This window comes from Podarcis vaucheri, assembly GCF_965113315.1.
Source record: "Podarcis vaucheri genome assembly, chromosome: 16".
In the NCBI taxonomy this organism is placed as follows: Eukaryota; Metazoa; Chordata; class Lepidosauria; order Squamata; family Lacertidae; genus Podarcis; species Podarcis vaucheri.
In genome coordinates this window covers 5641534-5711915 of record NC_138754.1, presented here as the reverse complement: position 1 = coordinate 5711915, position 70382 = coordinate 5641534, and the positions used below count along the sequence as shown (strand labels likewise).

At 45.9% G+C, this 70382-nt stretch overlaps 3 protein-coding genes across 12 annotated transcripts in view; 1 reads left to right on the top strand and 2 right to left on the bottom strand.

The window, feature by feature from the left end:
* Positions 1-18614, top strand: part of LOC309520531 (natural killer cell receptor 2B4-like) — a 21458-nt gene extending 2844 nt beyond the window's left edge. For 2 of the 3 annotated variants that reach the window (XM_082202430.1, XM_082202432.1), the window contains 6 exons: positions 295-639; positions 1211-1510; positions 4095-4226; positions 5988-6079; positions 13399-13496; positions 15031-18614. In XM_082202430.1, coding sequence (XP_082058556.1) covers positions 295-639; positions 1211-1510; positions 4095-4226; positions 5988-6079; positions 13399-13491 — 962 coding nt within the window. In that variant the 3' untranslated portion in view covers positions 13492-13496; positions 15031-18614. Of the gene's footprint in view, positions 1-294; positions 640-1210; positions 1511-4094; positions 4227-5987; positions 6080-13398; positions 13497-13632; positions 14655-15030 lie in introns of those variants that run through there. The other variant, XM_082202431.1, reaches the window with a different exon arrangement.
* A 22201-nt stretch (positions 18615-40815) lies between these two features.
* Positions 40816-52058, bottom strand: LOC309520544 (intelectin-like protein). Of its 5 annotated transcripts, none has more exons than XM_082202459.1 (8): positions 51931-52057; positions 49155-49267; positions 46724-46888; positions 45789-46036; positions 44790-44948; positions 43343-43463; positions 42926-43029; positions 40816-41083 (listed from the first exon to the last, which is right to left on the bottom strand). In XM_082202459.1, exons 2-8 carry the CDS (start codon positions 49213-49215, stop codon positions 40934-40936), a joined length of 1008 nt encoding a protein of 335 aa, XP_082058585.1. In that variant the 5' UTR covers positions 49216-49267; positions 51931-52057; the 3' UTR covers positions 40816-40933. The 5 variants fall into 5 exon arrangements, with proteins under 5 accessions (XP_082058585.1, XP_082058587.1, XP_082058588.1 ...); XM_082202461.1 differs by having other exon boundaries at positions 49167-49267; XM_082202462.1 differs by lacking the exon at positions 51931-52057 and adding an exon at positions 49350-49476 and having other exon boundaries at positions 49167-49267.
* A 1874-nt stretch (positions 52059-53932) lies between these two features.
* LOC309520508 (hemojuvelin-like) lies at positions 53933-69370 on the bottom strand. 4 transcript variants are annotated; one of them, XM_082202393.1, is made up of 4 exons: positions 69180-69370; positions 63558-63741; positions 60930-61432; positions 53933-58080 (listed from the first exon to the last, which is right to left on the bottom strand). In XM_082202393.1, exons 2-4 carry the CDS (start codon positions 63649-63651, stop codon positions 57457-57459), a joined length of 1221 nt encoding a protein of 406 aa, XP_082058519.1. In that variant the 5' UTR covers positions 63652-63741; positions 69180-69370; the 3' UTR covers positions 53933-57456. The 4 variants fall into 4 exon arrangements, with proteins under 4 accessions (XP_082058519.1, XP_082058517.1, XP_082058516.1 ...); XM_082202391.1 differs by having other exon boundaries at positions 69198-69370; XM_082202390.1 differs by lacking the exon at positions 69180-69370 and adding an exon at positions 66076-66226.
* Positions 69371-70382: the final 1012 nt, after the last annotated feature.

The following is a 70382-nucleotide window of genomic DNA, read 5'->3' as shown; positions in this document are numbered from 1 at the left end:
GGGGTCTTCCTCCATTAAGGCAGAGTGGAACCGGAAGCCCCAGCTTGCATTTGTTTTAATTATATCTTGACTTTTTAAAATACCTGTTTTTAACTTTGTTATTTTTAAAAGTGTTTTTTCCATTTAAAATCAAGTGGTTTATAGATTTTGTTAGGTAAAAATAACGAATAAATCCACACATTTGGTAAAGCTTTAAATCTGTGATTCTGAGAGACTCTTCCAACCATTGTCCCTTTCTTTGACCTTGTTTCTCCCTTTTCCTTCCTTCTTTTCCATCTTACTGAACTTTTTAAGGTACTGCAAATATCAAAGTACAGAATCCCCACAAGGAGAAGTTGAATGGGATCCTGGGAGACTGTGTGTTGCTCCCTGTAAATATCCCCCTCTTGGAAACACTGAAAACAATTGAGTGGGATTTCCAGGGAGGAAATGGTTTCAAATTTCAACTGGCTGAATTGAGGGATGGAAAACTGGAGAGGCTCAATCCAGAGGACAGGTTTGGGCCAAGATTGGAGATGGCCAATGAGACCACCATGAGGATCAAAGACTTGGAAATGGATGACAGTGGCATATATTCCATTAAAGTGAGGTTTATTTCGACACAGTATGAAGATTACACCTTCCACCTCTCTGTGTATGGTAAGTACTTATTTATTCATCAGTGTCTATTTATTGTGGAATAGAGCCTGGAAAAGGAGCCAGCCTTTGGTGGGCACAGATATAATAATAATAATAATAATAATAATAATAATAATAATAATAATAATAATAATAATAATAATTTTATTATTTATACCCTGCCCATCTGGCTGGGTTTCCCCAGCCACTCTGAGCAGCTCCCAACAGAATATTAAAACCACAATGCAAGATCAAACATTAAATCTTCCCTAAACAGGGCTGCCTTCAGATGTCTTCTAAAAGTCAGATAGTTGTTTATTTCCGTGACATCTATCAAGGAAGGAGGCTGTTCCACAGGGCGGGCGCCACTACCGAGAAGGCCCTCTGCCTGGCTCCCTGTAACCTCACTTCTCACAGGGAGGGAAATGCCAGCAGGCCCTCGGAGCTGGACCTCAGTGTCCGGGCTGAATGATGGGGGTGGAGACGCTCCTTCAGGTATATTGTGCTGAGGCCATTTAGGGCTTTAAAGTTCAGCACCAACATTTTGAATTGTGCTGGGAAACGTATGAGCCTTTCATATGTTATTCCACAGAACCAGTCCCAGAACCAAAAATCCTCTCCCAAGTTGTCTCCAAGAGCCCAGATGGCTGCAATGTGACCCTGCAGTGTCAGGTGCCTGGAAAGGGAGAATTCAACATCTCCTGGAAAGGAGGAGATGCCTTCAGGGACTTAGAAGATGGTTCAAAGTCATATCACCTCTCTGGCAATGGCAACAGTCTCCACTTGTTCTGGAAGCTCAACTCCTCAGAGCTCAACATCACCTGCCTGGTCACCAACCCAGCAGATCAGAAAAGCATCTCCTCCAACTTGCTGCACATCTGCCCAACTGAAGGTGAGCAACTCTCTATTTTATTTAGAAAACTGCAGAAACCACTTACTGTATTTTTCGCTCTATAAGACGCACCAGACTACAAGAAGCACCTAGTTTTTGGAGGAGGAAAACAAGAAAAAAAATATTCTGAATCTCAGAAGCCAGAACAGCAAGAGGGATCGCTGCACAGTGAAAGCAGCAATCCCTCTTGCTGTTCTGGCTTCTGGGATAGCTGTGCAGCCTGCATTCGCTCCATAAGACGCACACACATTTCCCCTTACTTTTTAGGAGGGAAAAAGTGAGTCTTATAGAGCAAAAAATACGGTAATTAAAAAATCATTAATTTAATCTTTAAAAGCGCATAAAACACAGTGAAAGCTGAACAGTTATTTTTCCTCCTCCCCTTCCTCATTATGCATTAGCTGGGTAGTTGATTGGGGTGCTGAACACCCAACACTTCGCTTCCATGTTAATTTCAAAATGAGCCTCATCATGGGGTCAATGAAATGGAAAGATTTTATTTTTTTCAAATGGAAATCTAGACAGATTCATGAGCCGGTGCAAACTTAGGAATCAGTCCTCTTAACTAGCCGAGGATGGCTGGGGACGATTGCACGATTCCTGCCAAAAGCAAACGGGTGAAATTCAGGGTGTTGTCTTATCCGTTTCTTCTCTCTCTCTCTTTATACTAGTGGTTTACAAAGGAATCTAGAATATTCATTAAAACATACTTTTAAAAGCAGCCCTCAAAAGCAAGTTACATAAATTTTTGAGATAGAAATGAAATCAGTACAGTAGCACTTTGAATCTCAAACGCCTTGGCTCCTGAACCAATCGACTCCCGAACAATCAAAACCCGGAAGTAGTGAGTGTTCCTGTTTTCAAACGATTTTTGGAACCTGAATATCTGATGGCACTTCCACAGCTTTCAATTGGCTGCAGGAGCTTCCTACAGCCAATCAGAAGCCGCACTTTGGTTTCCGAAATTTTTGGAAGTCGAACGGACTTCCAAAATGGATTCTGTTCAACTTCCAAGGTACGACTGTAATTTGAAAATAATCGTTCTTACTAAAATCGCATGTTAGAAAGTGCATGTTCTGGTGATTTAAAATTATCTGGCAACTTTAACAAAGAACTCCAGCACTATCCAGCCTTTTCTTTCTTTCTTTCTTTCTTTCTTTCTTTCTTTCTTTCTTTCTTTCTTTTTTACCTTACTTTCTTTTTACCTTACAACATTTCCCCACCCAAAAATATGGACAGGTGGTTCAGTATCTCTCCGTTTAAGCCTTGGACATTTTTTAACAGAGAAACTTGTGGGGAAAGACTCCCCTCTCCAGCTGCCTTTTATCATCTGAAAACAGCAGCTTTCACAAGCTTCAAAAGCTATAACAGATGCGGTAAACACAGGCCTCTTTGTCTGCGCCATAATTTATGTGGCTCTTATCATCCAAATAACGGCATTATATTTTAAAGCACATTTATAACAGTGCTTATCTGAAAGTCTCCCTAGATACGTATATATTAAACCCAAAGACAGTGTAGCCTGCTATGGGACAGATTTTCTCACAAAGTCCAAAATATTCCACCTCTTTTCCACTTCACAGACCCAGTTGTATTTTTGTCTCCAAGTCTAAAACACACATTGTTGGGACTAACCATTATTTGAACTTGTTTTCTCAGAGCAGCAAGAAGGTCATTCATTGGCAGCCATCAAGCCAACATCTGACATGAGAAAATATCTGGGGATTATGACATGTAGGTTTTCTTTCCATGGAAAACAGCAGCTTTGGCAATGAATGGAGCTCTCTAACAATGAAAGGATTTCACAGCCATTCAAGCACTCTCAGCATAGCTTATAAACTACATAATAATAGTAAGAATAATAATAATTTACCTCTAAGTACATATAATAATGAGAAAGCAGCAAGGAAAAAAATAGGAACCTAGTGAAGTGATCAGGAATAGGAGATGGATAACTGCAGATAACCACTGGGTGAAACTTTTTTACCCCGCAATATTCTTTTTATTCCTCTATATCTGTTTTAAAAACTGCAGGTTTTCACAGTAGACCTGCTAACGTCTTAATGACCTGTTTGCAATTTGTTTGTAAATATTCAATAAACCACTTCCGTTCCTTAATAATAATAAAAAGGTTGTTTACTTGATTTCTAATTCTTCCGGTAAGTTTTGCCATTTCTGCATATCCCATTATTTTCTGTAACCATTCTTTTCTTATCGGAACTTCTTCTATCCATTTTTGGGCAAATATCTTCCTGTGGCTGTAGCTGTATACATAAATAAGTTTCTATATTGCTGAGGTAGCTCTGATCCCATCAGATAAGTGGAGGCTTTCAAGAAGCTGTTTGTGCACAGCTCTAGCCGAGACCCTTGTGCATGCCATAGCTGTCAACTTTTTCCTTTTCTTGCGAGGAATCCTATTCAGAATAAGGGAATTTCCCTTAAAGAAAGGAAAATGTTGACAGCTATGGTCCACGCAACCCACCAATGAGCTGTGGGTTCTGCCTTCAGAGCTCGTATTGCCCAACATTTTAGAGGTCTTCCAATATCTGGCACGAAAAAACTATTATTTATCCAATCTTTACAGGTGGCAATCAACCCGGACTGCATTGGAGCTGGAGCTGGACTTTTCTCATCATTTTATTCGTAATTTTGCTCCTCTTGGCTGGATTTGGGCTAAAGACCTGGAAGAAAAGAAGGAAGATGCCACCCAACAGAGGTAGGAAGCTTTTCGTAAGAGCAGGAGGAAAGTCTTGAGGGAACTGACCGAAGAATTGGTTGGGATGACCATCCTGCCCCCCACAGCTGATCTCTGTGAAACTTGAGTCCCTTTCAGTGGGGGTTTAGGGTTCCTATACATAGTACCCTTAGGTAAAGGTAAAGGGACCCCTGACCATTAGGTCCAGTCATGGCCAACTCTGGGGTTGCGGCGCTCATCTCGCTTTATTGGCCGAGGATGTACAGCTTCCGGGTCATGTGACCAGCATGACTAAGCTCCTTCGGGCGAACCAGAGCAGTGCACAGAAACACAGTGTGTGTAATTAGCATATGTAATGAGACATATTTTGCATATTTGGCATATGTAATGAGACGTTACATCACATATGCTAAAGCTATTTTTGGACATCTGCATACTATCCCTTGCTTTTTCTTATAGGACTAATTGCAGTTGTTAACAGTCGTCAACAGGTTTACCATACCCATTGGGTCAATCGCCCATCTCCTACTACCCTCCTGAGAAAAACCCCACCCCACCCTCCCACTATATACCAGGGTCTGGTGACTTCTGTTTCAGTGTATCTGAAAAAGTGTGCATGCACACGAAAGCTTATACCCAGAACAAACTTGGTTGGTCCCTAAGGTGCTACTGGATTTTTTTTTAAAAAAAAAATTAATTTATTTCGACTGTGTCAAACCAACACGGCTACCTACCTGAATCTGCTAGGCAAGTGTGGGTGACCCAATAGAGTAATAATAATAATAATAATAATAATAATAATAATAATAATAATTTATTATTTGTACCCCGCCCATCTGGCTGGGTTTCCCCAGCCACTCTGGGCGGCTTCCACAGAAACCAAAAAAACATTAAAATATCATACATTAAAAGCTTCCCTGAATAGGGCCGCCTTAAGATGTTTTCTGAATGTCAGGTAGTTTTCCATCACCTTGACATCCGATGGGAGGGCATTCCACAGGGCGGGCGCCACCACCGAAAAGGCCCTCTGCCTGGTTCCCTGTAGCTTCGCTTCTCGCAATGAGGGAACCGCCAGAAGGCCCTCGGCGCTGGACCTCAGTGTCCGGGCAGAACGATGGGGGTGGAGACGCTCCTTCAGGTATACTGGGCCGAAGCCGTTTAGGGCTTTAAAGGTCAACACCAACACTTTGAATTGTGCTCGGAAACGTACTGGGAGCCAATGTAGGTCTTTCAAGACCGGTGTTATGTGGTCTCGGCGGCCGCCCCCAGTCACCAGTCTAGCTGCCGCATTCTGGATTAGTTGTAGTTTCCGAGTCACCTTCAAAGGTAGCCCCACGTAGAGCGCATTGCAGTAGTCCAAGCGGGAGATAACTAGAGCATGCACCACTCTGGCCAGACAGTCAGCGGGCAGGTAGGGTCTCAGCCTGCGTACCAGGTGGAGTTGGTAGACAGCTGCCCTGGATACAGAATTGACCTGTGCCTCCATGGACAGCTGTGAGTCCAAAATGACTCCCAGGCTACGCACCTGGTCCTTCAGGGGCACAGTTACCCCATTCAGGACCAGGGAGTCCTCCACACCAGCCCGCCCCCTGTCCCCCAAAAACAGTACTTCTGTCTTGTCAGGATTCAACTTCAATCCATTAGCCGCCATCCATCCTCCAACCGCCTCCAGGCACTTCTGTCCCTGGGCTTACTATACATATACATAGCTATATATCTATATCTATATATTGATACTGAGATATATAGATATAAGTAAATGTCTTATGTTTCCCTCTGCAGCTACCTCCATGATGTCAAGGGAGGAGCCACTTCCTGAGCTTCAGTACTCAGAGGTTGCAAAGAGAAGCCCCCCAGAAGGCGATGATGACCAGGTGAGAACTTCTTGCAGAACAGAATGGCGGGGGTGATGGAAATTGCAGTGGTGATGAAGATGATCGTGGCAATCCCAGTGGTGGTGGTGATATGGCCTAGTTCGTAAGACCCCCTTTAAGCCCTTACCATCTTCACTATTGGAAGGGAAATATTTACACTCAACATCTATGTGTCTGCTCTGCATTAAAACGCTTGAGCATGTATTACTGTACTGTTCATATTATAGGGCGTTCACGCCTTATATAAAGCACCCATTTTAATTAATGTTTGGGGCAGATCTGGGCTGGATCTAGACACATTTAAAAAAAAAATTTCAGGAAAATGTGTTGCAAACCTCATATGGGGAAATCACGTTGCCTAAAGATGGAACTCTACAGCGCCATCTGGTGTCAGTGTTATAATGGATTTAAAAACCTTTTTTTATCAATGTAGCTGAGTCCCTGGTAACTATACATATACATAGCTATATATCTATATCTATATATTGATACTGAGATATATAGATATATACCTATCTATTTTTAATTTAAATTTTCTGTTTCACACTTTAGAATATTCATTCAAACAACCTTAAAATGTCAGTGACTTCCCCTCTTCTTTTTCCATGATTCATTTTGCATATCATAAATCCCTTCATATTTTACATAAGCTTTTTTTAAAAAAATAATATTTTATTAGGTTTTATCCATAAAAAAGTTTAGAAAAATACAAAAAACGAAAAAATACAAAATTACAAAATACAGAAAAACAGACATAAAACACAAAAAAAGAAAAGAAAAAAGCATATATAAAAAGACAAAAATTCCTTCTTTCTTAATTTCTCCTCTTTGATTAACTTATTTTCCTGACTCCCTCATGTCTCCCATTTTTGTATCCCTTTTAAAAGTTAGTTCGGCAAATTCATGTCCTGTTAGTCTATCTATTTATTAATCCAATCTTACAATTTACCTTGTTGCTAAAACCCCTGCAATTCATTTCAATGTCCTCAACATTCAAAAATGTTACAATATTTCTGCAAATACATTTTAAATTTCCTCCAATCTTCTTCCACCAACTCTTCTCCCTGATCTCGGATTCTGCCAGTCATCTCCGCCATCTCCATATAGTCTATTAGTTGCATCTGCCATTCTTCCAAGGTCGGTAGGTCTTGTGTCTTCCAATGCTTTGTGATGAGAATTCTTGCTGCTGCTGTAGCATACATGAAAAAAGTTCTATCCTTCATTAACACCGATTGGCCAACTATGCCCAGGAGGACATATTTTACATAAGCTAAACCACTCAGTATTTCATTATTACATCCATCAAAACTTGTTTACACTGCTGGATTTATCTTAATGCTGCCAACATTCTCAAGTGCACACAATTTCCCCCCATATATTCAATAAACGTTTTCCAATCTTCTTTAGACGTGTGTTCTTCTTGTTCTGTTATACTATGCATTAGTTCCGCAAGGTGTGCATGTTCCATCAGTTTACGTTGCCATTCTTCTTTAGTTGGGACCTCGCTCATTTTCCATCTGGGGGCTAACGAAGCACGGGCCGCAGTGGTGGCCTACACCTGGGAAAGTCCTAGTCCCTGGTAACTTTTACAGTTCTCCCTCATTTCACCAGGCTCCACTAGTGAAGTCACAATTGAAGTGGCAAAATTATGTACGTTTAAATATCCTTACCAAATATGCTCGTCTTCAGCAAGCAGTTCTGCACTCTGCACTTCCACCTGCCCCAGCTGAGTCCTCCCCCACAAGCAGTTCATCAGCTCTCTTATTATTTATACCTCGGCCATCTGGCTGAGTTTCCCCAGCCACTCTAGGGTGGCTTGCAAAGATAGCAGCAGCAAATGCAAAGCAGAAATCGATGGCAAATGTCATTTCTGCTGTGTGGGTGTTCTGGCTTCTGCTCCTCTTTCAAGAGGTCCAGAGATCTGAACCAGAGCCCTTTGCCTTACACCCCTGCCTCCCCACCCCTTTTCAACCTGCTCTGTAGGAGAGATGCTTCTTTTAATACCCCTGTTCTGAGGTTGCAGGTGGTAAAGGTAAAGGGACCCCTGACCATTAGGTCCAGTCGTGACCGACTCTGGGGTTGCGGCGCTCATCTCGCTTTATTGGCCAAGGGCACCGGCGTACAGCTTCCGGGTCATGTGGCCAGCATGACTAAGCTGCTTCTGGCGAACCAGAGCAATGCACGGAAACGCTGTTTACCTTCCCACCTGAGTGGTACCTATTTATCTACTTGCACTTTGACGTGCTTTCGAACTGCTAGGTTGGCAGGAGCAGGGACCGAGCAACGAGAGCTCACCCCATCACGGGGATTCGAACTGCCGACCTTCTGATCGGCAAGTCCTAGGCTCTGTGGTTTAACCCACAGCACACCTGCGTCCCAGGCGTTGCAGGTGGCAGCTGAGGATGAAGCTGTCTCAGTACTGAAAACCTACTCGTTCTCTAGCTCTCTGCACCTACAGTCTGTCCACATGAACGCAGGTTGGCAAACGAAAATACGGTTTTCTTTCCCCATTTTGTTGAATCACAGAACAGGAATCAGCTGGCTCTTTCAGTCTGTTCTTGTTCTACAGTTGCTTAGAATAAATGTTTCTGTTTATAGTTGTTGTCTTTTCTCTCTTCCTTCGTTTGTAATTTGCGTGTTTGTTTCTCTTTTGGAAGTGAGGGCTGCCTCGAAAACAATGCTATTCAGAGGAAGTTTCCACAAATTTACTGTATTGCATAAAACAAATAACCGCAGCACTTACCCACCTCCTAAAATGTTGTTCAGAGCTCAGAGGAAACCCACAGGAAATCCAGTCTCTTGGAATAAAAGACTGCTTCCTTCTTGAGGAAACACGTTAACCCAAGCATCTATAATCCCTCATTCACAGATGCTGTGAGTGTCCTGTCAACTTAGGTTAACTTTTGCATGTCGAGGTCCCCAGGTCACCCCAAATAACTCACACATCACACAGAATTTTTGTTTAAGGTTTTTGGCATAAATTTGGCCACAACTTTATTAAAATACAAAAAATGTGAGTGGTTGCTTAGGCATTGGTTGCGACTATCTGCTCCCACCATGGGGGACAGACTGACATTCCGCACGATGCGAAAGTCAGAAAAGGGTGATACACTTGGGGGTAGCCCTCAGCCTTCCCCAAATGCAACCAGGGGCTCTTGCGTGGCCCTAGCCCCTCGACAGGGTTTGGACAAAAGCAATAATGAGCCCTGTATTCCTTTAACGGAATCCCTTGCAGCAGCAGCAGCGTTAGAGGGGCAGGCACAGCCAATCCATGCCCCTCAACCAACCAAACCATAAACCAATGCCTAACCACAAGTTGTGACGATTTGCTACACAGTAGGCAAAAACCAAATGGCCCCCAGCCAATCAGCCAGATGGACAAAATTCCTACCGGGCCCCTGCCCCAAGAGCAGACGGCCCCATGACAGGCATAGCAAGGTCAAAGTGAACAACCCTAAATATAGGGGGGGGGGGAGAGACGGGCAATCCGATGCATAGAGCGAAAAGAGGAAGCTCTACGCCTCGTACAGGGAATTTTAGCATTTCTGGCTGTCAGTCATCAAATGGCACATTAACTTCTTCCCAACAACAAGGGAAGCCCAATCACAACAGTGGCCAAAGATCAATTAGCCCGCCTCACAACTTTGGAGTGTCCTGTCGGCCCCCACCGCGACACGTGCTCTCCATGAAGGAGAACACACTTTCTTAAAATATAGGTGGAGTCAAACATGGGGCCTACTGTTAATATCTTCTTCCATATGCTTTTAAGTGAGTTTAAAGGCAAGCATCAAAAAATTAAGCGGGAACATATATCTAACTTTAACTTTGACCCCTAATAAAGCTACAGTTGGGATGTATCTTGCAAACTTTGCACTAGAAATTTGCAATGGATACATCAAATTCTGTTTCTTTCGATTTCTGATTTTGCCATCCCAAGGTTATTTCAACACATTTCTGCATCCACTTGTGATTTTGTTTTGTTTTTTAAGTCCACATGAAAATTAATCCTGATCTTAGTACACATTTCTCCTAATAAATGCTTCTCAGGGTATGTATTTGTTGTATATAATCTAGAATCCTGCTAAGCAGCCTATAACTTTTCAGGTTTCTCCAAGCCTTAAAGGTAAAGGGACCCCTGACCATTAGGTCCAGTCGTGACCGACTCTGGGGTTGGGGCGCTCATCTCGCTTTATTGGCCGAGGGAGCCGGCGTACAGCTTCCGGGTCATGTGGCCAGCATGACTACACCACTTCTGGCGAACCAGAGCAGCAGACGGAAACGCCGTTTACCTTCCTGCCGGAGCGGTACCTATTTATCTACTTGCACTTGGACGTGCTTTCAAACTGCTAGGTTGGCAGGAGCAGGGACCGAGCAACGGGAGCTCACCCCGTCGTGGGGATTCGAACTGCCGACCTTCCGATCGGCAAGTCCTAGGCTCTGTGGTTTAACCCACAGCGCCACCCACGTCCCCCTCCAAGCCTTAGGCAACACATAATTTATACGCTATTTTTTCAGCTAATGCTAAACTGCACATCTATTAAACAAAAGTGAAAGTTGCAAATCCTGCAAGGGCATTGAGGTTGTAGCAGATGTTTGGTGCTTCTGCAAAAGAAATAGGGGAAATATATTCGTTGTTGTGAAAATAAAGTAACGAGGAAGTAACGAGATAACAGCTGGTTATTTCTAAGTCGGTAAATTCCACCTTATGGAACACACTTTGCTTATTTATGATGCAAATCGATAGACAGATGGGAAACATTCGACTTCCTCTAGGCAACCATGTTTGTGCAGGGTAAATGATATTTGCACAGTGCCCTAAAAGCCCTAAAGATATGTTGGAAATGACCCCTTAGCAGCTGCTAGATATAAATCCATTGTTAGGCATACACAGAGCAGCACTCACTGGGTTCATAGAATCATAGAATCATAGAGTTGGAAGAGACCACAAGGGCCATCGAGTCCAACCCCCTGCCAAGCAGGAAACACCATCAGAGCACTCCTGACATATGGTTGTCAAGCCTCTGCTTAAAGACCTCCAAACAAGGAGACGCCACCACACTCCTTGGCAGCAAATTCCACTGTCGAACACACAGTTGCATCACACCTTTTAATTTCAGTGGGTCTACTTTGAGTACAACCAACATTGGACACAACCCATTTTTTAAGTTATGTACAATGAACACTAGGATGAGAAAACATCTGGGTAGATGACTGGCAGGGTGAGTCTTGAAGATGCTGCAGGCATCCCAGTCTCCAAACAGGTGGGGGAGATTTCAGGGGTTCGGTTTCCTTGCAAATGAAGGTGAATGTAGACTATGCAGTCTTTGGGATGCATTATTTTATTTACACATACAGTGGTACCTTGGGTTACATATGCTTCAGGTTACATACGCTTCAGGTTACAGACTCCACTAACCCAGAAATATTACCTCTGGTTAAGAACTTTGCTTCAGGATGAGAACAGAAATCGTGCTCTGGCGGTGTGGCAGCAGCAGGAGGCCCCACTGGCTAAAGTGGTGCTTCAGGTTAAGAACAGTTTCAGGTTAAGAACGGACCTCCAGAACAAATTAAGTTCTTAACCCGAGGTACCACTGTATATGCAACCTGAGGGTATTAGGGGAGAGGTAGTACTTCTGGTGGGGGATACGTCATACTTTATCCTGCACTCAGCTCTCACCTGTGGCTCCAGCTCCCAGCAGCCTGCCATGAGGGAGGGGGGTCGGGGTCCCTGAAGCCTGATACCTGACCATTGGCCGTGCCAGCAGCTGAGGCTACTGGGAGTTGTAGCTCAGCAATGCCTGGGGGGGGGACACTAGGACCCCATCCCTGATCCAGGCAGTGAAGCATGAATGGGGAACATCTGTGGGTGTCCAAATGCTACTGGGAGCTACCCAACAACATCTGGAAGGCCACCAGTTCCCCATCCCTCCTTTATTCCTTAAACCTCTGGTCCCCCAGGTGTTGCAGCTCCTGTCACCCGAGACTAGCGGTCAGGGAGGATGAGAGGTCTCGTTCAACAACTTCTATAGGGGCACAGGTTGCCCAACCCCGATTCAACACTTTCCCCTGTTTGGTTCCTCAATATAAACCCCTTGCTCTCTCTCTCTGGAAGCTGCTATATGGGATCCTCATAACAGAGGGTCCTGGTTGCGCGCAGGACCCAAGAGCTCACCTGATAGGGTTAAAATGGGGGGGAGGAGCAAGAAGCCCTGGCCATTCCCCTGGGATCACACCAGGCAATTTTAGCCAATAGCCAGTGGGTGGCATGATCCCTGGGGCTTTAAAAACAGCAGTGTGATGCAAGGAAGGGCACTTGTTTCGCACCCTCCCTAGTTTCGCCCACCCTCCCTAGTTTAGGTAGAGTCGCTTGGCCTTGCTTTGGTTTGGGTCACCTGTTTTGGAACAAGAGCTGGGTATGAATTTTTCCATTTGGCAGGTTGGCTTTAGCCATTTGGTTTTTGCCTACCCCTTAGCAAATCATCACAACTTGTAAGGTGGCGGTTAGGCATTGGCTCAGTTGGATTGTGGGGAGGGGAGGTGCGGCCATCACTTGCCCCTCCAGGAACTGGGTATTCCGTTAAAGGAATCTGGGGGTCCTGGATCTCATCCAAAGTCCGCTTGAGGGGTTAGGGCCATGCCAGCACCACAGGAACCCCGGGGTGAGCTTCGGTTGGTCCTCATCGACTTAGCTCCCTTGTTTGGTTTACCCCATTTGACGATCACCCTGAGAGGTGGAGCCAGTTATAGTGGGGAGTCAATGCCTAAGCCAATACCGCTCACGTGATTGTATTTCAAGAAAGTTGTGGCCAAAATTTTTGCCCAAAAACTTAAACTAATATAAGTGTGTATTTATTTTGGGGGTGGGTCGTGGGGCCTCGAGACGCAACAGCAAGCCGGTTTTCTTCCTGTCCATCATCTGTTCATCCTTGCTTTTGTAGGCCTCTTTGCTTTTTGCACTCCACCTCGCCTAGAATTTTCTGCCTCTCCTTTCTTGGTTTAGATCATCTGAGATGACTACAGCCGTGTTTTCAGGGGACATACCTGAATAGCAGAGCCCGCACGTTACCTGAAAGAAGGTCCCAGGTCCACTCCTCAAAATCTCCCACAAGATTTTGGGAAAGATGAGCAGCATTTGCAAGATCCAAAGTCTTGTGTAGCCCCCACACCTCCGTTCTCAGTGGCTCCCAAAGGCCACCATAAATGATATAATCAGCAGCTCGGCTAATCTCAGCCATTCACCGTGCATCATCCAAGTGCAGGAGTTCAGATGGTTTTAGCGCAGGGTCTGTAAAGGATATCATTTTGTTTCCCTCTTTCAGGAACAGACTCGTCTCCAAGATACCCCAGCGTCACTTTCAACAGTGTATGCGGAGCTCCAACCACCCGCACGTCATTCTGAACAGGTCACGTGAGCAAGGTGAGGCTGCAATTCGGAACAGGGGGAATTCATGCTAACAGACCCTCTAAGTGTCCCTATTTTCCAGGGGTGTCCATGATTTAGAGAAGCAGCCCTGATTTCTGATTTGATCCCGGAATGCCCCGCTTTCCCTTAGGACATCTCTGTTTTCACTGGAGAAATGTTGGAGGGTATGGAGTTATCCGACCCCTGAGCCGTCTGAAAGCAATCCTATACAGTCGTACATTGGATCCTGAACGCCTTTGGTACTCGGACATTTTGGCTCCCGAATGCCGCAAACCCAGATGTGAGTGTTCCAGTTTGCAAACGTTTTTTGGAACCCGAACGTCTGACGGGGCTTCTGCAGCTTCTGATTTTATGGGCTACAATAGACAACAACCCCGAAACCATACGCCTCTCAGCAAAACACACATTTTTCCAACCTTGATGAGCAAAGATGAAAATACTCCAAGCATCTTCAGTTTTGACTTTTAAGCTCGCTTTCACTTAACTGATCAGATATCACTCCCACTTCCTTTTAGCTCCTCCACATTTGTGAAAGAATGAATGAGTCGCTGTCAAATTCAAGAGTGAGAACTGCTCTTTGTCATATAAAAAAAGGACAGTCTCTCTGGCCAAAGCCAGGAGAAAAAAAGTGTGCTTTAAAAAGGGGACCGAACAGGTCACCAGGACAAAATGTTCTGTTGCTCTTGCACGAAGCCAAGAACAAACACTCAACAAAACAAATTACAAATTACTGTGTGTGTGTGTGTGTGTGGTCAACCACAGCAGAACTGCAAACTGTGACAGCCAGCTGTTGTGCAAAATTCAATGCAAAGGGCACAGGCAACTTCCCAGACATTCTTTCTCAGAAAAGAAGTGCTACAGACCTGAGGGGTGCAAAGCGAGCTGCCTGCTTCCGAGATGAAGGTCTCTCTTAAGGTGTTTTATCTGGGTCTTGACTTACACTGGGGTTGGGAAGGGTTGAACCAAGTGATGACCTCATAAAAGCGAAGGCAGAGGCAGCGACGGAACAGAGCCGCTCGGGTGCGCGGAGCGGCGCACACACCCTGCAGCCAGGGGAGCAGTGAGCCGCCAATGGTGGACATTCAGCGCACCGCGTGCCCATGACCCCCAAGCCTCCCCCAGCTGTCGAAACAAAGGGGGAAAGGAGGAATGCAGCTGGCAAAGGGTCACAGCTCCCCGTTCCCCCCCACACACAGCTCGGGGTAGGCTTGGGAGCCACAGGCAGGCTGCGTGCCAAAAGTCTCCCCTCCTCAGTGAAGCACCCAGGGCAGACCACCCCCACCGTACACACCCCTTCCTCTGCCCCTGGACAGAGGAGCTTTAGAGGAAATGGATATTGGCTGGGTGGGAGATGGTGAGTGCTTTCTAAGTTCAGACTGCCTTAGGAAACAAGCTTGGGTTATTTCCACCAAGTCAGTCCAGTTCAGACTGGAAAAGGGAGTGGCAATTTCTTGAAACTGGTGCCCCCTGCAATTAAAAAAACAACCCATAGATTGTACATTTCTTTCTGTTTCCCTTTTCCCTGCAGGTCTGATGAAACAGGGAATTCCAGATTTTCAAGGCATCTTTCCATTAGCACGGAAGCCTGGGCTGCTGAAATCTCAGGAATCGCTGCTGTATACATTCCACTTCCTGCCAAATACATGAATGCAATTGGTTAAATAGCTTCCTTGCTTACTTTTCCCACCGTCTGTAGAATCCAGCCCCAATCAAAGCATCTTACTCTGTTTTAAATTTGGTCAGTTTGCAGTCTTGAATCAAATACGTATTTGCAGAAATTCAGAATTACTTGCTTATTTATTTTTAAAACAGCGCACTAGGTGTGCTGGACCAAGAGGAAGTCTGTGCAAAGGCAATTTCTGGTCCCCACCGTAAGAAAAATGAACCATTACTGAATTCTCAGAAAGGCAGACATGCAGGCACCATATGGAGCTTATAAACCACTTACAGTTCCATTTTGACATTATGCATGCTCATTATGTTAGTACTGGAGATTTCAAGGGAAGATGCGGATATAAATTATATCTATCTAATTCCTATTCGCTTTTGAGAACAGGTCAGTGCTTTTCTTTTTTTGAAGTAACTTCCCTTTTCTGTTTCCCTTTTTTATTTTATTGCCAATACATTATCAGACCTTCTATCACAGCATATGACTTATAATTAGAAATGTACTTCGCTAAGAACGAAAGAGAATTGTTCCTACTTCCTCTGCCAGAGAGGGTCAGTCTAGGGGGAACAGTTTCTGCAACAGAAGCTCAATTCACAGAGGCGTTTTACTGGGGGAGACGACAACAAAAACCAAGCGGATTTGCCCATGGTGACAGAGCCTCATGAATAGTCCCACACATTCTTGCGGTAGTTTTGCAGATCAAGGCATTGCAAGGCGTTTCTGAGGTCCGGAAGTGCTGACAGCTTGGGGGCCTCTGAAGTTCCAGGGAAACTTTTACTCAGAAAAAGCCCTCAGTCACCTGGCAGCGATAAGATCAGCCCCAAACCCTCAAAGCCACCAAATTTCTAAAGAACTTCTGAAGAGCTCTGAGAATCAGGAGGAAAAATGGAAGCCTCTTTGATTGCAAGAGGAGGAAACTTTTGAGAAAAGCCCAGCTAATAGCTGCTTTACCTTCCGATTCTCTGTTTTTGCAAAAATAAAAAAAAAGATTTCTCTTCTTTCGAACAGCTATCAACTTAGGCCTTGTCAGGAGGTGTCACGGTTCGGTCTACGGGCAATCAAAGTCCCGGTTGAGGATGTTGGGACCGGGGCAAGATGGCGCGGTGGGAGCAGGAGTGAGAGTCCAGAAGCCAGGGGTCCAAGGGGCAGGAAGTCACAAAGTCAGGGGTCTAAGGGTCGAGAAGCAAGGAGTCACAAAGTCAAGGGTTTGAGGGTTGAGAAGCAAGGAGTCAAGAAGCCAAGGTCCAAGGATCAGGAAGCAAGAAGCCAAACACAGCAAGGCAGGAAACGTGTTGCTGTGGCAAAGAGCCTTACCTGTTCAGCCACTCCTTGCCTCTCCAGAACAAACTTAGGAAGGCCCCAATCCTGCGAAGCCCTACTGGTCACAGGGCCTGGCTCCTGCATGCACTCCTGACAGGAGGACTGTGGACCATGAGGTTGCTTTTCCATGCTACTGTTTCTCCTCCTTTTCTCCATTTTTAATACACAGACATCGTAATGAGTGGCTTCTGCTGTAACCACGCCAAAGATGCACAGCTGGGTTAGGGGGAACCAAAGTTCACAGAACAGACAGACAGACAGACAGACACAGTTGTACCTTGGTTGTCGAACACCCTGGAACTCGGACGTTTTGGCTCCCAAACGCTGCAACCCTGGAAGTGATTGTTCGGGTTTGCGGACGTTCTTTGGAACCCGAACGTCCGACATGGCTTCCAGCAGCCAATCAGAAGCCCCAATTTGGTTTTCAAGCGTTTTGGAAGTCGAACGGGCTTCCGGAACAGATTCCGTTCGACTTTCAAGGTACGACTGTAGATAGGTAGGTAGGTAGATGATGGATAGATATAGGGAAAGTGGCTGGTTTAGGGGCCTGGGTGTGTTCAGTGGCACAGTATTCTGGACGAAAGTTGGAGTTGGGGGCCTCTGAAATGGACTTGTTGGAAACGAGGATGGGACCACTTCTGCAACATATTGTTCCATTTCTCACTTTTGTTTATGATTTGCTGTTGTCTTGGGTGTTACATGACCGTATTTTGTACTATAGTTTGTGTTCCCGTTTTTCAAAGCGAGTGTGATGTATGTATTTATTCTTGCAAAGCTGCCTTAATGCCATTGGTCCACCTCTGTAAGTATCTGTAGATGGGGGGGCAAGGATTAACCCCTTCAAAGGAACAGGGGCAGATTTAGGTTGGATGAGGCCCTAAGTTACTGAAGGTAATGGGGCCCTTTATCTGTCCAGCTGTCCTTTGTCAACCACAAATTGTGGCTGTTTTTTGTGTTGAATATATGCTGCATGGTAATTTATGGACCTAATAGGTATCTAAAGCCATTTGCACATAACAAAATATGTATTTTATTAAAGTAATTGTTGAACTGAAATACAATTAAGGGGAAGTATATTAATAGTGAAATACAATTAAGAAGTATATTAACAGTGAAATAATTATTAAGCTCTAACTTAAAATGATGTAGGTTTTATTTTATTTGCTTTTTATCTTATATTTTAGAAATGGACATCCAGGTTTTTTTCCCCTTTAAATTTTTTTGAGGGCCCTAAGCTATAGTTTGTTTATCTTATACGTAAATCCGGCACTGCTAAGAAAGCAAACATGCATGTGGACATCAGGTTCACCATTGTCACCTTCTGACCGTAGTGGTTAAGAGCGGTGGACTCGTAATCTGGTGAACTGGGTTCGCTTCCCTGCTCCTCCACATGCAGCTGCTGGGTGACCTTGGGCCAGTCACACTTCTCTGAAGTCTCTCAGCCCCACTCACCTCACAGAGTGTTTGTTGTGGGGGAGGAAGGGAAAGGGGAATGTTAGCCGCTTTGAGACTCCTGAAGGGGAGTGATAAAGCGGGATACCAAATCCAAACTCTTCTTCTTCTACCTACATCCTCAAGCAAGGTTGTGCTATTGTGTTGATTTTGGAGGCGAGTTCAGGAGACAGTCTTCAGTCCAGCAGATACAGAGGCTGCCAAAGAGGGGAGGAGAGAGAAGCTTTTGGCTTCTGAGTCAAAATTACTGCCTTTTGCTGTGGGTCTCTCTAACCACATAAACGGGGCAGGCGATATGTTGCCCTGCCCTCCAAATGTTAGGCTGCCCGTCCCATTATCCCTGGTGGTTGGTCAAACTGGCTCCTGAGTCTTAATGGGAGGAGTTGCTTTTATTGTTATCTGCTGTGATACTATCTCACCCTTCCTCCCAAAGGAGCCCAGGATGGCAGACAACAACATAGCAAAACAATGCATGTTTTATTCAAAATGAAAAGCGTATTTAAAGCATTGCCGTCATTCAGTAACATCTGGACAGAATCACATTGACGACCCAAGCCATGGAAAATATAACCTACCTGAAACATGAACCAAGTGTTTTGCTTTTTTTTATTTATGTTCAAATGCAATGCTGTTGTACTTTGTACTGGTGAATAAACTCATTTGTTTAATTATCTGGTGCCTTCTGATCTGGAGGGGGGGGGACTCTGCCAAGCTGCACCTCATTCCAGGCCTGCGTGGTCCCCAGTTTACTGAAAGGGTAGATTTCATCCTGGAGGCGACTTGGGTGGGCAGACATTAGACGCTAGAAGAGTTGCAATAGCAGCCTGCTAAAATAGCCCTCTTTCTCTTTGAAGTGCAACAGCAATACATTTTGCCTCCAACGTTGGAGGCAGCTATCCGGTCATTAGGATATTTTATGGCATATGCCAGCTGAAGCAATCAGACAACCATCTAATGCGGTGATTGCCCTGCGGCTCTCTCCGGAAGGACTCAGGGGGCATCAAAGTTCAGTTGTTGGCTTTTGGGCAACAGTATCCCCCATATTAGGGACGCGGGTGGCGCTGTGGGTAAAACCTCAGTGCCTAGGACTTGCCGATCGTATGGTCAGCGGTTCGAATCCCCGCGGCAGGGTGAGCTCCCGTCGTTCGGTCCCAGCTCCTGCCCACCTAGCAGTTCGAAAGCACTCTTAATTGCAAGTAGATAAATAGGTACCGCTTTATAGCGGGAAGCTAAACGGCGTTTCCGGGTGCTGCGCTGGTGCCGGCTTGCCAGAGCAGCTTCGTCACGCTGGCCACGGGACCCAGAAGTGTCTCCGGACAGCGCTGGCCCCCAGCCTCTTAAGTGAGATGGGCGCACAACCCTAGAGTCGGACACGACTGGCCCGTACGGGCAGGGGTACCTTTACCTTTACTTTATCCCCCAAATTAATTGAAATTATTGAAATTGAAATACTTTATTGTCACTTGTACAGCTTGTATACAGTGAGATTACACGAGCACCCCCCCATTCAGCTCTCTTAGTCTTAATTTCCCTCGTTTACTGACGCACACCCACCAAACCCGAAAGTCAGTTGCCCTGTTGTTATCTTTTCATTCAGCAGCCTAACAGCCCACGGATAGAAGCTGTTCTTTACCCTGTTGGTCCGACTAATTGTGCTTCTATATATTCTGACTGAGGGCAGGAGATCAGGAAAGTGCCGGCCAGGGTGTGAATCATCCCTGAGAATTTTCCTCACTCTCCTGAGGCAACATTCTTCCGCTATTTCATCCAGCAGATTCGCGGGACAGCCAATAATATCTTGTGCTGTATTCACCACCCTCTGTAGGCACTTCCTATCAGATGATGTCAAACCAGCGTACCATACCATGATGCACTATGAACGGACACTTTCTATTAGCCAATAAAAGTGACCCGCCTAGTCCAGTATCCTGTTTTCACAGTGGTCAACCAGTTGCCCAAAAGGGAAAGCTTTAAGCTGAGCACAATAGCAGCTCTCCCCATCCTGTCCAGCAATTGGTATTCAGAATGCATTACTGCCTCTGGCTGTGGAGACAGAGCTTAGCCATCGTGGCTGGTAGCCATTGATAGCCTTCTCCTACATGAAAATACTGCATCTCTCTTTGTGTTTCTCGCACAGTGGCGGCAGCCACGCAACCTGTTATGTACTGAATTTCTCACCCTGGGCCAGCAGGGGGATACTGTAGATAGTTTTCACTCAGGTCCACATATGCAAATAAGGGGTTGAAAGTGACGTTCAGTGATTGGATAGTTACAGAAAGTGTTACAGTTGCATTGTAGTGGAGCTCTATATAAGCAGGCTGGCTGAACCCTTCAGTTCAGTTCTGTTCTGGCCTGTGAATAAACAAGAGCTGTTTGAAGAATCACTGTGTCATCTGATATGTTCACCCACAACTTAACACAACCATTTTGGGCAGCAAAAAAAAATGCCACGCTGCTGCTTGATTCTCCTTATGCAAATTGAACACGCCAAACCCACCTCTGAATTTTAAGAAGCTTAATTTTGCTGAATTCCTGCTGTCTGCCACCTTGACAGGAAGACCTGCCATTTCCACCCCCTGTGTTACTGCTGGAGGAATTCTCTTTTTGTAAGAAATGCATAGCTGCTGCTTACACACGATGTACTTTATGGGGGAGTGGCCCTGCTTTGCTGGGTCACATTTTCATGTTGTTATGAGAATTATCAGGGATAAGATATAAAATAAATGTTCATAAATGCACCAAACGCATACATAAATATATAAACCTCATGTCTGAAACAGTACAGGAAAATAGTCCTGAAACCATTTTGACTCTTCCCAAATTGACCTCATGTTTCTCTGCAAGGAGGGAGGAAATGGGAAAGCCTCCCCATTGCATCTTTGCTCACAAATCCTGTCTTAAGGGCATATCTGTGTGTGAACAGGGTTAGCCTGTGACCTGAGTATTTACCATCACAAAAGAATGGCCAGGCTGCCCAGGTAAAAGCAATCAGTGACCATTATCAGGTATCCTGGCAGACAGGTTTTCTGCTGTAGACCGCCTCCTTCAGTGATGGATGTATGATGTATTAGGGGTGGCCTTGAGCTAGAGGGTGGGCAATTTCAAAAGCCTATATAAGAGCTTGCACACCATTGTTCTGGGTTCCTCCTCCCTCCTACATGTGGTGACCCTGTTGCAACAGATCAATAAAGATCAGGCTTACTAGCTGCTTTGCTTCTCAATATTCTCTGCTTGGCCTCTGTTATTTTCTCCTACCGATAGAGAACCTACGTAAGGACTCTATACTGGGACTTGGGTACCCCATAAAGGGAAAAGGAGCAGTTTTGTCTCATAACAATATACACCATGAGCAAAACCTCTTCCTCTTTTCCCCATTCAGCTTCCTCACCCAAATTTAGAAAAGCTGACCTTTTTTTGGATGGGGACTAGTTTCAGTCTGAATAGATGAGCAAAACCTTTCGCTCTCTCCCTCTCAGCCCACCCCATCCAGCTTCTTCCTCCCCCCCCCCCCGAACCCAGAACACCTAAGTTTCTTTTTAGCAAAGCAAAACAGCTGTGCAATCTCCCCTCGTGTTTATGACACACTGAGCAGCTGCTCAATAGGGGTTTTTTGGCTTGTTTTAGCCCAAACTGATTCACTCTATCTGTCTCTGTGTACTTCCTCTCTGCTGCTGTTTAGTCATTTAGTCGTGTCCGACTCTTCGTGACCCCATGGACCAGAGCACGCCAAGCCCTCCTGTCTTCCACTGCCTCCCACAGTTTGGTCAAAGTCATGCCGGTAGCTTCGAGAACACTGTCCCACCATCTGGTCCTCGGTCGTCCCCTTCTCCTTGGGCCCTTCATCTTTCCCAACATCAGGGTCTTTTTCAGGGAGTCTTCTCTTCTCATGAGGTGGCCAAAGTATTAGAGTCTCAGCTTCAGGATCTGTCCTTCCAGGGAGCACTCAGGGCTGATTTCCTTCAGAATGGGTAGGTTTGATCTTCTTGCAGTCCATGGGACTCTCAAGAGTCTCCTCCAGCCCCATAATTCAAAAGCATCAATTCTTCGGCGACCAGCCTTCTTTATGGTCCAGCTCTCACTTCCATACATCACCACTGGGAAAACCATAGCTTTAACTATACGGACCTTTGTTGGCCATGTGATGTCTCTGCTTTTTAAGATGCTGTCTAGGTTTGTCATTGCTTTTCTCCCAAGAAGCAGGCGTCTTTTAATTTCGTGACTGCTGTCACCATCTGCAGTGATCCTCTCTAGGAGTCAAATTATATGACTTTAAGCATTCTCTTTCCAAACAGCATTGCCTTGACATCAGTTTCCCCAGCCACCTCAAATTGTAGTTGCAGAGACACAGTTAGAAGGTCAGCCAGCAGGGTGTTTAAATCTTTCTCTCCATCCCCATAACCCAGATGGACGGTCTTTTTGGAATTCCCCCAATTCCAGATTGCGACAGGAGAGGGAGGAGATTCCCAGTCTGTCTACAGAGAACAACCTGTGGATCTGGATTGTCCAGTGACTTCCTTCTTTTAACAAACCTAAGTCAAGATATATAATTATCTTAAAATTTAAAGGTAATGGTAAAGGGACCCCTGACCATTAGGTCCAGTCGTGGCCGACTCTGGGGTTGCAGCGCTCATCTTGCTTTATTGGCCAAGGGAGCCAGCATACAGCTTCCGGGTCATGTGGCCAGCATCACTTCTGGCGAACCAGAGCAGCGCATGGAAGCGCCATTTTTTTTATTATTATTATTTATTACGGCCATTGGCCCATATATAAAACAATACATCAAGATTTATCCCTAAACAAACAATTTAAACAGTTCCAAGTTAAAACACCCATATAAAACCAATTTTACTTCAATTAAGTAAACACTATATACAATAAGCTCCCTCTATGTCAACCGTAATTCAAATCCCTCGGGGATATGCGTCTTAGTTCTGGCACTTATTGATGGTTCTTAAGTTTGGCTAAGCTGTCAGAGTCATACAGTGATCCATTTCTCCTCTTATGAAATAAGACATTAATCAGGTATCTAGCGACTGCAAGGGATCTACTTGAGTCTTCGTCGTTTAATAAGTATATTATTTGGGCTTCCTGAGGTCTGTCAGCAATACTCGATAAATATGGGGCCAGAAACTTAGACCGTGAAGCCAAATGTAATGGACAACAGAAGATTATATGATATAACGATTCTATAGATCCACTTTTACAGTCACAGAGGAGTGAGATCTGTCCGTTGGAGAGTCTGTTACCCAACACATTTGATGGGAAAACATTGAATCTAGCCTTTATAAAGGCATACCTGTGCATCACCACAGATAAGGTAGTTAAATAAGATGGGAGTTTTGTTGGTGGTGTTAAGCCAAGGTTTATCGGCGAACAGGTGCCACCACCTGTCGCAATATTAAATTGTAAATCGATCTCCTCTAATCTGTGAGTTATAATTCTCTTGGCAGAAATTAAATCCGATTTTAGTAGTTCAGATGGGGATAGTCCTAAGGACACAAGTTTCCCATGTATTATTTTTGCCCAAGGGCTGGGGAAGTCATCTCTCCAGAGACACTGTATCAGGTGGAGATTTGGGAGTTTATGCCATAATGCCAACCAGTAACAGAGGATGCATTTCCATAGTGTGGTTTCTAGAGATGTCACATTTAGTTCGAGTCGTATAGCTGTATTGCCTACACACCTGGGTAGTTTTAGCAACCTTCTTAGCAGTTGGTTTTGGATTACCTCCAATTGGGTTAGATTAACAAAGGACCCCCATATTGGGATTGCATATGCTATTGTTGCAATCACCTTTGCCTTGAAAACTTTTAACACTGATGGAATATGGAAAGCCCCATCTGAAAAGAAAAAACGCAGCAGCCCAAATGAAAGGGCTTTAGCTCTATTTAATACATATGCAAGATGGACCTTCCAGCCCATGTTGTGTTGGAGAAGGACTCCCAAGTATTGAAATTTAAAAACTTGGTCTATGGCTTTCCCGTCTATTCTCCAATTATCATGGAAGCGCCATTTACCTTCCCGCTGGAGTGGTACGTATTTATCTACTTGCACTTTGATGTGCTTTCGAACTGCTAGGTTGGCAGGAGCAGGGGGCAAGCAACGGGAGTTCACCCCGTCGCGGGGATTCGAACCGCCGACCTTCTGATCGGCAAGTCCTAGGCTCTGTGGTTTTGCATAAAAGATACAACAAAAAAATTTCAATTAAAAAAAGTTAACAAGGATGAAAGACCTTCAAAAAGTTTAAAAAAATAGAATAAAAACAGATGAAAACTCACATCAGCTTTCTAAACATTTAAAATATGTTTAGCAAGCATCAAAAAGAGTACAGTGAAGACACCTGACAGATATCAATATGCGGGGAGATCCAAAGTATATATAATACAATCATTTTTATTTTGTTTTCATTTTTTATTCTTTTCAAGTTTATACATTTCATTAGTTTTACAATCAATTTAACATTTCAAAATTTGACTTCTCACCCTTTCTGCGATTCCTTAAAAAAAATTTTTTAATCTTCTGCATATCCAAATTCATTTCATTGCTTATTTGATTATCTACTGTAAGTATATACTCTTGTGAAACTGCAGGTTATTACTGTACTACTGTTTCCTGCAGTGGCACCCGCCCTGTGGAACGCCCTCCCATCAAATGCCAAGGAAATAAAAAATTGTCTGACTTTTAGAAAACATCTGAAGGCAACCCTGTTTAGGGAAGTTTTTAATTTTTGATATTTTATTGCTTTTTTATTGGGAGCAGAAGCCATGTGGCATGTTTGATTTCTGCGGCCTTTTCGAAAACTGAAACATTTACTTCCAGGTTTACAGCGTTTGAAGACCGAAATGTCCGTCAACAGAGCTATTCGGAAACCAAGGTACCGCTGTAGTTGGAAGAGACATGAAAGCCGCTTCTTTTCAATGCAGCTGCAATTCCTAGCCTGCCTTTGTCTTTTCTGCTTTAATACATAGGTCTGATATCCGCAAATATGCATCTGTGTGTGTGAATTATTAGCCCGTCTGAATCCAGGGCAACTGGGGTCCAGAACTTCTGGTGTTAAATATTCACATTTTATGACTTATATAGGAAAAGCCAAGGAACAGATCTGATTTCACACGTTGATGGTTTTCTTGCTCTGTGGGGAGACTTGCTATTGCTGTGGGGGGGGGGTGTTTTCTGTGTTATTTGTTTGTTTTTACCAACTGCGAGGTGCTAAGCAGCCCACAAACTGAGAGGAAAGACCCTGTGGTTTAGACATCCTGGCCTCTCCTTCCGTTCCTGCACAGATAAAGACTGGAGCTCAAAACACACAACTCAGATGTTGCCTGATGCCACAGGGAACAGGCACATCACATGGGAATCCTAACTGGACTATTGTAAAGCGCTGCACGTAGGGCTGGCTAGTGCAGAGCTTGGCAGCTAGGCTGGTAGGTGGGAGAGCCCAATGGGTCAGTTCAATGCCAGTCCTGAAAGTGCTGCACTGGTTGCCATTCAAAATGTAAATACAAGCATAAAAGGTAAAGGGACCCCTGACCATTAGGTCCAGTTGTGGCCGACTCTGGGGTTGCGGCGCTCATCTCTCTTTATTGGCCGAGGGAGCCGGCATACAGCTTCCGGGTCATGTGGCCAGCATGGCTAATCCCCTTCTGGCGAACCAGAGCAGCCCACGGAAACGCCGTTTACCTTCCCGCCGGAGCAGTACCTATTTATCTACTTGCATTTTGACGTGCTTTCAAACTGCTAGGTTGGCAGGAGCAGGGACCGAGGAATGGGAGCTCACCCCGTCGCAGGGATTCAAACCACCAACCTTCCAATCGGCAAGCCCTAGGCTCTGTGGTGTAGACCGCAGCACCACCTGCATAGAAAGCCTAAAATGGCTTGGGACCCCAGTCCTGTAAAAAGCACTTTCCCCTATATCAACCACTTCAGACCCTGGAAGAGAGGAAGTTTTTAAACTGTTGTTGTTGTTGTTGAAATGTTTGAAATGCCTTCTCAGTGATGCTTGTGCAATCACTTCCCTGCTAAGGTGTGTCTGTCTCCCTCATTACTGATATTCAATGGGGATTTTAAAGCCTTCCTGTACAACCCAGGCATTTGGCAATTGTTCCTGGCAATCTGGAGACCGCAGGTTAAGGGACAGCTTATGAACTGCTTTTAGAATGCTTTTCAAATTTGTATTGCAGATGTGTTTGCTACTCCAGGCTCCTTCAGGGAGAAGGGCAGGGTTGAGATTGAAGCAACAAATCAATGGTAAAGGTCAAGGTAAAGGTAAAGGACCCCTGGACAGTTAAGTCCAGTCAAAAGCGACTATGGCGTTGTGGTGCTCATCTTGCTTTCAGGCCGAGGGAGTCGGCGTTTGTCCACAGACCGCTTTCTGGGTCATGTGGCCAGCATGACTAAACTGCTTCTGACACAACAGAACACCGTGACAGAAACCAGAGCACACACCACAGCAGTAGCTATTTATCTACTTGCACTTTGACGTGCTTTCAAACTGCTAGGTTGGCAGGAGCTGGGACAGAGCAACAGGAGCTCACCCTGTCACAGGGATTTGAACCTCCGACCTTCTGATCGGCAAGCCCAAGAGGCTCAGTGGTTTAGACCACAGCGCTGCCCACGTCCCTAGCAACAAATCAATAAGTAATGGCCGTTGCAGGGATAATCAGGTGGTGTGCATAAAGAGCTCTGCACACTTTAAATATACTGTTGTGAGTTTGTAGGGTCTGTATGGATGATGCCCTTCCAGTTGTCAGGGTCCTGTACCCAATGAGGGTTAGAATCTAAGAGATGGGGAGGTTGCTGAACTGGTCAGAAACGTTTCTCTGTAAGAAAAAAAGCTGGCTGCTTGAGTGTCCTCATCAACATCTCCAAAGAATGAGCTCAGTTGCAAGAGCTACAACTAAGTGGTGGTACCCTGCAGGCTAATGGATGGGTCTTTCCTCTGCCCCTTCTCCGAGCTGCTGGGTAGGAGAACAAAAGCCATCTGCATGTTTCCATCAGGAGGAGCATAGAAAGAGGATGGTGTCCTTCAGTTTAAATATATATTAAAAAATAAACAAATTGTCCAGTAGCACCTTAGAGACCAACTAAGTTTGTCCTTGGCATGAGCTTTCATGTGCATGCACACTTCTTCAGATACACTGAAACAGAAGTCACCAGACCCTTATATATAGTGAGAGGGTGGGGAGGGGGTATTACTCAGAAGGGTGGTGGGAATGGGTGATTGGCTGATAGGTGTGGTAAACCTGTTGACGACTGTTAATGACTGCAGTTGGTCTTTCAGGAAAAAAGCAAGGGATGAGATGGCCAAAAATAGCTTTATCATGTATAACGAGGTAAGAATCCAATGTCTCTATTCAGACCAGGTCTCTCCATGGTTTTAAGTTTAGTAATAAGTTGTAATTCAGCAACTTCTCTTTCCAGTCTATTTCTGAAATTCTTTTGTAATATGACAGCTACCTTGAGATCTTGTATAGAATGTCCTGGGAGATTAAAGTGTTCTCCTACTGGTTTGTTAAACCTCCTTAGGAAACATGGGTAGGTTTAACAAAACAAAACAAAAAAGGCCAATAAATCAAATAGCAAGAAAACCAGCAAGAAAACTCTTGCAACGAAGAATACTTCAGGATCCAAATAGCCAGACTTTTTGTTTTTGTTTTGTTTTTAAGAAAAAAGTATTTAATCATTTCTTCAGTGTGTGAGCTCAAATATCGTTTGGGAGGGGGCTCCAAAGCTGAGTCGCCACCCATTGTGGCAAAGGACTCATCTACTAAGATTGTGGGACTTTCCAAAAGCGCACAGGCAAAAACCTTTGGGCAGAGCATTCTAAGGAACCAGGAATCGCCCAGTGAGATCATTCCAGGCTTCTAATTCACCAGAACTGGCCTCTCCCCCTCTTTGCAAGAGAGCCAGTGTTTTGCATATTTCTCCTCTCCTCTCTCTGCAAATGATGATAAGATAGCAGGTTCTGCTTCAACAGCAGGGGGAATTGAACTAGACAAGTAACCAGTTGTCTGTGTGAAGGGGGTGGGGAGCAGGTGAGAGGGATTGTGGCTAAGAAAATGAGGAAGCTGCAAATATCTCTCAATTGTGGGAAAACCGGGGTGTCTCTGAGTGGCTCCAGGATGAGCAGCCGCCTTTCTGCAAATATAATTTGTTGCTCCTACTGGCTCCACAGCTTTTGCTTATCTTACCACAAGGTTGTTAATGTGCCAGAAATGATATGGAGCGAACAACAGTCAGATTGCCAGTGCAGCTGCCCAGGGCAGTTGGGACTGCAATAAAATATATGGCAAAATAATAATAATAAAAGGTGGAGATTATTGGGAGAGCAAACAGGTGGGGAACATTCAGTTGGAGGGTGTGTCTGAATAGTAGTTGATGGAAACCGCAGGGTGGGTACAGCTGCTCTTGGGCTCGAATCCTGCTTGTAAGCCTCCTAAAAGAGACATCTAAGGTTGGCCAGTTGTGAGAAAAAGATGGGTCATTGGCCATGATCCTGCAGACTCACCTTATGGCATTCATTCCAAAGGCTGCCAATGGTCTTCTGAAGCCCGCACTAGGAACCATTTGCTTTGGAAAGCTGAAGGCCTCATCTCCCTGTGGTTTCCAGCAGCTGCTCTTCAGACACATCACTGCCTCTGACCACGGAAGGCAACCTCAGAGGCTTCACAGTTGGCATGAGAAGATCTCGAGGTCACAACTGCACCATTGGGTGCCACACCAGTGGCCCAAACCTTAAGGAACATGGTTACATGCCACCCCGAGCTCTGGGAGGTGAGGGACTCCAGCGGTTCCAAGCAGCTTCCTAGATCCAGTTTCCTTGGAATAAAGGCTACCTGAGGCTGGAGCAGAGCCCAGCAGAGACTGTGGTGTCTTTAGGATATTTGTTTTTATTTACACACCTGTGCAACCGGAGCATAAGATGGAGAGGCTCACAGCACTAACACCCCCAAAGATCTCCGTGAGTCACAACTTAGGATCTAGCATGGAGCAAACATGTCCCTGTGTCTGCAGCTTCCAGCCTCCTTGTCTTTCTTCTGGTGAATGTGCAGCACTAAAGCTTTATTTTTGAATGAAGTTCTTCTCAGAGAATACCAAGGTCTTTGTCGTGAGCCAAAAAGTTCCCAAAGTGCAGACAGCTATGATGTAGCTGCAAAGATCCTGACCATCACTTCTGCTCCCAATTAAGGCTCACTCACCACCACCCCTGTCCCTGTTAATCTACGTCACTCCTACATCTTGTAATCTGAGTTTGTAACCTCTGCGCTTTCTGTTCTGACACTTTCTGAGCTTTCTGTGACTTTGGAGACGGTGGGGAGGGAGGGTTGAATGCTGTCCAGAGACTGTGAATTTGTTAACTCCCTCTCTTCTAGTGTTGTGTTTCTTCTGCTAGCTGTTCCCCATCCAGTATTTCCCAGCTTCTGCCTTCTGAACTGTGCCCCTCTGCAAACCACTGTTCCAAATCTATACATGGTACCTCTGGTTACGAATGGGATCCATTCCAGAGGCCAGGCCGTATCCTCAAAATTTCATAACCGGAGGACCGCTTCTGCGCATGTGCGAGCCACTAACCCACTTCCAGGTTGGCCACGTTTGCAACCCGGAGATTGCGTAACCCAAAGATAATGTAACCAGAGGATCCACTGTACTGTCCTCCTGCTCCTGGAAAGAATCAGGATTAGGATCAGGAGGAGGGGGTGGCTCCCACCATTCTTCCTCACTGCAGCCCTCCTCAGCATGGTCCCTAACATCAACTAGGTGAGGGGGCAGAAGAAAGGCCTAACCATTAGCTTACAGGGCGCCATTACTTAGGTGCAATTCTTGCAACCCAATTCGTTCTTTGGGGATGCTTAAGTGTCCAGCTATGGTCCTTGTCTTATAAGTTCAGCAACCTCCTCCTCTGCTGGATTCTAACCCTCACTGGGTACAAGACTCCAAGAACTGGAAGGGACTCAGGCATCATCTAGACTGACCCAACTCACACACACACACACACACAACCTACAACATCACGTTCTGCTGAGGTGCTTCTCCTTTTAATACTGCTATCTTAAACAAACCAGACACTTTTCTGCTCAGAGGATGACGACTGCTGAAATCTAACTGGGAACTGAAGGGAGGGAGAATGGCAGAAGTCCAGCTGAGCTGAACTGGGGTGTTTTGGGTAGGGCTGCACAGATGGAATCTCCCGAGTTTGAAAAACAGGAAGGTCATCTTTGGGTCAGGAAGCAGGAAGCAAAGGAGGAAAATTTACAGAACACTGGATTCACAGCTGTGAATGAGGAGAAAATGAAACTCACACAAGAGCTTGGTTTTAAAAGTGTTGATATTGGCGTGGCTGTCCAGAATTTTTTCAAAGAGGGCCAGATTTGATGAAGTGAACATGTGTGAGGGCCGACCAAAGTTGTTGACCTTTTTTAGGATTGAAGTTGTTGAGCTTTGGGGGGATTTTAGCCCAGGAAATAAACTGACACAGGAGCCAGATTAAACCAACCGGAGGGCTGGATTATGCCCACGGGCCAGACTAGGCCCCCGGGCCGGACTTTACACATGCCTAGCTTAGGGTCAGTGAACTTCAGAAACCACCTGCTCACAAATGGATTCCCCACCTTTTCTCCCACCCTGATCAGCTTCAGGGGTACCACCCTCTCTCTCTCTCTTGGTGTCAGCCAGGCATTAAAAGAGACAGAGTCTCCTCAGTGGCAGCACCAGGATTGGAAAATTCTTCCAGATTCCCTCTCTTCTCTGGCAGATTAAGGTTGCACATTCATTGCATCACTGAAAAAGAGGCACCATTCGCATTAAAGTTGCATTTTCCAATTTATACCGATGGAGGCAAACTTAGAAGCTGGTATCAAAATTTAACTAGAAACACAAAACACCTCACCCTAGTAGAGAAGACTGCAACCTGCAGGCCATCCCATTTTGCTGCCCTGCTGCTGGAAACTCACATTGCCCCTTTCTAAAATGTATTTATTGGTGTGCGTTTTTCTTTTAGTACCAAAGAATAAAATCTACTGAAGAATGAAATATAATAAAACTGAGATTAGTGGGTTTTCTCAGGACGGTGGAGGTTGTGTGTGCTGTGTCCCACTGAGGTAGCAGTCGTGGCACTCGCCCTTTGGATAGAAAATGTTCTGTGGTGGTGTCAAAAAAGGGGGGGGGTGTCATGGAGGGTCAGTTGGCGGGGAAGTAAGAAACAATGCTGTCAAGCGTCCCTTATTTGGCGGGACAGTCTCTTATCCCAAGGCCATGTCCCGCTGCTATTCCTTATTGATGATGTCCCTTAAATAAGCTACTGAAGGTAATGGGGCCCTTTCTATGTCCAGCTGTCCTTTGTCAACAACAAATTGTTGCTTTTTTGTGTGTTGAATATATGCTATACGGTAATTTATGGACCTAATAGGTATCTAAAGCCATTTGCACGAAACAAAATACAGTGGTGCCTCACAAGACGAAATTAATTCGTTCCGCAAGTTTTTTCTTCTTGCGAAGCACGGTTTCCCATAGGAATGCATTGAAAATCAATCAATGCGTTCCTATGGAGACCGTCCGGGGACAGAGGGGACCTGTTTTAAAGCAAGGGAAGGGGCAGCGGGGAGAATCGCTTCTCCCCGTTGCCGCCCCTTGGTTCAAAAGGGGCCCGGGGACAGAGGGGAAGGCGCGCGCGTGCCTTCCCCTCTGTCCCCGGAGATTGTGGGGCTGGCAACGGGGAGAAGCGATCTTCTCCCCACCGCCCCTTGCTTCAAAAGAGGTCTGAGGTGCGGGGGCAAGCTTCGTTTTGCGAAGCAAGCCCATAGGGAAATTCGTCTTGCGAAGCAACTCGAAAACGAAAAAACCTTTCGTCTTGCGAGTTTTTCGTCTCGCGAGGCGTTCGTCTTGCAGGGCACCACTGTATGTATTTTATCAAAGTAATTGTTGATCCCTTATTTTGGCTGCTGATCCCTTATTTTCAAGGCTGCTGGTCCCTTATTTTCAAATCTGTAAGTTGACAGCTATGGTAAGAAATATCCCTCTTTTTATCGGAGGACTGGTGGAGAGTACGTTATTGTCCTTCTTCCGGTGAATGCGCAGAGACAGAGCTTTGTTTTCAAATGCAGTTCTTCTCAGAGAATAACAAGGTCTTTGTCATGAGCCAAAAAGTTCCCCAAGCGCAGACGGCTATGATGTAGCTGCAAAGATCCTGACCATCACTTCTGCAAACGCAACCGCGAGGCTGCTGAGCAAGGCCGAGACCTTGAGGCCTCTTCTGGTTTCTCATCCCTCTCACGCCTGAAGGCCACCACCCCTGAGCAGCCACAAGTAGGCCACCCTCTGACCACGACGCCCACACGACAGGCTTGGAGCAGCCGAACGGTGCAGATGTCTCCATCCTCCTCTCTCGGGTTGGCAAGACAGCAGGCTGTGGGAATGTCTGCGGAGAGGTGAGAAGCAGTGCATGTTGACCTAAGTTCTTGCAACCGATTGCTGAACACCGAAGGCTAGCGGCGTGCTTTTTTGTGATGTGTTTTCAGCTTTTATGAGAATAGAGAGAGCGCATTCCCCCACACTTCACTTTGAGAAGAGACGGCTGCCTTGCTTTTGTTTCAGATTCAAAGTTTCATCGTAACAAAACCTTCCGTACTGAGCCCATGACCCTTTCCTACAAATAAAAGCAAGGTTTTCGTCTCCATGGTCCTGAATAAAACCTTGTTTTCAATAGGGAACTGTCTCACGCTGTATCAGTCCATTGTTATTGAAATATACTCAGAGTCGAGATTTCATGCTCTTTATTCAGCTCATAGTGGTGGGGAGGAATGGAAGTTCCCCCAGAATGTCTGCTTTATATACATTATTTACACAATGGGCCCCATGTGATTGGCTAATTCCGGGATTCTCCTGTAGGCCAATCAGGTTGCAGATTCACTTCCACCTGGAGCTGGATTGGGTGGCTCCTGTGGACCAATCAGACTGCTGCATTCTGAATCCTATTATTCTAGGACCAATCAGACTGCTGCCTTTTGGATCCTATTCAACTCAGTACATAACAGTTATGGAGTTGCCAGGGACCGAACCTGAAATCTGTTCCTTATAGAACAGGTGCTTGACCACTAAGAACATAAGAAGATCTTGCTCAATCAGGCCAATGGACCATCTAGTCCACCATCCTGTTCTTACAATGGCAGACCCTCCAAGTGTCCCTATCTACGGGACCGCCTCTCCTGGTATGCCCCGCAGAGGACCTTAAGGTCCATAAATAGCAAAACCCTAGAGGTCCCAGGCCCTAAGGAAGTCAGATTAGCCTCAACTAGAGACAGGACCTTTTCAACACTGGCTCCAGCCTGGTGGAACGCTCTGTCTCATGAGACCAGGGCCCTGCAGGATCTGATTTCTTTCCGCAGGGGCTGTAAGACAGAATTGTTCTGCCTGGCCTTTGGCTTGGAATCAACTTGATCCCCTCCCCCTCTTTCCTTTTTCCTTTCTCCTTCTGTGATGAAACTCCTATTTGGGGACTTCCCTAGCTTTTTTCTGGCCCACGTAGGATAGTTGGCCTTGATGAAGATTTGACGTTTTCATTCCCCAAAAGTTTTTGATTTGAGTTTCTACTGAAATGAGGCTGCATTTTAATGTGGTATTTTAATCTTGTTTAAAAGTTGTATTTTAATCAATTGTTTTTATACCTGGTGTTAGATGCCATGAGCCAAGTTTTGGCTGGGGAGGGCGGGGTATAAATAAAATTTATTATTATTATTATTATTATTATTATTATTATTATTATTATTATTTTCCAGGGTTTACTGTTCCGGATTTACAGAAACCGTCCCAGTTTCTGATTTGATCCCGGAATGTCCCTCTTTTCCTTAGGACGTCCCTATTTTCATCAGAGAAATGTTGGAGGTTTTGCAGTGGCCAGGCAGATACGTACTTCTTGGAAATGAGCAAGGATCTAAGCCTAAGAGCAACTCTTCCCTCCTTTGGCTTCCAGCCACTGATATTCAGAAGCATCTCTGCCTCCAACTATGGAAGCAGAGCAGAACCATCATGGTTAATTGTCCTTCTCAGATTTGTCTCATCCTCTTTTATATCTACCCTAGTTGATGGTCATCACTGGAGTGCCACAGTTTAACTGCGAGCCGCATAAAGAAGTATTTTATTTTGTCTGCCCTGAATTGTGCAATGTTCAGAGAGCCAGTGTGGTGTAGTGGTTAAGAGCAGTAGTCACGTAATCTGGGAAACCGGGTTCGTGTCTCCGCTCCTCCACATGCAGCTGCTGGGTGACCTTGGGCCAGTCACACTTCTGTGAAGTCTCTCAGCCCCACTCACCTCACAGAGTGTTTGTTGTGGGGGAGGAAGGGAAAGGAGAATGTTAGCCGCTTTGAGACTCCTGAAGGGGAGTGAAAGGCGGGATATCAAATCCAAACTCTTCTTCTCTTCTACCAGAGGTCCACGAGTCCCAGCTCAAGAAATGTTGCTTCTATCAACAGTTCCTTATTTAGGGTAAAAGCTGCTGGCCCTGTTAGTGTGGTTTTTTTGGAAAACTCAGCTGTTTGTGTTATGGTCATGAGTTTATGCTCATGACTTCTTGGTCAGGAACTGAGTTTTTCCCCTGCTTACAGTCAAAGCAAATATGATGATGACTCATAGACTACAGAGAGTTTTAACAAGCCCTTATACCAGTCCTTCGTGGGGCTCACATCTTACATTCCTTAAATTTTTGGGGTGGGAGGGAATGTTCCTTTCTGCCTCCTGTTTTTTAAACTCTCTGCCTCCTGTTTTTTAACTGGTTACTGAGCCTAAATAGGAGCTGCCTTCTTATTCCACAGCTGCCAAGATTACTCAGAAATCTTTACAAAGGGCAGTGCTTTTTTCCTGGGGGTACGCAGGGGTACGCACACCCCTAAACATTATGTGCATCTAAGTTTGGCCTCATTAAGGGGCAGTATTTCAATATGAGTAGTTAAATTAGAGTACCCCTTGTCGCAGGGAACCCCCCCCCAATCATTCAGTTTGTACAAACTCGACACACCCTCACACACGACATACACTACGCTTCTGTTATAAATTCATAGAAAATCAACCATACATCGGATCTGCACCGTTCCACTTTTATTTTACTCCGTGAAGGAAGGACTACAAAATGGGGAAGGTTTGATACAGGGCAGCTATTATCCCTTGAGCATACCAGCACATACACAGGAGCCCTACCCAGTTGGCATGACAACCTTGATGGTCCCAGACAGAAGACCATCAAGGTCACAAAGGACTTGCATATGGGAGTGGATTCAACACGGACTGGAACGAAGGACAATGATCAGATCTTCCCTCTGGGGGCAGGAAACTGCCAACTCCCCTTTGTCCTCTGGAAATGACTAATGGGGAGGGGGAAAGGAGGAACCAGCCAGGTGACAAGATACTCAGGTTACCTCCACAACTCCTCCCTCAACCCCTTCTTTTTGTGATGTGTCAATGATGTAGTTGTGATGTAGTTCTAGGGGTGTAGTTTGGGGGATTATTGTAGATAAGTAGCCGTGTTGGTCTGCCATAGTCAAAATAAGAAAAATTCCTTCCAGTAGCACCTTAAAGACCAACTAAGTTAGTTCTTGGTATGAGCTTTCGTGTGCATGCACACTTCTTCAGATACACTGAAACAGAAGTTGCCAGATCCTTCTATATAGTGAGAAGGTGGGGAGGGGTATCACTCAGAAGGGTGGTGGGAATGGGAGATAGGCAGATAGCTGAGATGAGCCTATATTCTGTTTCAGTGTATCTGAAGAAGTGTGCATGCACACGAAAGCTCATACCAGGAACTAACTTAGTTGGTCTTTAAGGTGCTACTGGAAGGAATTTTTCTTATTTTGGGGGATTAGTAACTGATAAAAGTTGGGGTCTTCTTTTGTTCAGGGCTTCCATCTTGTTCCACCTTGTGGCAGGTGGGAGTCCTGTCGCGACAGTCTTCAATAAAGACCAAGCCTACTGGCTGCTGTTTTGCTCTGGTATTCCTGGCTGGTGCCCTTGTTTTTTTGTCCAAGGGAGCCCTCAGATTCCTCCGTTAACACCCTAAACATTATTTTTAGAAGGGAGGGAAGCGCTGAGTAAGGGAATATATAGAAAGCCTTTTTCTTTTCTTTTCTTTGTGGTTTTTAATTCTGAAAATGCAAAGAGGGTGGGTTTTTTTAGAGGAAGGTATTTACATAGGGTTTTTGAATATCACGGTTGTATGCAAAATAATTTTTAATTAATTTTTTTCTAAGCCACACAGAAAACCTCGTGCTACGCAGCAGCATGCAAATGCCAACAACACAATTAAAGGAAGAGGAAGTAAAGAGGAATAAATTTCACACTGTGACATAATGAGCACATGATCATCTGTTCCCCCTTACATGATTTTGGTTATTTTTGCTGCGGATTTGCAAATGCCAAAAGAGGAGGCTTGCAACAACAACACAGTGAAAATTTCTGGGACTTCACACAGAGCAGACACTGTCCACAGCTGGACTGAAGGTTGTGTTTTTAGTGGCTTCAGTGCTTCTCCGGTTAAGTTTTTTTATTGCTGTTTCGGGGAAACAGCTATAAAAAATACCAACAGAATAAACCGAGTCCTCTTAAAGGAACTCTCTTGACCCTTACCCAACCATAGAAGGCATGCCACTTTGAGTTACTTGGGGGGAAAGTTCAGGAAAATTGGTCAGCATTTTGGTTCCCGTGGGTGGCACTGTGGGTTAAACCACAGAGCCTAGGGCTTGCCGATCAGAAGGTTGGCGGTTCGAATCCCCGTGATGGGGTGAGCTCCTGTTGCTCGGGCCCTGCTTCTGCCAACCTAGCAGTTCGAAAGCACGTCAAAAGTGCAAGTAGATAAATAGGTACCACTCTGGTGGGATGGTAAACGGCGTTTCCGTGCGCTGCTCTGGTTCGCCAGAAGCGGCTTAGTCATGCTGTCCACATGACCCGGAAGCTGTACGCCGGCTCCCTCGGCCAATAAAGCAAGATGAGCGCCGCAACCCCAGAGTCGGTCACAACTGGACCTAATGGTCAGGGGTCCCTTTACCTTTATCCTACAATGCCCATATTTCAGTGCAATATTCCCTGATATTCAAAGGACTGCAAGCGCTTTCCCTTGACTTTGTGCATTTTCATATGCCATTTTGGCCAATTTTTGTACACACCTTTTATCCTAATGCCACATTTTTAAAATTTTTATTTTGCACAGATATTTTGGCTGGAGAACTGCATTGCAAAATTTGGAGAGGAGCAAATAATAATAGTAATTCAAAATGCAAAGGCCGGTTTCGCTTTGGTTTTTGACTCATTCCTGGGTGTGTGAGTTGGATAGATAAGGGAGCTTCATGCTAAAATAGAAACCAGACTGATATTCTTCCTTCTCTAAACTCTAGGCAGGGAATCCCCTACATGCAGTGCTTTTTTCTGGGGAGACGCACACCCCTAAACATTTTGTGAATCTAAGTTTGGCCTCATTGAGGGGCAGTATTTCAATACGAGTAGGAAAATGAGAGTACCCCTAAACATTTTTTTAGGGGGGGGGAGTAACATGTAACCCACATTCCTCGCAAACATGTAAAAGGGAGGTGAGCAGGTCTTTACATTTATTTTTCAATCTTTACTAATCCTGTGACTCACATTTCTTTCCTTGGTGGTTAATAATAATTAAAGTAAATAAATGAAGTTTTACATTGTGTATATCTGCTGGAAAATGTAAAAGCATATCTTCCCTTTCCTGACCACAACTTTCAGTCTGACTATGTTACCTGAACCTGAAGCAGTTGCTAACTCTCTTAAGCAGGGCTTATCGGAAAGCAAGAAGGTGGTCGTCTGTTATGTACTGAGTTGAATAGGATCCAAAATGCAGCAGTCTGATTGGTCCTAGAACAATAGGATTCAGAATGCAGCAGTCTGATTGGTCCTAGAACAATTGGTTTCAGAATGCAGCAGTCTGATTGGTCCACAGGAGCCACCCAATCCAGCTCCAGGTGGAAGTGAATCCGCAACCTGATTGGCCTACAGGAGAATCCCGGAATTAGCCAATCACGTTGGGGCCCATAATGTATATAAAGCAGACATTCTGGGGGAACTTCCATTCCTCCTCACCACTATGAGCTGAATAAAGAGCATGAAATCCACTCTTGACTCTGAGTATATTACATCGTCTATAATGAGGGTGGGGGCTCAGGCCTGGGAGCCAGATGTGGCCCCCTAAGCTACTCTGTCTACCCCCTGAGACTCTCCCCACACCATGTCTCTCACATTCCCTGCTTTGCACCTTCCTGGGGGTCTTTTTGCCTGTCTGGAAATATGTCCTTGAACTCCGATCCCGCCTCTTGCTCTTGTTCTAAGAACTTTAAGGTCTCAAACCGGGGTAAGCAACCTAAGGCCCAAGGGGGTCATTTAACCGGCCCATGAGTTGCCCCCAAACGCCTACTTGGCGAGTCCCCATGTGCTGCACAGCGCGGGGACACGCTTCCACGGTGCCAGAAGCTGTGTCTGCGCATGCATAGATGCCAGAAATCGCATCTGCGCAGACACAGATGCTGGAAATATTGGGCGCACACATGAGCGCGCACACACAATCCAGCCCACAGAGGGATCTGCGCTGGAGTGAACCATCCCAGGTGAGGTAAACCTTGCTGACCCCTGGAAATATAAAATAAATATTCATAAATACACACATATCTAAATAGATGAACCATGTGTCTGAAATAGTACAGGAGAGCAATCCTGAAGCCATTTTGACTCTCCCAATGACCTCAAATATTCCTCTGCTGTAAGGGGAATGCCTTCCCATTGTCTTTTTGCTTGCAATTCCTGTCTTAAGGGCGCATTTGCGTATGAATAGGGTGAGCCTGTGACCTGGATTCAAGAACTAAAAGTATTTACCATCACAAAAGAATGGCCAGGCTGCCCAGGTAAGGCAACCAGTGACCATTATCAGGTATCCTGGCAGACAGGATTTCTGTTCTGGACCGCCTCCTTCTGTGATGTATGCATGATGTTTTGGGAGGTGGTCTTGGGCTATAGGGTGGGCAGTTTCAAGGGCTTGCACACCATTGTTCAGGGTTCTCCTCCCTCCTGCGTGTGGTGAGTGGGGACCCTGTTGCAATAGTTCCTTGAATAAAGATCATGCTTACTAGCTGCTTTGCTTATCAATATACTCTGGTTGGCCTCTGTTATTTCTCCTACTGATAGGTAAAGGGACCCCTGACCGTTAGGTCCAGTCGTGGCCGACTCTGGGGTTGCGACGCTCATCTCGCTTTATTGGCCGAGGGAGCCAGCGTACAGCTTCCAGGTCATGTGGCCAGCATGAGTAAGCCACTTCTGGCAAACCAGAGCAGCACACGGAAATGCCGTTTATCTTCCCGCCGGAGAGGTACCTATTTATCTACTTGCACTTTGACGTGCTTTCAAACTGCTGGGTTGGCAGGAGCAGGGACCGAGCAACGGGAGCTCACCCCTTTGCGGGGATTCGAACCGCCAACCTTCTGATCAGCAAGTCCTAGGCTCTGTGGTTTAACCCACAGTGCCACGCGTGTCCCTAGGAACCCACTTAAAGACTCTGTATGGGCTCCGGAATACCCCATAAGGAAAAAGGAGCAATTTTTCTTATAACACTGTTGTTGTTAGGGGTCTTTTTTTGGAGGGAGTGCCAGGATACTTCTCAGCAAAATAGGAGACTGAGAATGGAAACTCCATTCAAATAATCCTTCAATCAAAACTGAAACTTTGAGTACTCCCCCCCCAAAAAAAAATCCATCCAGAAATAAAATGGTCCATTCAGCAGTGATCACAAGATGCTAACTGACCTTTCAAGTGAATCTCAAACTTCCCTGGAGGAGTAAAAAATCTGATTAGGAAGGGATTTTCAAGCCCACAGTAAATCTTCAAAAAGATCATCGGTCTTGAGTTACCCTTAAGAGGAGGAGCTTTGAGTGGATGACAAACCAGCTTTTGTTTTAAACAAGGATGACCAAAGCTAATGCGAATTCAATATGTTTTAACTGTTTTGATTCTGAATTTTAAAGTGTGATAACCTGCCCTAGGGCCTGCTGGTGAAAGGTAGTTAATAAAGTTCATAGTGATAATAATCCATACTGTCAGGGATCTGTTGGCTGAGAAGGGGGGAGAGAGAGGAATGTACAGGGAGCCAGCTCCTTTAATGAGCAGCTGCACTTTATCAGAGAGAGAGAGGAGTAGGAGGGGCTGTCAGGAAACACAGAAACAGAGAGGAAGGAACAGCCTCCAACGCTTTGGTTTTTACGTAAGGAGAGGAGGAAGGGGGGGGGCTCAGGAAGTTTCTATGCTGGAAAAGGAAAAGGCTCAAGCCACTTCCGGCAATTGATAGCAACTGAGGAAGACATGCTTTTAAGAGCTCCGTACTGTACATAGTTTTTGGACTTAATAAATCTTGTAAAAGCTGGCTGGAATCCCGGGCTGTTATCTCGGCTAGCACCCACAGACAATTATTATTTTTTGCATGCAGTTGTGCCTAATGTACACTCTTTGGCAAAGAACCACCCTCGCAGAATGCATTACAAATATATACTTCTTTAGGCACAGTTTCTCCTGATATGCCATTTTTGTTTGAATGGAGAACTGCACCACAGAATTCGAGAAGGTGCCAATTTGGAAGGGCGGTTCTGCTTCGCATAGTATTTCGGGAAGGGCAAATGAAATAGCTTTGCAACTCAAATGCAAGCTGATCTGAATTTCCGCCCCCTTGTCACAAATGCCTTCCTTTCCCCCAAACAGCGATATTCATTCCGTTCCCCGCAACGTTGTAAGCAGACAGCTTGGTCAGAATGCAACCGCGAAGAGACGAAACTAGAATTCGTGGGCAGTGGCGCGTTGCTTTTGATGGCATGATGCAAGAAAGACTAAGACTCGTATGAACCAGATGGTTGTATTAGCCTTGTTGACATGAGATGAGATTTAGCTGGGGGAAAACGTCCTCATTCTCCAGCCCAAAGCTCTGGTGCTCAGAGAATCGGCAGCGGTCTTAGACTCAGCGGTAAAAGATCAGCATCGCAGACTCCAGCAACTGTTTTGAAACACTCCAGCCAGTGTGCGTTCCGTAGCCTTCCCAGTCGAAGGCCGTGTAGTCGCCGCACTGCCGGCTTGATTCTGGAAAGTACCCTCCTCCACCGACACAGAACTGGGGAAAGAAAATTTGGGAGAGTCTAGCTCGGAATTGGGAGTGGCCTGCATCATATTCGACATCACCGGCGGGACAATACAGCTCCCAAACTTATCCTGCCTCTTTTATTATTATTTACCGCATTTTTCGCTCTATAAGACGCACCAGACCACAAGACGCACCTAGTTTTGGGAGGAGGAAACAAGAAAAAAAATATTCTGGATCTCAGAAGCCAGAACAGCAAGAGGGGTCGCTGCGCAGCGAAAGCAGGAAATCCCTCTTGCTGTTCTGGCTTCTGCGATAGCTGCACAGCTTGCATCCGCTCCATAAGATGCACACACATTTCCCCTTTTTAGGAGGGAAAAAGTGAGTCTTATAGAGCAAAAAAATATGGTATTTATCACACTTTTTTTCCCTGCAAGGTAGAATACGTGGTTTCCTCCCCCCCCCCTTCGTTTAATCCCCGCAACAACCCTGTGGGGTAAGTTAGTCTGAGAGGCAGCAACTACCCCCCACCCCACCCCAAAAGGTAAAACCCAGTGATCTCTGTGGCTGAGCGGGGATTTGAACCACAGTCTCCCAGGTCCTAGTCCAACACTCTAACCGCTACACCACCCCGGGAGTGGATCTAAACACAGTGGGGAAACCAATATAAATACAGTGGTACCTGGGGTTACAGATGCTTCAGGTTACAGTCTCCGCTAACCCAGAAATAGTACCTCGGGTTAAGAACTTTGCTTCAGGATGAGAACAGAAATCGTGCGGCGGCAGCAGGAGGCCCCATTAGCTAAAGTGGTACTTCCAGTTAAGAACAGCTTCGGGTTAAGAACGGACCTCCAGAACGAATTAAGTACTTAACCCGAGGTACCACTGTACTACATTTTTTCGTTTATAACATGCCCCCAAGTATAAGACGCCCCACCCCCTATTTTTGGGACTCCAAATTGAGAAAATGGGGGAAAATTGTATCCGTGTATAAGACGACCCACAATTATCAACATAATTTTTAATTTTAAAAAACCTAGTCCTATACACGGAAAAGTACGGTAAGTCAGAAATTAAACTGTTTTAAATAAAAGGAGAAAAAATCCAAGGGGAAACCCAGGGGCATAGGTAGGTGGGGGCGGCGCACCCTAGGTGTCATCCCTCAGAGGGGTGACAAAATCCCCCCTGAGCGGATCGCCACCCTGGCCCCCTGGGCACTAATCGCCCCCAATGGGCGCCGATTGCCGTGCCAATAGCCCCCAATGGCCAATGATGGCAGTGCCGATCATCCCCAACGGGCGCCAGTGGCCCCCCTGGACAGCTCCTCCACCCTTCCAGGTGCCTGAGCAGCTAGCTCCGCCGCTGGGGAAATCTCATTTTAAACCATTCCTTCTCTCTTCCGCCATCTGGTGTTGCATGTTTAAAACACATTCAGTTCTTTTTTTCTTTGCTAATATAGCTGCTTTTGAATTATGGTGCTGGAGGAGATTCCTGAGAGTCCCATGGATTGCAAGAAGATCAAACCTCTCCATTCTTAAGGAAACTAACCCTGAGTGCTCACTGGAAGGACAGATCCTGAAGCTGAGGCTCCAAGACTTTGGCCACCTCATGAGAAGAGAAAACTCCCTGGAAAAGACCCCGATGTTGGGAAAGATGGGAGGGCACAAGGAGAAGGGGACGACAGAGAATGAGATGGTTGGACAGTGTTCTCAAAGTCACAAACATGAGTTTGGCCAAACTGCGGGAGGCAGTGGAAGACAGGAGTGCCAGGCGTGCTCTGGTCCATGGGGTCACAAAGAGTTGGACACGACTAAACGACTAAACAACAACAATGTAGCTGAGTCCTGGCTCTCTTTCCACCAACTTACAACTCACCGTTTCTGTGTTACAGCCGGTGGCTTTGATCCCAGCACAGAGTGCCACGGCAGCTTTCTCGTTGTTGAAGACCCGGAACTGTATGTAGCCAGCAACAAATTCACCTGGAAAGACATAGAGGCAGGGAGGGAGAACACAGTCTTGGTGGCTAAGAGCAATTGGCAGCTTTCGCCTCCTCCGTGAATTTGTCTAATCTTCTTCAAAAGGCATGGGGACAAAGCTCACATCCACAACACATATATAAAAGAGATGATGCACATTCAACGTACCTTTAAAGCACACAGCTCCGCCCCCCAAAGAATCCTGGGGGTTCTAACTTACACCCCCCCGAGCTACAATCCCCTTAACAAACTAAATTTCCCAGAATCCTGTGAGGAAAATCCATGTGGGTGTATCTTCAGACTGGAATGGACTTGCCTCTGGAATTTGGAGAGTAATAGAACGCCGTCTGCTGCGCATTTCCGGTGTCGTAGACGACAGGGACGATGGGGCCATTATTAGCTGGGCAGCTGCCAAGCCCAAACTTGACTGGGTATTGCTGGAAAGATGAACAAATGGGAAATAAACCAGAGAGAGAGAGAGAGAGAGAGAGAGAGAGAGAGAGAGAGAGAGAGAGTTGGCCTGTCAACTTAGAAGCATACAAGCCTGAGCATCAAATTTGTTTAAAAAGAATATACAGTGGTACCTCGGGTTAAGTACTTAATTCGTTCTGGAGGTCCGTTCTTAACCTGAAACTGTTCTTAATCTGAGGCACCACTTTAGCTAATGGGGCCTCCTGCTGCCACCGTGCCGCTGGAGCACAATTTCTGTTCTCATCCTGAAGCAAAGTTCTTAACCTGAAGCACTATTTCTTCGTTGAAGTGTATGAAGTGTATGTAACCTGAAGTGTATGTAACCCGAGGTACCACTGTAATTGCATCATCCTCCCTGTGTCCTTCCTTATTTACTTATTAATTTGATCACATTTAAGGACATAAGAAAAGCCTGCTAGATCAGAGCAGTGTCCCATCTAGTCCAGAATTCTATTCTCTCAGTGGTCAACCCGGTGCGCCAATGGGAAACCCTCAAGGAGGGCCTGGGCACAAGAGATATTCTCCCCTCCTCCAGTGTCAGGGAACTGCCATCGGAGCCAAGAGTGGAGGTAAGGCTCCCCGACCATGCAGGAGAAGGGACCAGTAGGGGGAGAGAGAACACTCCCTTTGGGGAAGGTAATCAGCGTGACACCGGGGAGGAAGGGAATCAGGGAAGGACTTCGGAGAGAGGGCTCCAAGACTCTTCCACAGAGACCAGCGGGGAGAGTCCAGGACCTCCGCTGGCTACGCCTACTCTGCGCAGAAAGCGTCCACGCAGGGAGGCTAGGCGGAGATTGGGCGTCAATGAATTTTTATGTTGGAGGAAGTTCAGGAAACACCCACTGACGGATTCTGCCAGTGACTGACACAGCCATGGAGAAAGGGCTGTCCAGCCAGGGAAAGTTGCCTAGAGCTTCAGCATCCTTTACGCACGAGCAACCCCAATTCCCATTACATCCAGTTTCCAACAACTGGCATTCAGAAGCATCTAAAGCCTCCAGACAGAGGTGAAGCTAGCTGCTCCGACACCCAGAGTGGCGCACATGCTGTACACCCAAGGGTTGGGCCATGGGGCGGGGCGAATGTCCCTTTTCCATGTTTTCCCTAAGAAAGTCGTAACAGAGGGCAGAGTGAAGTTGTGACAGGATGGGAACCTGGACCTCTGAGATCTACATCTGAGGTCTTCAGGTATTTAGAAATCTGCTCTCAAACACACACCGCCACATCCCTTTGAGAGGTCCAGGCTAACTGAGGCACTAAATATTGACTGTCCATTCAGCCACATCAGTTACCTGATAAAGCCCATGAAGGTTCCCTCCTTCTACAGACAAGAATCCGGTCTCGGTGTGATACCTCAAGAAGGCAGAGTCACGCCATTCCCTCATGGGGGTGTTGTTTGGGACATGCCAGATGGCCATATCCCATGCTTGGAGGTCAGAGTAGCCTGGATTCTGTAAAATATCAGAAGAGGGTAGGGAAAAACACCTATATATTTAGTCAGGGCCTTATTCTGCAATCAGAGTGCCTCCGTGGTGGATTCATAATGGACCATTCGCACAAGACTCTGCTTTAATACCGTATTTTTCGCTCTATAGGACGCACCCAATCATAAGACACACCTAGTTTTAGAGGGGGAGAACAAGGGGGGGCAATTCTCTCCCTCTCTGCGCAGCGCCCCTTCAGCGAAGCAGCAGGAGAAACGGAGGCTTTTGTGTTGCTTTCGCTGAAGCCATGGAGCCTGCATATGCTCCATAAGACGCACACACATTTCCCCTTAATTTTTGGAGGGGGAAACGTGTGTCTTATAGAGCGAAAAATACGGTAGTTGTTCTTTGATGCTTCCACAAGGTTAACACATTGCTGCCATCTAGAGGGACAACTCCATAACGCAACCAAAGTGGAATGAAAAGATAGGCAGGAAGTTGTAGGGCAGGGGTCAGCAACCTAAGGCCCATGGGCCGGAAGCGGCCAGCGGAGGTCATTTGACCTGTCCACAAGCCCCCCCAACTGAGCTGACCAGCGTGACTAAGCTGCTTCTGGCACAACAGAACACCGTGAAGGAAACCAGAGCACATGGAAATGCTGTTTACCTTCCAGCCACAGCGGTACCTATTTATCTGCTTGCACTGTGTGCTTTCAAACTGCTAGTTCGGACAGAGCAACAGGAGCTCACCCCATCACAGGGATTCAAACCGCCGACCTTCTGATCAGCAAGCCCAAGAGGCTCAGTGGTTTAGACCACAGCGCCACCCGCATCCTCAAGAAGCTCAAGAAAGGTAACAGAGCCTCACCTTATAGTCATCACATGTTGAGCCCACAGCCGTCCCAAAGGTGTTGTTATTGGACCAGTTGCCTTCTCCACTTGGGTAATTGGCAGTGTTCCCTTGTTGACTAGACCAGCGGTCTCCCAGGGTGCACTTCCCATAAATGTTGTTCTCGTGGATGCTGGCCACCAGCGTCCAGCCGCCTCCGTTGGTGGACATGTCGCAGAAGGTTTGGTAGATCTCACCGTCCTCCGTGCTCAGGAAATACAACCCATCTGCCGATGAGCCAAACAGGCTATCGTTATGACCCTCTCTCTGTTGGCAGCATTGACTCTGATCACATTTTGCAATCCTTGCCATGTAGAGATTCCTCCCCTCCCTTCGGTAGCTCCACAGATAAGAATTTATGAGCATTTGATATATTTATGGTCCTTTTATTACAGCATCATGTCACAAGCACAAATATACAGCTCTTCACAAGGAGGGTAGCTGGCTACTCTAAATCCTCCCTCCGACCTCCACAACAATTAAGTTCATCCCTCCCTCTGCCTCTTTTGCTCCCTGATACGTTTGGACCTCCGAGTCCACGGTGAGGGCGGTATCCCCCACACTCTCAAGTGACATCTCAGCTAGCTGCACCCTCCCTTCTGGCTCCCTTGTCATTATCTCATAACTAGGTAGCTCCTCCCTAAGCTGTTCAGCTCCTGTCTCTCTCTGTTTCTGAACAGGTTGTGGACGGGGGGGGCGACTCTTCCCCCTACAGCTCTCCATCAGAGAGAAGCTGGTCTGCAATAGAATGCATTCCCCGGTTCTCATTTTCAGACCATTCCCTGACACAGCAGTGAGCACATAATCAGAGAATTGTAGAGTTGGAAGGGACCTAAAGGGCCATTTGGTCGAACCCCCTTGAGATGCCTACAAAGAGCCTCTGATCTGGCACATCTCCTTCCTGGCTTACCTACCTGGGGCTCCTTCCAGAGCCGTTTTGATTTCCTTGCAGCTCCGAGGGAGGGTCTGGAGGAGGTTTGGGACCAGGCCTTGCTGGTTCTGGAGGCAGCTGGCATCTTCCCATTTGACCATCAGCTTGAGGATGTCTCTTTTCAAGGAGGCGATGCAACCGTCCGTGTCTGCGCAGAAGGGGCTCCTTATTAGACTCAGGAGAGGAAAGGTGGAGTGCATTTATTGGGGAAAGGGGTGGGAAAGTGTTTTGTGGACCTCTCGATCTACAGTCATACGTCCTGTTACGATAGCTTCAGGTTGCGTCCCACAGCGACCCAGAAGTAATGGAACGGGTTACTTCCGGGTTTTGCCGCTTACTCATGCGCAGACGTGCAAAATGACATCATGCGCATGCCCAGAAGTGGCCAATCATGACCCGTGCATGCGCAGACGCGGGTTGCTTTCTGTTCAGGTTGCGAATGGGCCTCCGGAACAGATCCCGTTCGCAACCAGAGGTGTTACTGTAAAGTCTTCTGGGCGGTCTTATTTCATGCCATCACCATGATAAATTCTCATAATCCTGCACCACATTCCCACCCAGCTGCCAAACACCGCCTCAATTTAGGGTGCCTGATGAAGAGGAGGATCAGACCCTGGGACTGCTGTGGCTAAAGAACCGCTTTCCCCCTTAAAACCATCTGAGGAGATGTCTCCTACCTTCAAGGGAGGGCCAGGGGTTGGCTGTGAGAGAACAGGGCCTTCCCTGTAGTAGCCATGCTGTTAAGGGAATCTTTTCCCTGGCAATTTGACTGGTGCCAATTTCATCATCATTTCAGTACCAGGCAAAATCATTTTTCTGTTTTTCTAGGCAGTCAGGTAGCACCAATGACGTTATGCGACACTGTTAAATCTCCTTTCTATTTATATTATTATTTTATTTCTTACCTTGATTGTAAATTGATTTGAGGCTTTTTAAAAATCTCCCTATATAGAACCATACGACTGGAAAATCCCGGACTTTGCACGGCGGAAATTTCAATAAAACAATGAACAGGAGGGTGGTGATACAGTGGCTACTGCAATTGACACAAGTGATAAGTTTTCTTCCAAAATTAAATAAATGAGCACTGAGCCACTGATATATTACAAGTGAGCTCTTTACTCAATGCATTTGCAATTGTTTAAGATAAAACCTATTTGGAAGAGAAACTACTTTGGCCATTTGTCTGGAAGTTTATCTTTGTTTACAGATAGTTGCATTGGTGATATTGTCTTGTGGCGAGGGCGGAGATCTCAGCAGCCTTTCGAAATGTCTGGGGAAACTTGGGAATTACCGTATTTTTTGCACCATAACACTCACTTTTTTCCTCCTAGAAAGTAAGGGGAAATGTCTGTGCGTGTTATGGAGGCAATGCCTACGGGTGGCATGCCTACGGATTTTCCTCCTCTAAAAACTACATGCGTGTTATGGCAGGGTGTGTGTTATAGAGCGAAAAATACGGTATATCAACTGACATGCCTGCCACTAGGAAAAAAGGTTTTCTTATTTGCAACTGCTACGGCCAGAATGATTATAGCAAAAAATTGGAAGGGAGAAAAAACTCCCTCAATAAGAGAATAGCAAATAAGATTTTGTGAATATACAGAATCAGCAAGACTTACAGCAGTGGTAAGAGGCCAGTCAGACCAAAAACTGATAGAGGAGTAGACTTGCATGAAGGAATACATCAAAAAAAACATTGTTCTGGTATTAATATATCAATATGCAATGAATGCAACTTATAGAGTAAAAAATTAAGAAGAAATGGGTATAAGATGAGATAGTCAAAAATAATATGGATAACGCAGCGAAAAGAAGAAAACAAACAAAGGAAGCCACATATAGGGTGAGGGAAGTCAAAATGTATGTCTGTATGTTGAGTTTGTATGTTTGTTTTCCTTTTTTTGTAATCTAAGTTGAGAGATGTATGTATCTATGTATAATAAGAGTGTTTAGTGTTTTGGTTTGTGTTTGTAAGTATTGCATTTATCAATAAAAGTTAAAAGAAAAAAAGAAACTTGGGGGGAAATGTGCAAGCGAGTTTTTTTTGCTGAAATGTTTAAGAAATTGCTACAAAACTGGGATGGAGGGTTGCAAGAACTTTGGTCAATAAACTTTGACACTGATGGAGGCATTCTATGTCTTGCATATGTGTGAGAGAGAAAGAGAGAAAGAGAAAGAAAAAGGGAACTGGGGTGGAGAAGGAAATATGTTCTTGTCCTTTTGGAAGGCAGCTGTCTGTGAGAGAGTGGTCTTGAAACATAAGGTAGTGTCGCCCTTTTGTTGATCCAGAAGCAGAGAAGGGAAGGAAATGTCAGTGTGGTTTTAGGGAGGAAAATTGAGGCAATTAAAGCTTTACAAAACATTATGTAGCTAGTTCTCCCCTCTTCCCCTATGAACATACATAGACTTACCACACTCCAAACCTTTTGGGAAGACAATCACACAAAGCAGAATGGCCCCAAGCGCCTTCATTCTTCTGAGTGGGAGAGATCAAGTTTATTTCGTGAGAATCTCTCTTCACCACCTACAAAAAAAAAGTCTCTCAGGCAGAAATCCACATGAACCTGACCTTTGAAGAGTTTGTAAGTAAACTCTTTTTAACTTACCAAATGTGTGGTCTTTTTCTATGCTGGGGGAAGAGGGAAACTCTGGTACTCACTTTAAAGGGCACATTTTAAGGGTCTAGCAGCCTTTATCTCCACACTTTGCTGAATATTTTGTGACTATAAATCTCTGCTGAGGTTCTCTCACCAAAGAATACCAAAGTACTCTTTGCATCCCAACAAAAACTGCAATGTCAACAATTCCAATTTCCTGATTCAGTCCACAATCCAAGGAAAACACACCATGTTTACACTTTCTGAAAAAATATGTGAACCGAAGTACAGCCATCCTTTTAAACTGGCACTGAATTTTGCAACGAAGTCCTCCAGCCAACAAGTGTACAGTATATACAAATAGTTTGCATATACTATTGTGAAGTATGCATAAAGATAAATACACCTGTGACTATTGCGTGCAAAAAAAATACATTATATTACAGAAAACAACTTTGTAAAAATGTGTCTGTTGGACATATCCATATGAATGTGGATATCAGGAGAAATTTGCACTAAAATGCAGATAAATTTTCATGTTAAATAAGTTGGAGTTCTTGTTATTAAATACAGTGGTACCTCAGGTTAAGAACTTAATTCTTTCCGGAGGTCCATTCTTAACCTGAAACTGTTCTTAACCTGAAGCACCACTTTAGCTAATGGGACCTCCTGCTGCTGCCGCGCCACCGGAGCATGACTTCTGTTCTTATCCTGAAGCAAAGTTCTTAACCTGAAGCACTATTTCTGGGTTAGCGGAATCTGTAACCTGAAGCGTATGTAACCTGAGGTACCACTGTATACCAGAAAAAAGCACAGCAAAGACTCAGGCCAATGCAAGTTTCAATAGTGGGCGTGGTCCCTACTCGCAAATCAATAGTCAATTGTGACAAAAACTAATCCATTCAAAAGTATGTATTCTGACAAGGATTACAGACTCAGATAGAGATTACAAACTCAAACAGAGATTACAAACTCAAACTCATAAAGATATGCATAACACAATAATTCGTTACAGAATTAGAGATAAGAGTTGATGAGTAGAAATAAGTTCATGTTAGCCCATAGTCAGATTCGACATGGAGTTTCAATCAGTGAGCAGAAATCAGGAGTCAATTATGGATCAGAAACCAGGACAGGGCCCTGTTTCGAAGTAGTCACCTTCATCAGCTAATTTTTAAAGGGTCGTGTAAGTTTGAAGACGTTTGGCTAAATATATCCTGTTATTTTCTACGTTTCTCAGGGATCACAACTACAGGTGGGTAGATCAGCGTGTATCTTGAGCTTTTCGGTGTGGAAATAAGTGGAAATTTGGTGAACCACACTTAGGGCTGAAAACATCAGGAACAGTTTCACCCAGTCCTGCTCCAGGATGATTGGAGGTTGCACAAAAATGCTTTCAGACTTCGTTTTGGAGCTGCAAGCCTCCTCCACCCGCCCACCCCTGCTCCAAAGTTATTTGTTCCAGTTGCAAAAGCGGAACTGTCCCCAAGGCACGAGAAATGCCTGTGGAATAAATCTGAGGGAAAGAGAACAGACTAACATGGGGAGGGGTCATTTTATTACAAAGCCAGGCCAATATTATAGAGGGCAGAGAGAAGGGGAGAATTTTCAAGGCAAGCGAAATCTTGTTGTGGGTGTGGCATAGACCACCCCTTCAGCCAGGCAGGATGGCTGGACTGTTGCAGCTAGTCTCCAGATCACAGAGTCTTGCGCCTCCTTCCCAAAGCCTGGCATATTACCAAGGTCTGTCCCTAAAGAGAGGGCTTTCTCCAGTGACAACCCCTAATCTGCAGAATTCCCTCCCCACAGAAGAGGTCTATTCCGAAGCTTCAAAATGTAGTTTCTGTCATGTCATTAAGACCCACCTCTTTATCCTGGCCCTTGACACCACATGTATCTGTATACAGTGGTACCTCACAAGACGAATGCCTCGCAAGACGAAAAACGCGCAAGGCGAAAGAGTTTTCTGTTTTTTTAGTCGTTCCGCAAGGCGAATTTCCCTATGGGCTTGCTTCGCAAGATGAAACGTCTTGCGAGTTCTTGCGAGTTTGTTTCCTTTTTCTTAAAGCCGCTAATAGCCGCTAAGCCGTTAATAGCCGCTAAGCCGCAAATAGCCGTGCTTCACAAGACGAAAAAACCGCAAGACGAAGAGACTTGTGGAACGGATTAATTTCGTCTTGTGAGGCACCACTGTATACCGTATTTTTTGCTCTATAAGACTCACTTTTTCCCTCCTAAAAAGTAAGGCTGCGCAGCTATCGCAGAAGCCAGAACAGCAAGAGGGATTGCTGCTTTCATTGCGCAGCAATCCCTTTTGCTGTTCTGGCTTCTGAGATTCATAATATTTTTTTTCTTGTTTTCCTCCTCCAAAAACTAGGTGCATCTTGTGGTCTGGTGCATCTTATAGAGCGAAAAATACGGTATTTTAGATCTCACCCTATTCTTTTGGACCGTAATTCGCATTACACCGGTGTTGTTGTTCTTGTTGTTCTTGTTGTTTTACGCTGCCAGCACCCAACCTGGAACCTTAAGGTGAAGGGTAGGTAAGGAATCCAATTAATGATAATGAATTAATGAATGAATAGCTCACCCTTCCAGCAGCTCAGCTCGTTTGGAGTTTCTAAACTGCAAGTTTCAATGATGGCCGTGGAAATGGAAGGAAAGACGCCGGCGTTCTGCCGACTGCCCTCTGCTTTAGACAAACGGACCTTAGTCGAGGATGAGGAAATCTAAGCAGGTGACCAGCAGTGACCTGGGCTTCTTGGCACACACAAGGCAGGAGGGCAGTGGATTGACTGCAGAAGGGATCATTCTTTCTTTATTTGTATTTCCTTCAAGTATTCCTTCCAGGGCTTACCATCTGCAAATTCTGCTACCAATCTTTCCAACCCAGTGGTCCCCAAAGAGGATGGTACAGCCCCCTGCGGGGAAATGAGATTACCTGGTGGTGCTGAGAGCTAAGAAGGGGGCAGGGGGGCACTGGAGGTGTAAATGTCTATCAGACGTTGAAAACCTCGTATCAGTGGGTCACGTTCATCATTTTTTGTTAAACTGATTAAACTACGTAGTTTTAGTTGGATTTTGAATAAACATGCAATTAATTGTTCCTGCATTGAATTTTATTGCTTTGCTTCTAGTGGGCTGTGCAAGCCACTATTCTAAATAATGCTTCTTATAGCATAAAAGTAAAGGGACCCCTGACCGCTAGGTCCAGTCGTGACCGACTCTGGGGTTGTGGCGCTCATCTCACTTTATTGGCCGAGGGAACCGGCGTACAGCTTCCAGGTCATGTGGCCAGCGTGACTAAGCCGCTTCTGGCGAACCAGAGCAGCGCATGGAAACGCCGTTTACCTTCCCGCCGGAGAGGTACCTATTTATCTACTTGCACTTTGACGTGCTTTCAAACTGCTAGGTTGGCAGGAGCAGGGACCGAGCAACGGGAGCTTACCCCGTCGCGGGGATTCAAACCGCTGACCTTCCAATCGGCAAACCCTAGGCTCTGTGGTTTAGACCACAGCACCACCTGTGTCCCTTCTTGTAGCATATTATCATTTTATTTATTAAATTTGTATACCACCTCTATACCCGTAGATCTCAGTGTGGTTCACAACATAGGGTAGGGGGCACTGGGGTTGAGTTTATGGAATCAAGGGTGCGGGGGACCAAAAAAGGTTAGGGAGCCAGTGAGCTAAGTTCTTTGTCCACACAAGAGCTCATGAAAGGAGAGCTGGAGGCTGCCGGGAAACTATTTCCATTCAAATACATAGGTGCTATGCCAGTAATAGCATGGATGGATGGATTAGCAATATATCTATTGCTTATTATTGTAGTTTCTAAGCGCTGTGCAAGAGCAATATAGCACAGAGTCAGTGAACATAAACTGTGCATTTTGTGTGACCGTGACAGCATTTTGTTTACGCAGCTATTTTATACAGAGTTTGCAGTGTTTGCAATTTAATTCAATTTCCTGCCCAGATCGTCTGCCATTCTGGCTGCCAATTTCTCACTACACGCCTCCAAGCCGTTAAATTAACTTCAGCACGCCCTCTTGTGGGTCGTTGGTTTAAAACACTTTATAGAGTGACCCTCTGTAGAAGAATGAAGTCCTGTAACTTTAGAATCACAGGATCATAGAATTGCGGAGTTGGAAGAGACCATGAGCATCATCTAGTCCAACACCCTGCGCTGCAGAAATCTCGGCCAGATCATCCATAGCAGGTGGCCATCCAAACCTTGGTTAAACTGTGCATGTTATTTAATGGGAGAGAAACCTGGAATTGCCTGTTTTCACCGGCCCTGTTTGTCAGAAACACAACCGTAGAGAGAGAGATTACATTGCGCATTTGGTGACTGGAGCGGCAATGAAAATACGCATGAACTGGTGTACTGAAAGTTAGGAGGAATGTCTGAATTGGAGATACAGGGATCCTCTCCTTTCTGACTTCATTGCTGGACACCCTGTTTTGTATGCATTTCATTTTTCCAACGGAAGAGGAGAGACACCCCCCGCCCTCTTTAAGGCGAGTTATTTTTAGCTTCACCTGTTGCAAGCCAGGCGCTTAAAGGAGAAACAGATGAGAGGAAATGAAGGCTTCAAAAATAGATGTATTTTTAATGCCAAACACTTGAGGATTAACGGAGGCCGTACGGAAGCAGTTCAGAAGCGAACACTGTCAGTGCTGGAGGCAGGTTTGGAGAGAGCACAATATGGGAATATGTCTTGTACCCAATCATTGTGACGTGACGTGGCTTGAAGGAATCAAAATCTAGAAATTCATTGCAGGCTACGTCACCACACACACACACACACACACACACACACACACACACAAACACTCATTCTTCTTCCCCTTTTAGTTTCCAGGTCATTCCATGCCAAATCAACTGATTTTAATATTCGACCGTGCTCTCACAACTCAGATTTTCTTTTTTAAAAAATAGCTATGCGATAGCTCATAGCTATGTAGATAGCTATGAGATAACCTCAAATTAATTTTTTAGATTTTTTGGTCCAAATTTGGGTGCAGGATAATTTTTTTGAAAATTTCGATTTTTGAGTGATTTAGGCTAGTTCAATTTCTGTGTCAGTTTAGAGAAAACCTCCTGTTTCACTTATTTTTCAACTGGGCTTATTTTGGTATCAAAATAAAGCTAATTGTGGTCTCTTTCCACATCTTTCCAAAATAAGGTATAAAAATGGTATTAAGTGCTACAGAAAAGGGTCACCAACCATTCAAAGTGAATTTTTGTCATTTTATTCCTGGTACATTTTATTCCCGGCTGATCGCCGAAGAATTGATGATTTTGAATTCTGGTGCTGGAGGAGACTCTTGAGAGTCCCATGGACTGCAAGGAGATCAAACCTCTTCATTCTGAAGGAAATCAGCCCTGAGTGCTCGCTGGAAGGACAGATCGTGAAGCTGAGGCTCCAAGACTTTGGCCACCTCATGAGAAGAGAAGACTCCCTGGAAAAGACCCTAATGTTGGGAAAGATTGAGGGCACAAGGAGAAGGGGACGACAGAGGACGAGATGGTGGGACAGTGTTCTTGAAGCTACAAACATGAGTCTGACCAAACTGCAGGAGGCAGTGGAAGACAGGAGGGCCTGGTATGCTCTGGTCCAGGGGGTCATGAAGAGGCGGACACAACTAAACAACAACATATTTGATAAACCATAGCGCACAAACCACAACTAGCACATGTTTCATACTTTTTTGTAGAATGGGCTAACCATGTATTTGTTATGTTTTAAAAATAAGGAGGGTGTTTTTGTGTCAATAAAATAAATTGATTTTGAAGAATATTTTTTACCAAAAAAATATTATTTGTACAGGTTTAAGGTCTCTTTGAGCCTGAAATAACTCACACATTTGTGAGAATAGTTGAAATTGTACCCTCTTATGTTACAATGTCATCTAATATAGTTTAAAAATTCAGTTTTATTGATTATTTAATAAAAACAAAATACATCTCAGAGCCCTTACTCATTTTATTGTGTAAAACACTTCTGCAATGATATGGTCAAAGCTGTTTTGTTTCCAATACATGCGATATGGTCAATGATGGACCAAAAAATCTTTTAAAAAATAATTTGAGGTTATCTCTCAACCTAAAAAAAAATTGAGTCGCAAGATCACATGACACCAAGTGATTTGGCGTGGAATGACGCTTCCATGCAACATCAATAACGGATACCAATGACACCATCAGCAGATTACATTCACAGTCTCCACGGACAAATGCAACCTCTCTTAAAGTCTTCAGCTTTAATATATTAATCATTTCCCCCCCCTTTCTTATTTACATTCCTCAATAATTTCCCTCCCCGATCAGATCCGGTAGGTTTCAATCAGCACACGTTATATGGGCCTAAGGTTGAAATGCACACATCAGCAGTATTAGAGTAAAGGTAAAGGGACCCCTGACTGTTAGGTCCAGTCGCAGACGACTCTGGGGTTCCGCGCTCATCTCGCTCTATAGGCTGAAGGAGCCAGCATTTGTCCGCAGACAGCTTCTGGGTCATGTGGCCAGCATGACTAAATTGATTCTGGTGAACCAGAGCAGCACACGGAAATGCTGTTTACCTTCCCATCTGGAGCAGTACCTATTTATCTACTTGCACTTGACGTGCTTTCAAACTGCTAGGTGCGCAGGAGCTGGGACTGAACCTCAGGAGCTCACCCCATCATGGGGATTCAAACTGCCGACCTTCTGATCAGCAAAACCTAGGCTCTGTGGTTTAGACCACAGCACCACCCCGTCCCCTAGTATTAGAGTAAAGGTAAAGGTAAAGGGACCCCTGACCATTAGGTCCAGTCGTGGACGACTCTGGGATTGCGGCACTCATCTCGCTTTATTGGCCAAGGGAGCCAGCGTACAGGTTCTGAGTCATGTGGCCAACATGACTAAGCGACTTCTGGCGAACCAGAGCAGCGCACGGAAACGCCGTTTACCTTCCCACCAGAGTGGTACCTATTTATCTACTTGCACTTTGACATGCTTTCAAACTGCTTGGTTGGCAGGGGCTGCGACCGAGCAATAGGAGCTCACCCTGTCGCGGGGATTCGAACTGCCGACCTTCCAATCAGCAAGCCCTAGGCTCTGTGGTTTAGACCACAGCACCACCCGCGTCCCTTAGTATTAGTCTTCCTCATATCAGTAGGCTTGCCCTGGAGTCAACAGGCCACGATGTCAGGGCTCATTCCAGAGAGGAATGTTCTCCTGGGCATGCTACATTGAGATTTGTTGATTCAAGACTACCGAAGCCATTTTGCTGCCTGAGATGGAGGAGAATCATAGCATTGTAGAGTTGGAAGGCACCCAAAAGGTTGTCTAGTCCAATCCCCTTCAAAAAAAACCCCAAAATGGTGTCCCCCTTCTGGTTCATGTAGAGAAGGCGGTTGGATTGGCAGTTGACTCGAGATGACTTCAGTGCTAGAGATGGTGCTATGACCTTCACTGTACCTGAGATGAGCAGGCGAGCTTAACAGGGTGTCAGGCAGAACATGGGGCACACACAGTAAGAGTGTAAGCAGACATAATTCTCTGTTCCGCCCTAGATTCGCCACTTGCAGCACCAAATAATATGCCAACTGAAGCACAGATGTCATTAGAAATCCATACTTCTCCAAATTTTGCGATGCAGCTGTCTAACAAAGAAAAAGTGTACAAATATTCATCTGCTAGGGTGAAAAGTGTGCATACTTTGGTAAAATAGTGTACAAGAATGCATTCCTAGTAATTGCTTGCAAAAACAATGTGCATATTAGGAGAAATTCTCACCAAAACGCTGACAAATTTTCATGAGGATTTGTTAAATAAATAAAAAATGATGTGGAAGTGTGACACGCTGAATTTAAGATTTGAGGAATGAGGAGCGGAGAGGTCAAAATCAACAGATTTGTCCATTTCCACTCTCAGCTTTTCCTCTCCCTACTAAAGCTTTGAAGGTCAGGGTGCCCTGCTTCTAAACATAATCTCCATCCATCCCAGATTCTTACAGCTTTACAGTTTGCCCTGTCCCATGTTTGCTGAGGGCTTCTGGGGGAGTCAACCCCATTCGCAAATATCCTCTCAAACTAGCACCATACACCTTTCCACCAGTCCCCAGAAACCTTCAGAAGTGTAGCTGCAACGCTGAAAGGACCAACGTGATGGCAAGGAGGAAGGCCGAGCAATGGGACATGCAAGTTGCATCGCTTTGGAAGAGATGGTGCTTCTTGGCGTCCGGGTGGAAGACTTTGGCGTCCTCCAAGGCAGCGTGCGCAGCCAGCGTAAAGTTGACGTCTCCCGATGTCACCACGTCAAAGACGCACGACTGGAAGTAGACGTCCTCCACCGGCAGCTTCTCCTTGCACAGGAGCTGGGCCTTCTGGGCGGGGATGGCTCCGTTGCTACAGCAGCACTCGGTCTGGGAGATGCGCTGGCTGGGAGGGCAGCCTCCCACGCACAGCTGGAGGTCCTGCTCCTCCGTGAAGGAGCGCACTACGTCCTCGGCCGCCCGGATGGAGAAAGAGAGCTGCCTCCCTGCCTGGCGCACGGCAATGGTGGTGCCGATGTAGGTGGCGAGGATCTCCACGTGCTGCCCGGGTGTGCGTTCGTGGATGCTCAGGCTTTTCCCTCCGGGTTTCTCGCCCCCGTTCGTGGATCCGTCCTCAAAAGCCGCCGGCAGGTTGTCAATCTCCGCCTGGTAGACTTTCTGGTCTATGCACTCCTTCATGTTCTTGAATATGATGGTGAGCTGAAAAGAGAGAGGTTAAAAAGGTAAGGTAAAGGACCCCTGGATGGTTTAGTCCAGATGGGGTTGTGGCACTCATCTCACTTTCAGGCCAAGGGAGCCGGTGTTTGTCCACAGAAAGCTTTCCGGGTCATGTGGCCAGCATGACTAAAGCGCTTCTGGTGCAACGGGACGTTGGAAACCAGAGTGCATGGAAACGCTGTTTACCTTCCTGCCGCAGTTGTGACTATTTATCTACTTGCACTGGTGTGCTTTTGAACTGCTAGGTTGGCTGGGACAGAGCAATGGGAGCTCACTCCGTCATGGGGATTTGAACCACCGACCTTTTGATTTGCAAGCCCAGGAGGCTCAGTGGTTTAGACCACAGCACTATTTCATGCTCTCCATGTGTGCCCAAGCCACTTAATCTTCCCTGGGAGTGTGAAAGCTGTGATCTGACCCATTTATTATTTTTCAAAAATGTGTACAGGCAAGAGAAATGCACACTGAAACCCTGACAGATTTTTCAGGAGGAATTTTGTATGTTTGTGGGTAGTGGGTATGTGTATCTGTGTGTATAAATACATATGCATATACATACACACACACACACACACGGGACACGGGTAGCGCTCCGGTCTAAACCACTGAGCCTAGTGCTTGCCGATTGGAAGGTTGGCAGTTCAAATCCCCGTGACAGGGTGAGCTCCCATTGCTCTGCCCCAGCTCCTGCCAACCTAGCAGTTCGAAAGCACACCAGTGCAAGTAGATAAATAGGTACCGCTCCGGTGGGAATGTAAACGGCGTTTCCGTGCGCTGCTCTGGTTTCGCCAGAAGTGGCTTAGTCATGCTGGCCACATGACCCAGAAGCTGTCTGCGGACAAACACCAGCTCCCTCGGCCTATAGAGCGAGATGAGCGCTGAAACCCTAGAGTCATCCACGACTGGACTTAACTGTCAGGGGTCCTTAACACACACACACAGAGAGAGAGAGAGAGAGAGAGAGAGAGAGAGAGAGAGATTCAGAGAATCAGAGAATCAGAGAATCGTAGAGGTGGAAAGGACCTCATCTGGTCCAGCCCCTGCAATGCAGGAATCCCAGCTAAGGAATCTCTGGCAGATGGCCATCCAAGAGCCCCGTGTGCTTCAGAATATACGTCCTCTCAGGTATCTCTCTTCTTCTCCTCTCTAGTTCTCCATGTACGAACTTGAAGAGTCCTCCTAGGGGACTTGTCGCTCCTTAAGGGAAGTGGTAGCATCAGCCCTGGGCAGTTTCCCGGTTGTTGATATCTGCAGGGCAGCCACTTGGGCCTCTGCTCTTACTTTTGCAAAGAATTCTAAAGCAGGCGGGTTCTTCCTTAGCTGACGCTGCAGAAAGACACTGCGGAGGGTTGTTCGTATTTGTTCTGCTGCAGGGGAAACCAGCCCTGTCCTTAGGAAATCCTGCTCTGCTGCACCCTATTCATAGAATATTCATTGGCAAAAACAAAAATTGGTACTTGCCATTAATTTCTGTTAACTGGAGGATATCCGCCCACCTCTGGTTCCCTCTCTTATTCCCTCTCTTATTCTCTTATTCCTACGGAGTGTGGGTTCATATGCTTTTGTTGTCCTGGTGTGGATCTACACTCGTGGTTTTTAACGTTAAATAAGGGTTTTGATAACCTATATGGACAGATGACGTCCTACTTTTAACGTTCATAACACGCTATTAAAATGTGAGACAGGTGGGCTGCGCAGAGCAACCAGCCATCAGCAGTAGGGAGATAGCTTTTTAAAGAGAGAGAAAAAAGAAAGCTAAAATGAACCAACCTCCCCCCCCCCCAAGTTTATTTTTAGACATTAACAAGTTTATGGTTTCTCCGATGATATTCGTGTCAGTATCTTAACTTTAGTTTCTATACCGGCCTATACCTTCCTAATACCTTCTGACTGATTATCTCAACTGTTTGACTGACGCCTCTTAACAAATTCGCTCACTCTCTCACACCAGACTAGCCCAACCCAGACTTATCTTATCTGTCTCTTCTAACTCCAGACTGTCTTCTCCACCCGAACTCTAACTCCTCCCCCTAGGTTCCCATTGGTTAGTCATTTTACAATTAGTTAACCCTTTCCCTATGAACCCAGTATGATGTCACACACCTAGTGTGATGGCCTGGGATTCGGACTCGGAGGCTGAACCTGAGGAATCCCAGCCTGCACAGGAACCAGCTGAGCCGGGGCTGGGGCTTGAGCCTGAAGGGTCCTCACCTGTGCTGGATCCTCAGGTGAAGGCACCAGCTGAGTCTGCTCTGGCTCCTGAGGTGATGGAGGACCCATTGCCTGCAGGTGCTCCACTCTCAGCCCCGTCAGGAGAAGAGGAGGTTGCCTCTGGGTCCGGTAACCCTCCAGCCTCTCCTGAGCTGCAGCGGCTCAGGGCAGAGAGGCGGAGGGAACTAAGTTCCCGCAGGAGGAGTGCTCGCCTCCAGGCCAGGAAAGGCGAGCCACCTGTGGACTGGGGTTGCCCTATGCCTCGGGGCAGATAAAAGCCGGCCAGCCCCAGTCCCAAGTTGCGGGAGCAATGTTGTTGGTAGCCGGTTCCTGCCTGCACCCTGTCCTGCCGGATCTCCTGACCTCACCCGACTCCCTGCCTTGGACCCAGCTTCAGCTTTGATGGATGGCCTCAACACTGCTCCCTCGACCTCAGACTGGACTCGGACCTCACCTCATGGAAACCCACGGGACCAGCACACCAACGGGGGCAACTGTCACAGATGCAACTTGCTACAAATGTCCATAGTAATTATGAGGCTCTCTCCCTGGTCACACCACCAATGACACAAGCCATAGGAAACTTTAATGGGACACCTGTAGAGGTCAACGTTTCTTACCTTGCTAGTAGCTGTTGCGTTTGATCCTTTCAAGACAGGGTAGCTTGTCGCTTGAGCGAACAAATAGTTGTTGTCCAGGAGAGGCCAGGAACCTTCCACCCTGCACGTGTGGAACTCGTCGCTGAAGGTCCGCACGTGAGGGTCCCCAAACGTGGCGCAGTGCTGGTACGTGGGGGGTCTGTTGTGCTTCCGGGAAAAGCTCTTCTCGTAATCGCAGATCTCTGGGGGTTCCAAGCCCTGGTGTGCAGGGGGTGGCGCAGGGGGTCTCCGCGGCGAAGTGGGCCCCTCCTTGGAGCACTTGTTCTGTATCATGAGGTCCTCGATGCCGTGGACGGCAGAGTGGTAGGCGAGGTCCCCGCGGCAGGTACGGGCCGTCCTGCGAGTGCAGCGGGAGTAGGAGCGCAGGGTGTTGCAGTAGCTGGCGTGCTTGTTGGGGCCACGCAAGTTGAGCGTGGCGGCCACGTACTCGGAGTTGCAGCGCAAGATCTTGCAGTGGGAATATGCTGCAGGGCAGAACCCAAATAGCAATGATGGTAAGGATAGGAAGAGAAAGGGAAAAAAACCAGCCATGAAGATCAGAGTCAGGTAAAACTTTCTGATTTACATTTCAAAATATTCATTCAAACAACCTTAAATCAATGACTTCCCTTCTTCTCTTTCCGTGGTTCATTTTGCATACCATACATCCCTGCATATTTTACATGAACTAAACCAGGCATAGGCAAACTAAGGCCAGGGGGCCGGATCTGGCCCAATCACCTTCTAAATCTGGCCCATGGATGGTCCAGGAATCAGCGTGTTCTTGCATGAGTAGAATGTGTCCTTTTATGTAAAATGCATATCTGGGTTATTTGTGGGGCATAGGAATTCATTCATCTCCCCCCACCAAAATATAGTCTGGCCCCCACGAGGTCTGAGGGACTGTGAACCGGCCCCCTGCTGAAAAAGTTTGCTGACCCCTCAACTAAACCATTCAGTAATCCATCATTACTTCCATCAAAACTTATATTCACTGCTGAATTTATCTTAATGCTACCGGAGCTTTTAAATGAACACAATTTTCACCCATCTATTCAGTAAGCATTTTCCAGTCTTCTTTAAACATACATTCTTCTTGTCCTCTTATTCTATATGTTAAATCTGCCAGCTGCACGTATTCTGTCACTCTTCTTTGGTTGAGACCTCACTCGTTTTCCATTTATGGGCTAACAAAACATGGGCCACAGTAGTGCCATGCATAAATAGTCTTTTTTTGACACCTGGGAATTTCCTCTGAATTATCCCCAACGAAAAGGACTCTGCTTTTTTTTTTAAGGTACTTTAAAAGGTAATAAATTATAAGTTATAAGACTAAATTCTTCCGACATATAAAACAGTTCAGTGTTCGTTGCAGTGCCATGCTGGCAGGGATCCACTGGATCACGTGGGGCAGCTGAGTGGGGAGTGGGGACACCTTGATCCACCCTCCTTCCTTGCAAAGATAACTGTGGAGAATTCAGCAACACACTCGTACAATCACTGAGCTGCAGTCCTTGCCCTAAAAATAATAGCAATTTCCCAGCCCTTGTGGTTCTGAATAAAGGGATGGAGATTTAATGTTTCCCTCGATGATAGTAAGAGGAAGATATTTAGCTCTCCCAGAAGCAGAGCGTCTCTGCAAATGTCGTAAGCAGGAACCTGATACGTTAGAGCATATTTTCTTTTCTTGTGATTTTGGCATTTATGCCAGAAGACAATTGTTAGAGGCCTTACAATCTAACAGGCTCAGTTCTATGCTGCCAGCGGTTCAGGGCCTGCTCTCGGACAGGAATGATCAAATCACTTTAATAGTGGCTAAATTTTTGAGTGCTGTCCATGAGGAAAGACTAGGCCATTATAGAGAGATTTAGTGGTTCTTGAATTGTTGGTGATGTGGTAGTGTTATACTGTTTTATTTATGCAAATTGTTATGCTGAATTCATATTTTCCACAATCTGTATATGGTGTTTGATTTATAATGTGTGGTTTGCTATGCCTAATAAAGGACTGATTGATTGAATAACGGGCTGGTTTAAACAGCTACAGTGGTGCCTCGCAAGACGAAATTAATCTGTTCCGCGAGTCTCTTCGTCTTGCGGTTTTTTCGTCTTGCGAAGCACGGCTATTAGCGGCTTAGCGGCTATTAACGGCTTAGTGGCTTTAAGAAAACAAACTCGCAAGAACTCGCAAGACGTTTCGTCTTGCGAAGCAAGCCCATAGTGAAATTCGTCTTGCGGAACGACTCAAAAAACGGAAAACTCTTTCGCCTAGCGAGTTTTTCGTCTTGCAAGGCATTCGTCTTGCGGGGCACCACTGTACAGTGGTACCTCAGGTTACAGACACTTCAGGTTACATACACTTCAGGTTACAGACTCCGCTAACCGAGAAATAGTACCTCGGGTTAGGAACTTTGCTTCAGGATGAGAACAGAAATCGTGCTCTGGCGGCACAGCAGCAGCAGGAGGCCCCATTAGCTAAAGTGGTGGTTCAGGTTAAGAACAGTTTCAGGTTAAGAACGGACCTCCGGAACCAATTAAGTACTTAACCCGAGGTACCACTGTATAGCAAAAGAGTCTGCTGGATCCAGCCAATTGCCTGTCGAGTCCTTACCATGTCTACAAAGCAGGAGAAGGAAGAGCACTTTAATGATGAAACCAGCATTCGTCGAGCATTCCGGCCTCACTGAGCAGGCGAGTCTCCCCATTCCAATCCATCCAGAGTTTAGGAACGTTTCTTACCCAGATTGTTCCTCTCCCTCCGTTCTCTTTGCTTCCTTCTTTCTTTCAGTGGTTGTCTGAAAGAAAAACCAAATAATAATAGTAGGAAGAAGAAGAAGAAGAAGAAGAAGAAGAAGAAGAAGAAGAAGAAGAAGAAGAAGGAAGAATTTATTTACCCAGCCACTCTGGGCAGCTCCCAATAGAATATTAAAAACAGAATAAAACACCTTAGTGTCCGGGCTGAACGATGGAAGGAGGAAATGCTCCTTCAGGTATACTGGGCTGAGGCCATTTAGGGCATTAAAGGTCAGCACCAACACTTTGAAATTGTGCCTGGAAACATAGAAAAAGACAGAAAAGAAGAAAAGACAGATTCTATACCAAACATACATCTGCATGGTGCATTGATTTTCAATTCATTTATGTACCCCTTTTTTATTTTTAAGAAAAGGAACTTCACAACTGTTTATAAAAAAGAATAAAGTTAAAAACAACCGTTTAAAATATTCAAAATGTAATTAAAATGTAATTAGGAGCCGGCGTACAGCTTCCGGGTCATGTGGCCAGCATGACTAAGCCGCTTCTGGTGAACCAGAGCAGCGAACAGAAACGCCGTTTACCTTCCCGCCGGAGCGGTACCTATTTATCTACTTGCACTTTGACGTGCTTTCGAACTGCTAGGTGGGCAGGAGCAGGGACCAAGCAACGGGAGCTCACCTCGTCTTCTTGTATATCCATATATATATATATATATATACACACACACACAGAGAGAGAGAGAGAGAGAGAGTCGTACTCTGCTTACATAACCGTCTAGATACATAAACTTTGGGATGCGAACGCAGCAAACCCAGAAGTATTTTTCTGGGTTTCGCCATGCACACATGCACAGAAGTGATCCTCCGGTTGTGAATTCCTCGGGATGTGGCCGGATCTGCAGAACGGATCCCATTCGCAACCGGAGGTACCACTGTATACACACAGACACACACATGCTATAATAAGCTACCATACACTGAAATGTTAAAATGTTTGTCTTTTTTAATTGCCCTTGAATCTTCCTGCCACACTTGCCATCCCCTCCTGCCACACACCCTGGCATAGGGTTTCGGGCACCGTCCTCTCCCAGCCCCACCTAGAGATGCCCCGTGGGGATTCAAACCTGGGACCTTCTGCTTGCAAAGAAGGTGCTCTGCCGACAGAGCAGTAGCCCTTCTCGGCGATAAAATTGCAACATTTCACCACCACCCTGAAGGTAGATGACGCGATGCCCCTTTGGGCATTTCTCAAGAAGAGTGGATACCTTCAAGATCATAACAGCAAGCCAAAACTGGGTTTAATGCATCTTCCCTCTGAGTTGCAGCAACTGACATAAATGCTTTGCTTTGTGGAGAATGGAGGTGAGTTGCTATCATCAAAAGCCATCAATGAATCAGCACCAAGGCCTGGAATATCACCTGCCTTCAGCGTCATTAACCCTATTCAGCTGCACTCTCTCTCTCTCTCATTCTATTTTCTTCTCCCCTTCATCTGGTTTCTGTTTGGAAAAGGAACTGGAAGAATTAACTCAGGGGTTCGGGGTCTTTTTTTTTAATGAAACACTACTCCATAAACCATTCCCCCCCCATTCTTTATAATCACACTTTCATCCAGGGATGCCGAATAACTTACCAAAAAAATCATTCAGTCGAAAATCTAACCATAACGTGCATCCTCCAATTAGTTATGCATAATGGTATATACTTTTGCCCCTACTCATTTCTCCTAATTTTTTCCCCTTCCTCCCTCTCCTTTAACCCCTCCCCCCCAAAATTGTTCTATCTTCAAATCTTTAACCATGTGCACAGATTATTCATTCTAATTTGGATGCTTGGGTTGGCTTCCCCCTGTGCTATCCAATTCCTATAACTTGTCCATTTGTTCAAAAAAAATTGACGTTTGTTTTCCCATGTATCTTCCGTCATTACCTGCTCAAATATATCAGACTGTATATATTCAAAAACATAGTCGTTCCATTTTAACATTGTCTATTTATCCTTTTCTTTCCATCCTGACGCAATAACAAGCATACCAGCTAAGATCATAATTTTATACCAAACGTGCTCTTTTCTACCTCTCCATAAACATTGCCCACTTAGCACTACCTCTGTCTCATCTTTTGGCCAAGCCAATTCTTTAAAGAAACAGATATGAAGCGATGCACGAAGATGCCTTTGAGCATGTGCAGAGTGCCCGTCCTTCACCCACGGCAACCTGCTGTCACAAGAAAGGAGGAAGCAGCCTCCCCTCTGAGGATACGTATTTAAAATGGTCGCTATCTCAAAACTAATTGGTATGTATCTCTTTCTCTCTGTGTGTGTGTGTGTGTATGCATGAAAAGAAATGCAGAAAGAGTAAACCAAAATGCTTACCTTGATGTGAACTAGAATGCTGCTTCGTCAAACTCCCCCTGTGGGAAACTGCCAGCTTTCCTCCATAAACTCCCCCAGCGATCCCCAGCTCCTGCCTTCTCGTGATAATCGAGGGGGGAAAGACATCAATTGCTTGTGGCCAGCAGCCTAGAGACAGCTGAGCCTCTGCAACCTGATCTGTCCCCCAAAAGGCAAAGGTCCGCAACAGATGCTTTAAAAATAGGTTGTAGTATTTTGGATCCCGAAAGCAGAATTCGGGGGCGGGCAGAAGGCCACATCCCGGAGGCGGCTGGTTTTATTTTAGTAACTGACACCTTGTATACATACACACACACACAACGTTTCCTCCGAATATTAATTGCGGGTCATCACAAATGGGGAGTGATCTGCTGCTGTTGGCTGGGCCTCTGATTGGCTGATTTGAGAACAGGAGGATGGACTAGATGGGCTCTCTTTGGCCTGATTCAGCACGGTGGTAGCTTAGAAATACATTTTGCAGACCCAGAATGGGAAGAGGGAAGGGGAAGGACCTGGGCAAAATGGGAGAGATCCACAGAAATGGAGTGTTCAGCCCTCAAAGAGAGAACTGTAGCGATACCCACCCTCCTGAGTCGTCACTCACAACTGCGAAGAATGTGGATTAATTCACACCTACCAAGGGATGCTGGTGGCGCTGTGGGTTAAACCACAGAGCCTAGGACTTGCCAATCAGAAGGTCGGCGGTTCGAATCCCTGCGACGGGGTGAGCTCCTGTTGCTTGATCCCTGCTCCTGCCAACCTAACAGTTCGAAAGCACGTCAAAATGCAAGTAGATAAATAGGTACCGCTCCGGCGGGAAGGTAAATGGCGTTTCCGTGCGCTGCTCTGGTTCGCCAGAAGCGGCTTAGTCCTGCTGGCCACATAACCCGGAAGCTGTACGCCGGCTCCCTTGGCCAGTAAAGTGAGAGTTGTCCGCAACTGGACCTAACAATCAGGGGTCCCTTTACCTTTACAAGGGAACTGCCTATGCCTTTAGTTAAATTTGAACAAGGACACAGGGAAAGGGAATAGCTCAGTGGAAGATGAACTGCTTTGTCCGTGCCACATTGAATTTTTTATTGATAAGAAATACGTTGGAAAACAAAGAAATGGGGGGAAACAACTAGCAGTGCTCGATTTATAATGTACAACACAACTACTTCTTCATTATCATCATCATCATCATTTGTTATTTGTACCCCGTCCATCTGGCTGGGTTCCCCCAGCCACTCTGGGCGGCTTCCAACAAAGATTAAAAATACATTAAAATGTCACACATTAAAAACTTCCCTGAACAGGGCTGCCTTCAGGTGTCTTCTAAATGTCAGGTAGTTGTTTATTCCTTTGACATCTGATGGGAGGACGTTCCACAGGACGGGTGCCACTACCAAGAAGGCCCTCCACCTGGTTCCCTGTAGCTTTGCTTCTTTGCAGTGAGGGAACCGCCAGAAGGCCCTCGGCGCTGGACCTCAGCATCTGGGCTGAACGATGGGGGGTGGAGACACTCCTTCAGGTATACTGGACCGAGGCCGTTTAGGGCTTTCAAGGTCAGCACCAACACTTTGAATTGTGCTTGGAAACGTACTGGGAGCCAATGCAGGTCTTTCATGGGACGTCCATAAAGTATAAAACAAGGCAACTACCTAAGAACATGAATCATTCCCAAGGTATAATACTGATTGTCCATCAATCTTCCTGCCACACTTACCATCCTCTCCCTCCACACCACTGTGGCATGCCACAGCCTTGAGGTATGCCCACCCTTTGAGAACCACTGGTATAGACAATACTGAACAAGGTCAATTAGCAAACTGAACCAAATCGTCCTACCCCTGTGCTATTGCAGCTAGGAGCAGCTCACAGAACCCAAAAGGGCAAGGCTGAAAATTCTGGGTCGAGTGGATAGAATATGTGGGTTGAGCGGACAGAATTTGTTGCATGGGGAATGCAGACAAAGTTGTTGTGTGTGCCAGGTGTTCAGGGAGCAAAGGTGGCAGTCCCTACCATCTGTCGTTGCAGATTTTTCTCAATGTGCCTTGTCCATATGACTTGAGGAAAGAAAGGGAGAACACTCAGCCCTGCATAGCTCTCGTATGAATTTTGTATTTAAAAAAATAATAATGAGTGAATGGCTAAGATTAGAAGCTAAAGCGAAACTGGCTCTTTCCACCAAACTCTCTGTGGATACAGGAGTGGCAACTTAGCTGACCTCTTCCACCATCAGTTGAGTTGCACCTTCCCACAACTGCAGCTTACTCTATTTTTTTATCTATAGGATGCGCTTTTCCCCCTCCAAAAATGAAGGGGAAATGTATGTGCGTCCTATGGAGCAAATGCAGGCTTTCGCTGAAGGCTGGAGAGCGAGAGGGGTCGGTGCGCACCGACCCCTCTCACTCTCCAGCCTTCAGGCAGCTATCCGCAAGCCTTCGGAGCGCGGCGGGAGTTCCCGCCGGGCTCCGAAGGCTTGCGGATAGCAGCCTGCAGCCAAAAGCCCGGGGAGCGCAGCGCTGAGCTCCCGGGGCTTCGGGCAGCTATCCGCAGCGCTTGCCACCGCTCCCGGACCTGTTCTGGGGGCTGGGTTCGGGAGAAGCTCGGGCTTCCCCCGCCCCAGCCCTATGGCTAAAAACAAAGCCAAGACAGCGAGCGGGATCCATCCCGCTCGCTGTCTTGGCTTCTGCCAAAGTTGCGCGCAGCCTCTCCCGGATGGAGAGGTTGTGCGTGACTAAAGAGGAAGCCAAGACAGCCAGCGGGATTTTTTTCTTTATTTCCCCCTCTAAAAACTAGGTGCGCCGTATGGTCCGGTGCGCCCTATGGAGCGAAAAATACGGTAAATATATTTCCACCTGCCTTTCCCATCTTCACTTCCCCCCCTTTCCAATTGCTCTCTGAAAGTATTTTATAGAAGAAATGGCTGTCCATTAAAAAAAAATAAAAAATCAGCCATGCCCAACTTCATGAAACAGGCAAGACCAATGTTGCCCTGTCTGAAAACAGTGCCTCTTCTGAATCCTCTTACCCACTGGCAAAACTCAAGTTTTGTTTAATGCCAAGTTGGCTGCACAGATTTTAGAGGATCTCTCCCAAACCTGGGCATCACCACTCACTTCCTTGATCGTTGGAGAGACATTCTGGAAGATATTGGCGCTGGATTTCTTTGTAAGAGCCCAGAACTCCACGCTGGGATTTATGAAGGGGTGGGGAAGACTTCCAAACCTTCTGCCATTTCCCTTCCCCTTTGGAAGGTGTGAGATCTGGGAAGAGATGATGAAACTGGGTCACAGCACCAGGCAAAGGAAAAGACAAGGAGCGGTGGGGGGTGGAAAATGCTGTCATTAGACCCATCTGACACACCCCCTCTGGACACGCAGATACTGTACTGTCACCCCCTCTTGGCTAATCTTTGCAGAGGAGCCGGGGGGGCACCAGAGATAAATCAAGGGACAGAAGCACCTGTTCTGAAAACTGGCATCTGTAAATGGGAGCTTGAGCCAGGGTGGGGGTATGTGTGTTTAAAACAGGAACCAGTCCGGGAAGGGACCGGAGGGGGGGTGAGTTTTCTAAAAAAAGATCAGAGCAGATGGAGCAACAGCAAGATTCCATCACATGGGTAAAGATCCAGGGAGGACGACAGACCTGCCATTCGAGACTAGTGGCGTGCAAGCATTTGGCCCAGTCTCTATGGGCACTGCAGCCCCTCTCCCCACTGGGGATGGGGAAAGAATTTGATTTTGTTCTCGTTTGAAGGCGAACGGCCCTTTACGGAGCAAGACGCAGCCGGCCTTCGGGATTCGCGCTTCTCTGAATTTTGCAATGCGGTTCTCTGACCAAACCATGTTTTTTATTATTATTATTATAAAAATTCCTTCCAGTAGCACCTTAAAGACCAACTAAGTTAGTTCTTGGTATGAGCTTTCGTGTGCATGCACACTTCTTCAGATACCAATATTAATATTATTGGTAATAATATTATTATTATTAATATCTTTATTGTCATTGCCCCCTTCGGGGACAACGAAATTACTTGACTGCTCCATAAAAACACTAATTAAACAATACAGTATAATACAGCAAGGGAGATTAGATGACCTTCAAAGTCCGGGCTTCCCATTCAGGGCCGAGATCGCTCTGGAGAAGAAGCTGTTCTTAAGACGGCTCGTTCTTGTCTTCATCGTCCTGTATCTCCGTCCCAACGGCAAGAGCTCGAAGAGACAGTGACCAGGATGCGATGGATCTTTGACTATGTCCAGTGCCTTCCTATGGCACCTTGTGGCATAAATCTGCTCTAAGGT

Excerpts from the sequence above, each read along its gene's own strand:
- LOC309520544 (XM_082202459.1), bottom strand. The coding sequence starts at position 49,215 with ATGAAGGCGCTTGGGGCCATTCTGCTTTGTGTGATTGTCTTCCCAAAA. Across the intron at positions 43,464-44,789 it reads ACCTTCATGGGCTTTATCAG|CAATACCCAGTCAAGTTTGG; the intron begins GTAACTGATGTG and ends TCATCTTTCCAG. Across the intron at positions 41,084-42,925 it reads CCGGCTGTAACACAGAAACG|TTCTGTGTCGGTGGAGGAGG; the intron begins GTGAGTTGTAAG and ends TTCTTTCCCCAG.
- LOC309520508 (XM_082202393.1), bottom strand. The coding sequence starts at position 63,651 with ATGGGGAGACTCGCCTGCTCAGTGAGGCCGGAATGCTCGACGAATGCT. Across the intron at positions 61,433-63,557 it reads TCTCCTGCTTTGTAGACATG|CATATTCCCACTGCAAGATC; the intron begins GTAAGGACTCGA and ends TCTGCCCTGCAG. Across the intron at positions 58,081-60,929 it reads ACGCAACAGCTACTAGCAAG|CTCACCATCATATTCAAGAA; the intron begins GTAAGAAACGTT and ends CTCTCTTTTCAG.